This window comes from Hemicordylus capensis, chromosome 1 (genome assembly GCF_027244095.1).
Source record: "Hemicordylus capensis ecotype Gifberg chromosome 1, rHemCap1.1.pri, whole genome shotgun sequence".
NCBI lineage: Eukaryota > Metazoa > Chordata > Lepidosauria > Squamata > Cordylidae > Hemicordylus > Hemicordylus capensis.
The window spans coordinates 51504105-51576193 of NC_069657.1; the positions used below are offsets into that span (position 1 = coordinate 51504105).

At 44.1% G+C, this 72089-nt stretch overlaps 1 long non-coding RNA gene across 1 annotated transcript; it reads left to right on the forward strand.

Annotated features, from left to right (window-relative positions):
- Nucleotides 1-6028: 6028 nt before the first annotated feature.
- Nucleotides 6029-20303, forward strand: LOC128344796 (uncharacterized). The gene is made up of 3 exons (XR_008316051.1): nt 6029-7176; nt 18855-18921; nt 19900-20303. It is a non-coding gene; the product is annotated as an uncharacterized LOC128344796 (long non-coding RNA).
- Nucleotides 20304-72089: the final 51786 nt, after the last annotated feature.

Sequence of the window (72089 nt, forward strand, 5' to 3'; positions counted from 1 at the left end):
TTTGAATCAAATCTGCTACAACTGTAGGGACACATAGGGCCTCCTCAATGGCAAACCCCATCCAAGATGGTGTATGCGTGAATGTTTGAGGCGCAAGTGGGCTAACTAGTGGACTGTCTAACTGATTTGAACCAAATTAGGTACAGTTGTAATGAGTGACACACAGGGACACCTCAGTGGTGTAGTTTGTGATGATGTAATCCACGCTGATTCAAGATGGTGAGGTGCAAGTGAGCTAACGTGAACTGCTTAACTGATTCGAATGAAATTTGCTACAGCTTTAGGAACACATAGGGACACCACAATGGCGAAGGTTGTGATGATGTCATCCACTAGATGACAAGAGATCTAACATGTGGACCTCAATTTGGATGAGATCTAACTTGTGGACCTCAATTTGCACCAAATTTAGTCCAGATGTAGAGACAGTGAAAGGAAAGTAGGCTGATTAGTTCTTACTAGAACAACTTGTTACATTAATACTTCTGACATCTTAAACATAAACATGAAATCTTAAACATAATCAGTATAATTATAAACCAGTATAATTTATCTTTCACCTATTCAAGAGATTATAATAAATCAAATAATTGAACATATTTATTTATCTTTCACCCATTCTATTATAAATCAAACAACTAAATAAATTATTAGGAGATCCCTATTCACCAATTACAAATATTTTTCTTAGCTCAACAGTACTCTCAAGAATGGATTTATAACCTCAGATATTTTTAGCTTTTGCAGTTTTATTTCTCTTAGAGTAAAGGGTAGATGTGCCAAAGATTAGACATTCTATCAAGTGAGAGATTCTGTTTGATTTGCTATCTGGTTTTCTGCTCACTCAAGGGCAACTGAATTAATATGGCTAAGCAATGACAACTGACTTTTAGAAGTGAGAAAAGGGCCTTTGACACATTCCCCATTTCATCTCATGGCTACTCTGAGGAGTCCAGGACCCAGATGTAGCTAATGAAGAATATTGGAAGGCAATGACAAGCTTTAATACTGCTCACTTTCTTGTCTTATGAGAAGAAGGGTACGTAGCACCACTGGGAAATAATAGAAACCTCCATGTAATTATACCCTCCTCCCACAGGGAGTGAAACATCCCATTCTTGTTTCTTTTGAAATCTTTCAATAAGAGGCTTAAATAGTTAGCAGGAATCTGAACAGGCTTGTTATTCCTTTGAAATACTGAGGTTAATATTCATTCCATTGTACTCATTTGTGATTTGGCTATTCTGTAGTGACTGAAGTATTCATTCTTAATTTGAGGCTATTACAGCAATGTTAAATATTGCTGGCCCTTTTAAAAAACCAAGCAAGCCAGAAAATTGATTAATGTAGGAACAAATGCCTCAAAACCAGAAAGCACAAATGCATTTGGAATAATAGTTAACCTTAACTTCAATTAGGAAGACAATCTGAAAGCAAAACTATGTTAAACTTATTTTAATTATTTCACAATATAGTGGCTAACATGATACACATTGCACTGAGGTTGGGGGAAAAGGCAGGATACCAAGCTATGGGTAGAATGACACAGGTGGAACTTTGGCCACAAATTTATTAATCAAATTTTTAAAAAAATTTACACACACACACCCCCCCCCCAGACTTTGTACGGTCAGCTGGATTGCAGAGACTAACTTGGCTAAGACACAAACTGGGAGTTTGCAAATGGACTCAGCATCCTCATCTGCACACATCACATCCCTCAAACAGCTGGCTGGAAGCTAGTTATGGCTAAGGTAACTACCACTCAGGGGAAAGTGAAGCCACCACTCAGCCTAGCCCAGCCACACAGCTGGAGTTTGCCGCAACCCCTCCATATGTTGGTGTTTAACTGGGGACCTCCCAAAGGCCCCCCCGGGAAAGACCAGTCACAGATCATCCTCCCCTTCAGGAGAGTGCCTAAACCCCCTCCCCATTACCTGTTGGAAGTGAAGGACTCTGCGCTGTCTTATGTCTCAATGACAGAGGGGGACAGATTAGTGAGTCAGAGGACTTTGCGCTGTCTCTTGTCTCAAAGACAGTGGAGGACAGACTAGTGAGTCAGAGGGCTAGAGGGGTCAAGACATTGGTCATCCCTTCTCTACTGCTCTGACACTATCCCTTTGATATGTAGAATGCTACTCTTAGGGACTCCCTTCCTGCCTGCCTGCCTTGCCACTTGCCACTTCCACTTCCTTTCCCCCCCTTTCTTCTCCCTTGCAACACACATGCTCCTCTCTCCCTGCACCATGTGTGCAGAGATGTCGAAACCAACCCTCTACATACAGCTAGCTAGCTAGATTAAAGATCCTATCTCTCCACCTTACTCTCTAGAATGGAGTTCACCAGTAAAGACTCCTTATATTGATTTGCAACTATGAACTGGCTCCAAGTTTCTTTTACTCTCAGTATACATGCATGCCTAGGCAGACTCCGCTATGTTGTGCCTCAATGCACTCTGCTGTAATAGAAGGGTATCTTTTCATTTTCTTCCAAATGGGAGAAATCATTTTCTCCCAAATGGAGGACCAAGATGTCTTGGGAGCTGCCCTCCTCCACAAGTTGGAAAAGCAGGAGCATAAGCTCCACCCAGAGCATGTCCCTCTTACATAGTCATCTTATCTCTGGCTATAGCCAGGATCACCTTCTACCAACTTTGGTTGATACAACAGCTGCATTCTTTTCTTGAAAATAATGATCTTAGAACTGTGATGCCCTCCCTGGTAACCTCTAGGCTTGACACAAGGGTCAGGGTGGCCAGCTGTTCTGCAGAGAAAGGAAAGAGCCATCAGTGTTTGAGATGTGACAAATCCAGGTGGCACATGAAAACCAAGAACTTCAACAGCTGACTGATCTGAATGGGACCTGAGGCAGGGGTGCTTGCCTGAACCAAGAACTGTGAAAACTGCACTATATCGATAGTAGTCCCAAGTAGACATGGCTAATGAGCTGAGCAGAGCCCTGACTACTTCACTTTTCTAAGCTCCCAGATAGCCATAAACAGTGGCTCAGGGTCCATGTCTGGTGATAGCTCCCTGATCCTGCAGAACTGGAAATGGGAAAGGGCATCCGAAATCTCATTTGTGAGGATCGGAACATGCCTGACCTTGAACAGGATATAGAACGTTAAGCATTTAAGCACAAACTGCCTAAGTTATACCATGACTCTGGGTGTCTTAGATGACTGGGAATTTACCCCAGGCTTGCCTTTTATTTTATTGTTATTGTTGTTATTGTTATTTTATTTGTAGTTAGAGTTCTATACCAGTGCTTCTCAACTTTTTTGGAGTCATGGACCGGTATATTATTCATGCACAGTTTCCTGGACCAGCCGTTAGTAAGGGGGTTGTCCCCCTCGCCTCCACCCCCAGGCACCCCCCCAAAAACAATTGTGGGCAGCTCTCCGGAGCTCATTTCCAGGCAGTCCTCACTGCTGGATAATGTTCATTTTGAGGAAGTGAAATGAATGTTATCCAGCAGCAAGGGCTGCCTGGAAATGAGCTCTGGAGAGCCCCTAGTGGCCCCCTCCGGCCCAAAATTGGGTTTTTTGGGGTGGGGGTATTTTTTATTAGTGATGCCTCATGGACCGGTACCCAACGCTTCGCGGACCGGCACTGGTCCACGGACCGGTGGTTGAGAAACACTGTTCTATACCACCTTTCATAAACCTATTCCAAGATGATTTACAAGGCTAAAATAAAACTATCCATAAAATAGCATTAAAATAACCAACTATACATTAGACATATTCCAGTTAAAGTTAAGCACTTTTAAGGGTGCAATCCTACACACTAGGCCTGTGCACAGCCCTAAATGTCTGACTCCAATCTGACCTGATCTGACCGGACAGTAGATTGAGTTGGCTGCTCACAAATGTCATGGCATATATGCTGGGTCAGGGCTTGTCAGAGATCTGACATGTCTGTTGGACTCCCCCCACCCCTTCCACATCTTCTCCTCTTCCCTCTTATTTACCTGGAACCTGGATTGGGGCAGGAGACAGGCTGTGCAACATCTTTGATCCAAGTAGGGAGCACTCAACCAGCTGCTTTGCCTTTTAGCACATCTTCTGTTAAAAGTCTCCCCCACCCCTTCTTTATATTCCCTTCTTAGGTCTCTCAGTGGCAGACATCTACAGATCTTCTGACCAGCTTGCCACTGGGGAGTGCCTCCAGCCCTCTGGTAAGTAGGACACCCAGCACTACACAAATCTCTTCAGAGGTCTCATTTCTACTGCTGTTTTTGGGAAGGTAAGAAGCAACAGGACTCCCACTGTTTCTTACTCATTGCAAATGACAGAAGACCTACTTCTCTCCTCTGCCAGTGTGCCAGAAAAGGATCTGAGGGAAGAGAGGGGATTGGTGGTGACCACAAATAATGGCTGGCTAATGAGCCAATCCTAAATATGTGGATCCCTACCTAGTGGCACAGGTGGCTCTAGGATCTGTAGTTCTTTTCTGATACTGCAGCCATTGGAAAGAGAGAGTAGGGCATTGTCCCTGTTGAACGGAGCTTAATGGTTGCCGGGTGAGGGTGGTGGCGGCACTTACCATGGTGAGTTCATTTCTGGCACAAACACATTAATTTGAGCAGTTGAGCTGCTGTGGAAGCACACTCACTGTGTTGTTGGTGTACAGATGTGTCTATTCCTCTTCAGGGTGGAGATTTGTAAAAGCCAAGTGGTTCTTCACATCAGAAGCCAACTGCACACAGCATTTGTTGGCTCCCACCTGTGCCATCACCGGTCTTTCTCCCCTCTTCCCTGAAGTGCTTTTACAATTTGATTTCCCCTTCTTAAAAAACAAGTCATACTTGAACCTTTACACGAATGCTTCATCCAATGCTTTAAACTAATCTTAAAAAGGAAGACAACCGATCTGAAATGCAAGAGGCAGGAGGAAGGGCAAGATCGACTATCAGTGTTTGAATCACTGTCCATTACAATGTGAAGGTGAGAGTGGGGGAAGTTGGGTTTAATCTGCTGTAGAAACAAATACAGTGAATCATCTTTAAAAGTACTTTAGAACATACTGAGGCTATTCTCACGATGGAGGGAAAGTGGGCTAAGGGAGCTCAGCCCGGTTTCCCTCAATTGTGAGAACAACCGGACACGCAGGTGAGCCCAGTGTTTCAATGGCGGCTAGCCCATCTAAATACCATTATTGTCCCAATTAGTGTAAAGAATAAAATCTGACCATATAACATAAAAAGCATTATTTGTGGCCTGATTTGAGAGGGACCGAACAATATAGGTTAGCTTTTCTGAGATTGCGATATGCCATAAATTCTTATACCAGATGTCCAAGGTCATGGTTTGATTTTTCCACTGTTTGGCTATAGATAATCTAGCAGCAGTTACCATAAGTACAGTTACCTTAATATTTTTTTTGGGGGTGGAGGGATATTAAAACTGTATTTCCCCCAGAAAATACATTTACTAGTGCTAATTGAGGCCATAAAGCTATTTTCTGGTTTGTAATCATACTCATCTCCATAAATATCTCTATCCAAAAGGATGAAAACCTAGGGCAAGTCCACCAAAGATGAAAATAAGTTCCCTTCTTCCCTCAACCACTCCAGCAAAGTGGAAAACAGTCTTTTTGGATATATGCTATTTTTGCTGTGGTCAGATACCGGGGCTATTCTTACAATCACAAAAATCAGGCTAGTAAAATCCTAGCCCGATTTTTGTGATTGTTAGAACCACTGGGCTCGCAGCCAAGCCCGGTGGTTCCGGAGCGGGTAACTCGCTCCTGTAGCCCACCTCTTAGCACGGGTTTGCGGAGCGAGCGCTCCGCAAACCCAGGCTAACTGCTTGTGAGTCGGCGTGCCACAGCTCTGCGCCGTGGCTACTCATGAGTAGACCCCCAGCCGGGAGGCTTAAAAGCAGCCTCCTGGCTTGGGGGTCTCCCCAGTATGCCCTGCGTGCTCACGCAGGGCATACTGGGGCTTCCGGGGGCCGCGCGGCCCCCGAGCTCGCCAGCCCCCACCGGCTCCGTCTCAGAGCCGGCCATCGTGTGGGCGGCCGATCCAGCCACCCAGAGCTCCCTCCCCGCTCGTGAGCGGGGAAAGCGGGCTTAGCCCGCTCTTCCCGCTCACCAAATGAAACCGGGTCTCATGGATCGTGAAACCCAGCTCACCATCTGTGGAAAACTTTAAGAGAGTTTTCCTTGATTTGGGCTGAAGAGGAAGCAACTGGCTTCCATTTTCACATAGTATTCCACTCCTGATCTTTGATTTCTTGTTGGAAGTCATTTTCCCAAGACACTATGACTAGGCAGTGGATTGAATCTGTAGTTTATAATCAAATCAAATAACTTTGAAACCATATCCTTAAGAGCGTTTGGGGCTTCCAAAACCAGTATTTAAAAAATAATAATTTGGGTAACAGATACATTTTAGAGGCTGCTACTTGCCCCAGCTAAGAAAGTTTGATCCAATTCCACTTCAGATTCTTTCTTTCTTTAAACAGATTTTAATACTGGGGTGAAATTCATATGTTTAAGATTTGCTAGATTTTTGGAGATACAAGCTTCCAACTATTGAATAATTTCAGAGATTTTAAAAATCCCCAAAGATTTAATTATTTCCTTTTGGGTCTTAGTGCTGATCCTGATACACAAGATTTCTGATTTGGAGAGATTTATTTTTAATCCTGATACCTTTTCAAAAATAAACAATTCATCCTTCATAGATAAAATAGCTCATAAGGGGTCTGATAATATTAAGGTGATATTGTCTGCATGTAAGCTGATCTTAAGTTCAGTATTATTAATAGTCAGGCCTTTAATATGCTGATTACGTCTAATGGCTTGAACTAATGGCTCTGTGGCAAGTACAAATAGCAATGGAGAGAGTGGACATCTCTGTTTTGTACCCCCTTTGATGTTAAATATTTCAGAATGCAAGGAATTTATTGTGCTCAAGAAAGATTTCCTCTAAGCAGGGGGAAAAAATCAAAATATAATTTTTTGAGATTATGAAACATTACCTATCTCCCTTCTTCCTGGCCTTAAAAAATAATGTATTTAAAATTCAAATACTTGTTAGATTCATCTGTAAATATAGCTTTTCCCGTTCACTTTTCCCATTCTTGCCTAACATATGCTGAGAAAGAGCTGCTTCAATAGCAACTAGTCAGTTCGAGGAGGAGGAAGTACTGTACCATCTGCTGTGAAGGTAAGCTGCTTAAATGCCCTGGTAAACCAGCAGTGCTGGCTGCTTCATCTTTAAAGCAGCAGTTTGAGTTTCTGGTTGACAACTATAGCCTTATCCCTCCTTTACCAAACCAGTTTTTGTCTCTCTGAGATATAAATGTTATGGAGAGAACAGTGATTGCCACCTGACTGAACGCGGGATACTAGGCTATGAAGAAAAGTGAACCCATACACTCAACCATCTACCACTATCCAATAATAAGAAAAAAGTGAAGCTGGCCAAGGTGCAAGTATAGCCACATAGTGCTTATATAGAAACACCTAGCTGCCTGCAAATTCAATAAGTATATATCAGTATATATCAGTCAATGTGCAGAGATTTATATATCAGGCGATATAAAAATATGATAAATGCAATAATACTAGCTGACCCTGCACAGAGCATCTGTGCAGTTGTGCACTGAGCCTATGGCATCCCCCTGCAGTGCTCGTGCTCACTCGCCCACCTGCAGCGCGCTCGCCCGCCCCCACAGCGCGCTTGCCCGCCCCCTGCAGCGTGCTCGCCCACCCCCCGCAGCTCGCCCGCCCCCCACAGCGCGCTCACTCTCCCCACCACAGCTCTCCCCATTGGGCGGGCCAGGGCCAGGCCATCCCGCTGCCTCCTCCCACCTCCTCCTCCCGGCTGGTAGGGCTTTGCCCGCTGTCTGCCCACCTCCCCGCCACCGCCTCCTCTTCCTGGCCAGCAGAGCTTCGTCTGCCGTCCACCCACCTCTTCTGGCCAGAGGGGCTTTGCCTGCTCGCCCTCCACCTCTGCATCCTGACCGCCGCCATTATTTCTCTCTTCTTCAATGCTGGAACTCTTGCACGCTCTAGAGCATCTGCGCATTAGTACTTGATTGCTCCCCTCACCTCAGAGATCTCCCCACCCTCACCTGAGCTGCAGTCCTGCTCCTCCTCCATCCCGTTGCTTTTATCCCCCTCACCCTTCTTGGTCGTGGCTGCAGTATTGCTGCCGCCTATTGGCCAAGCTTCAGCCCCCTATCCACAGAGACCTCCCCACCCTCACCTGAGCCCCACTCCTGCTCCTCCCCCCAGGAGCAGCAGGAGTGGTTGACTGGGCCGTTCCTTGCTGCTGCCACCACCATGGCTGCTCCTTCCCCTCAGGCCGCTGACAGGCCCAGGCCCAGGCCCATCCCTTGCCTGCCTGCCTCCCTCTGACAATGACCTCGGTAGCCCCAAACAGCAGCAGTGGTTGACTGGGCCCTTCTTTGCTGCTAGTGCTGCCATGGCTGCTCATTCCCCTCAGGCTGCTGACAGGCTCAGGCCTGTCCCTTGCCCTTCCTTCTGTCTCTCTTCCCTCTCCCTTCTTTTCCTTTTTTTCCTTTTTCCTCCACTCGCTCTTCCCCACTCTTTCTTCCCCCTCCCTTCATGTTTTTTCTCTCTCTCCCTTCCTCCCTGAGTTAACAGATTTTGTTCATCTTGTTTCCTCATTTAATTCACACAACGGTATCCTCCTTCTCCTGAAGGGGCTCTTTCCTCCCTCACGACCCATCTTTTTGCAGACCCCTGTCTGCTATCCTTTTATATAGAGAGATTCCTCTCCTCTATAGTCAAGAACATCTTCCGACCAGTAACAGTTGCATTCCAACTGACCTTAACCATCACAGGCTCCTCCTCCTTATCTGCATAGGGAATCCCCACTGCTCAATCACCACAGTGCCACAGGCTCCTCCTCCCTATCTGCATATGGAATCCCCACTGCCCAATCACCATGGTGTTTCTGCTCTCACAGGCTCCTCCTCCTTATCTGCATATGGAATCCCCACTGCCCAATCAGGTGTTTCTGCTTGCAAACTCTGTCAGCCAATCGCCTCCTTTCTACCATGTCCCCACTCATGGCCCATCTTGGAGAATTAATAATATAGATTATTGATTTACACTTCTTGTTACAGGTTTCTGGTAGTCACACTCATGCAAAGTTGAAGTGGGAATCACAGCCTTCTGTTTTTAAAACAGATTTACTACAAAAACAATATTCTTCCATTTAGGCCTTCAACTAGGTACAGTGTTAGAAGGAATATTTTTATTCCTTCTAATCATGGTTGTTTCCAAATTAGCCCTTTCCTATGGTACAGCTCTCTATAGATAGCACCGTGTGGCACACACAGCATAATAAATAGACCACCCTCGACCCCACACCCTTTTAAAAAACCCTATGGGTTTTTTTGTGGGGGAAGGTTAAAAATGTGTTTAAAATTGCTCGCTTGCCCATTTCTTTTGTGGCTTGGGTGGTAATTAGCACCCATCATGCCCTACCATCCAACCCATGTTGGTGTCCCTAGGACCTACCCATGGGGAACAATGGGTGTTTCAAGTTTCCCATTGTTCCCTATGGCTGAATCACTCGAATAGTTTCAAGGTTGATTTGTTGAAACCATAGGCAATGGCCACTGTTTTGACCAAGTGATTCAAGGATTTTGTGATTCATTGCAAGCTCAAAATGAATTGCAAAATCCAATTCATGCACACCCCTAATGTTGATGCTGCTAGGTAGCCTTTTGCATTTTGATATTTTCAGTTCTATCTTTCTGGTGTTTTTTCATACCTGATTTATGGTGACTTTTTGAGGGTATGAAATGCAAGTGCAGCACCAGGAAATAAGAGGAAATCAGTAATTAAAGCCTCTCTCCCCACTTCCATGGGAATAGAAACTGACACTGGGGCAACAGATAAAACACACACGCAAAAATGTGTATGAGATATCTTCATTAGTCTATCTCATTCAGTCTCCTAGAACTTGTACTTTTCAGGGTTCTTGGCAGCAACACTATTACATCCTCAAAACAAAGGAGCTCTTCTGGGCATCAACTAGCAAGGAGTGAAGGGAGAGTGCATGGTCATCTTGTGGTACAGAAGGATTGCTTGCAAACGGTAAACGCTTTTACGAGTTGTACTGATTCAGCAGTGCCATTCCTGATTACCAAGATCCTCCATAATGTTTCTTTGCAAGTAAGTCCTATTCAGCAAAGGTCTCTCACCATGGTATTGTTGCCAGGTCCAGCTCTTATTGCTACCTGTTAAGCATGGTTGGGGGATTAATGATGAATAGCTTTTTTTAATTTCTTAAGCGAGTTTCATGGAAATCAGACATGGACTGAAATGCAGTGAACTGAAACAAAATGCAGTGAACGGAAACAATATGAAACTGAAACTTCAACATTCTGTGAAAGTTTGGACTTTCTGTCTCGAAAAGTACACAAAAAAACCTGCCAAGGTTTGTCAGAAGGCATCATTTCCCATGCTTTTCCAATGAGAGAGTTTCCCTGTTTTTCCTGGGAAATTAATGCATTTTTCTGTTTTTCTTTTTAATTTTTCTGGAAATGTGGGCAAGGTCTGGAACCTACCTGTGAAAATGGCATGTTTCTATCTTTCATAGTTTGTTCTGGGAGTTTCATGGCAGTGAGATTGAGTGCGTGAGGGCCATGCAGCTATACAGATAAAGGATATTAAAATACTATACAGAACTTCCATTTTAATTTCACTTCCAGTTAATTGCAAAAAAGGAATGCCTCAGAACAGTGCTAAAGAGCTCTAGTGTGGAAGCAACCCATGCAAATGAAAAAAATGATTTATTTTTTTTGCCATGCCTTCTGGGATTATTCCGTTTTGCAAAGCATCTGGGAGATACAGTCCATTTGCACTTCATATCCAGTTGTGTAGAATAATATCATAACAAGGAAATTTCATTGACAAACCGCAAAATGAAACCTCTTTGAACCCTTAATACCTGTAATCTGCTTAAGCACACTTCTTCTTCTTTTGAACTACTTGATTCAGGGGCATAGCAAGGTTGTAGTGGGCCCAGAGACAAGATTTTAAAATGCCCCCCCCCCCTCACTGAAGCATCCTAAATTATTTTTTTAAAGGTTTTGTAAATTGTGGATGATGCAAGTCATTTAATGGTACTAGAGAAAGACATGCTGTTCTGGTAGCTCCAGGTCTTAACACTCACATCAATTTCAGAGGATGAATACAACTGAAGGAAGCCCAGGCAGGTGCGCGGCTGGGGGAGTCAGTCATGTGATTTGCCTCTGGGGGCCCCCCCAAGGCAGTGGACCCCCAGACAACTCTCTCCCCTTGCCCTATTATAGTTATGCCCCTGACGTGACTCCTGATACAAATTAGGAACGTGCTTTAGGCTTGTGGTTTTCTGACCAACAAAGTACTCCTGAACTGCTCTAGCATTTTTCAGTCTATGTGTTATAATTCCTGTGATCGATCGGAATTGCAGTGCTACAGTAGTATAATACTTTAGAACATTTTGATCCCACGTCTAGAAGAAAAATTCCACAGGTACCTTCAGCAACATGAATGTAAAAATTGCATTTCCCAAACATCAATAGCACAACACTTATATGAAGTAGATTGCCAAGAAGACAGGTATAATGTTTGTGTTCACTTACAAAGTGAACTTACTTAAACCCAGCCAAAATGTGTTCCAGGATGGTGGAATTCCCTGTCCTGGGAAATCTGCTTGGTATGCAGCCTGTGTCTACCTTTTGTCAGTCATCGAATTTCCAGCAGGCTTTCAGTTAACTTTGTTTTTTGATTGTCTTTGCAGGTCTTTGTGTTTAACATTCCCCCTGCATTTTACATTTTTATTTTGTTGTAATTTTTTACTGTGCTTAGCTGTATATTTTTCATTCTTGTTGTGAATCACCTGGAGCTCTTGTAGGATCGGAAAGGCAAGATATACATTCTCTTAAATAAACAAAATAAACAGGAAAAAACAACAAATATGAATGTCTACTAATTCATCTCCTTGCTATTATATGTTCTATTCCCCCCTTTTTGTTAGTCTATGACTGTAATACAATTATTCCTTCCTTCCTTGCTATTGCATGTGTAAATTGAAAGAGTTTCTGACATGTCTGAAACATGCTGAAGCCTAGCGTTTGGCTGGTCTCCAGGGAAAGAGAGGCACAGAACTTCTGAGGGCACCACTTTACATAGTCTTGACATTCTGTCTTGGCACAGGAAACATGTTACTACAGGGAGCTCTGGGTCCATTTGAGATCTGATGTAGCACAAGGACTGAAGGAATTTCTGTGGTGTATTGATACCTCAGCTATTTATTTATTTATTTATTTATTTATTTATTTATTACATTTATATCCTGTTCTTCCTCCGAGGAGCTCAGAGTGATGGACATGGCTATTTTTATCCTCACAACAACCCTGTGAGGTAGGTTAGGATGAGAGATACACAACTGGCTCAGAATCACCCAGTGAGTTTCATGGTTGAATGGGGATTTGTAAGCTTCGTAAGTCAAAAGCAGAACCTGGAATTGTTCCCAGAAGAAAACAGGAAGCCAGTGGAGGACTGGCATAACTGCCCAGAGACGTAAGTTTTGGGCGGTATAAAAATATGTTAAATAAATAAATAAATAAATAAATAAATAATGTTATCTTGTGATTCCCCTTGTCACGCTGCCACTTTCTGCGCTTGGAGTTTTTCAAATAGCCCTGGTTGAATATGGAGATGTTCCTGAACACATAAACATTATAATAAACTGTGAGAGAACTGAACAGAGTCAGGCTCGAGGACGTGAGGATTGGACAGCTCCTCTCCTGTGGAGGAGACCAACAGCTGTGCCAGCAAGCCCTGATGCCGTGGGTTGTCTGGCCCAACTCAATGATGCCTTGCCCTGCAGGGAACCTACAGGCAAAACATGGCCAGATGGTGTCCTCTCGCGAGACTTCGGAAAGGACCTGCAAGATCTCATGGACCTCCAGGCAAAATCTCAGGGCCTTCCAAGATCTTGTGAGAATTGCAAGGCCTGTCGGGAGCTATTATAGGCCAGACTGCTGATGATGAAGAGCCAGAATCCGAAGAGAGCTTGACCTGGAAACAGATCTATGACTCGGCATGACCTGGCACCATTGATCCTGGGGTCTTTGTGAAGTAACAAAGACCAGAGAGATGACTCGGGGCTGGGCTTCTAGCCATTAATCTGAGGCAACTGGGCCAAAGCTATACCCTGACTGGTGAGAGACAGTGGTACCCTTAAGGGACATGACAAGCATTTGTGAAAACAGCAAGAGAGAGAGAGAAAGTAATCATCATTTTTGAAGCAAGAAGTTCTCTGTATAGACTATGGAATGTGTTGGGAAAGCGTTGGGCCTATGGGATGCTTTAGGAACATTGGAAGGGCGGTATAGAAATTGAATGAATGAATGAATAAATAAATAAAATATACTGAATCAGACCATAGGTCCATCTAGCTCAGTGTTGTCTACACAGACTGGCAGCGGCTTCTCCAGGGTTGCAGGCAGGAATATCTCTTAGCCCTATCTTGGAGATGCCAGGGAGGGAACCTGGAACCTTCTGCTCCCAGGGCGGACCCTGCTTAGCTAAGAGGACAAGTCATGCTTTCTACCACAAGCATCCCAGCTCTCCTCTCATGTTGTAAGAATCTTGTTGTAAATATTCTTCTTTCTCCAAGGAAGAAGGGACTATGAAGCCTTTTTCATATATAGAAATCTTTTCTATATATAGAAACTATATAGAAACCTTTTCTGCGAGACAAATTGCTAAAACCTTTGTTGCTTTTGAACAATTGTGTCAGACATGCTTGGATACCATAGCAACCAATGGCATGTTTGCAGTAAGCCAATAAATTTCATCAGTCTTAAGTGCCCAAACAGCAGCTGTTACTGTCTTATTGTGAAGGCACCACATGTATTCAATTTGTTTTACTGTTCAGAAACTAAATCTGCTGATTATCTGCTGATTAGAAAAGTAAATTACTGAAGGAAGTATAATTTCAACTCTATTTTTTTTAATATAGAGAACGTTTCCGGTTTTTTATTGAATGGGGTTAGTATTTTCAGAACTGTCACCCAACTGCAACTGTGATAATTCATTACATGATCTTCATCTTCGAGCTCTACAGTGTTAGTACATTGAGCAATTAGCTACAGAAGAGAGATATGGAAATCATTTGCACTTGCCTTTGGAACCAAACAGTGCATTTCCCAAGCATCAGTAGCACAACACTTACATGAAGTAGATTGTCAAGAAGATACGTATAATGTTCTTGTGGATTCAGCAGGCATACAGACAGTTAGTTAGTCCCCTGCTAACTGAGCAAAGAGGCTCAATTTTAAAGTGGCGGTTCTCTTTATTTAGTAGGGGGAGAATAACTGGCCCTATCCACCCCAGCACAACATCCCTCCAGTGGCTGTTGCTGGTGTCTGTCTTATGTTTCTTTTTAGATTGTGAGCCCTTTGGGGACAGGGGTCCATCTTTATTTATTTTTATTTCTCTATGTAAAGCACTTTGGGAACTTTTGTTGAAAAGCGGCATATAGATATTTGTCGCATTAGCAGTGCTCGCATGATCTGAATTCCTCAAAGGTCCTCATGTACAGGAATCAAGCAGGCATGTGAAAGGCTTTAGATAACTAACTTCATGGTATTCAACAAAATTATATAGAACACTGCTGACTGGGTAGCAAAAGGAGTTTAGAGAGTGATAGGAAGTTAATAGTTACTATTAGGGATGTGCAAAACATTTTGACATAAAAACATTTTGACTCAAAATGGGCCGTTTCATAAGAACATAAGAACAGCCCTGCTGGATCAGGCTCAAGGCCCATCTAGTCCAGCATCCTGTTTCGCACAGTGGCCCACCAGATGCCGCTGGAAGCCACAGGCAGGAGTTGAGGGCGTGCCCTCTCTCCTGCCATTGCTCCCCTGCAACTGGTACTCAGAGGCACACCCTTGAGGCTGGAGGTGGCCCACAGCCCTCTGACTAGTAGCCATTGATAGACCTCTTCTCCATGAAGTCATCCAAACCCCTCTTAAAGCCATCCAGGTTGTTGGCTGTTACCACATCCTGTGGCAGAGAGTTCCACAAGTGGATCACACGTTGTGTGAAAAAGTACTTCTGTGTGTTGGTCCTAGACCTCCTGGCAATCAATTTCATGGAGTGACCCCTGGTTCTAGTGTTGTGTGAGAGGGAAAAGAATCTCTCTCTCTCCACTTTCTCCACGCCATGCATGATTTTATAGACCTCTATCATGTCTCCCCGCAGTCGTCTTTTTTCTAAACTAAAAAGCCCCAGGTGTTGTAGTCTTGCCTCGTAAGAAAGGTGCTCTAGGCCCCTGATCATCTTGGTTGCCCTCTTCTGTACCTTCTCCAGTTCAACAATGTCCTTTTTAAGATGTGGTGACCAGAATTGTACGCAGTACTCCAAGTGTGGTCGCACCATAGTTTTGTATAAGGGCATTATGACGTTAGCCGTTTTATTTTCAATCCCCTTCCTAATGATCCCTAGCATGGAATTTGCCTTTTTCACAGCTGCCGCACATTGAATAGACACTTTCAACGAGCTGTCAACCACAACCCCAAGATCCCTTTCCTGGTCCATCACCGACAGCTCAGATCCCATCAGCATATACTTTAAGTTGAGGTTTTTCGTCCCAATGTGCATCACTTTACACTTGCTAACACTGAATCGCATTTGCCATTTTGTTGCCCACTCCCCCAGTTTGGAGAGATCCTTTTGGAGCTGCTCACAATCCGTTTTGGATTTCACTACCCGGAAGAGTTTCGAGTGTCTTGAGCTCAGAACAAAACACCTTTTAAATAAAAGGCCTATTTCAAGCTTGGAACAAAATCACCTCATTTTGATTTGAAACATTTCAACGTTTCAAGCACCATTTTGGAGGCCTGTTTTGCCCTTGCTGATTGGTTTTCTGGTACTGGCTTCCAATCCTATGGGTTTTTGGAGCAAAGGTTAAAATTTTGTTTAAAATCACCCGCTTGCCCATTTCTTTTGTGGGTTGGATGGTAGGTAGCATCCATCATACCCTAACATGCAACCCACTTTGGTGTCCCTAGGAGCTACCCATGGAGAACAATGGGGTGTTTTGAGTTGCCCCATTGTTCCCTATGGCCGAAACACTCAAAATGTTTTGAGTTTTGTTTCATCGAAACAACCAGGTCAGCTGCTGTTTCAATGAAACATTTCAGCCGTCTGCATTTTTCCCCCTGAGCTAAAATAATAGTCGATTTTGTGCACATCCCTAGTTACAATATCTCTTAAAGTTACAGGCATGTATGTCATAGTGGGTATTATTTATCACTAGTTTTCTCTTTTGTGCTGATGTTGCCTTCTTGACTGGAGGCCTCCTTTGACGCTCCTTGTCATGTTGGGCATGTTGGGTAGTATGGGAACAGAAGACACACCAACGCACAAAGAAACTCTCTTCATGCTCTTCCAAGCTCTCTTCCCATGGCTCGGGTCCATGTGACATCCATGGGAAGGTACTCTCAATGATTATTTCATAATTTCAGGGTTTTTCTGTTGGAATGCCACCCATGTCTTATAGAACAACCCCCACTCAATATTTTTTATTTGGACTTCCTTTGTGCTATTTTATTAACTAAGTGTTATTAAAGTGTCCCAAGCCATCTTCAGAGAAGCACTGATTTAATAGAAGGCTCAGGCACTTACAGCACATAGCTCAGAATTAGCATAGCAAGAGTAGGAAGCATTTTTCATATTTATCACTCTCTGCCGTGCTATGCTTACCTTCTAAATGCAGCTTGTCTCATGCAACCTTGACAGATGAAGCAACACACTTGTAAACCGATATATTTATATTGCTTGCTGAATAAGAAGGGAATCTGTCTTTGCCACAGTAATGCAGCCAGATAAGATTTAAAACTAAGCTGATACCTGAAGATCAGTTCAGTAGAGCTGGTGACACAGACCTTTTATTTTCATTTCTCGGCTGGGGAAAACAATAACCATGTCAAACTGTTGATCTAAATAATATGTTCTTTACTTGGTTCAGATAAATTTGACTGAACCAACATGATTTTTTCTCATAGGGGTTTAAAATCAAAATCCAGACTTGAATCTTGTGGGTGCAGAACTTATTTACTGCAAACGTGTGGCTTGGTGTAACGTAAACTCTTAGACTCTGGTGATGTTCAGGCTATTGATGAAAGAAATCTTTGCAAAATGCAAAGGTGTTTACTGCCCTGAGGTGCTGGCTAGATACTTCAACTATGCTTTTGGCTAAAAGTATGGCTATGCTTTTTGGCTAAAACCCCTGCTAACTTGGCAAAGAGGCACCTTTTAATGTGGTGATTCTCTTTATTTAGCAAGGGGAGAGTAACTCACCCTATCCACCCCCAGCACAATACTTTCAGTGACTGTTGCTAGTGTCTCTCTGATGTTTCTTTTTAGATTGTGAGCCCTCTGGGATCCATCTTCTTTATTTATGATTTCTCTGTGTAAACTGCCCTTAGCCATTTCTGGAAGGGCGGTATAGAAATCGAATAAAATAATAATAAAAAAAATAAAATAAATAAAGTGGGGAAATTAGCTTGGATTGAGGAGCAGTTTGGCTCCAGTATCAATTTAAGCAAGTTTGGTATATTTGGAAATGATGAGGAGACATAGGTGAAGTTTAAAAGCTTTATTAAAGGTAAAAACGGAGATTACAGAAAGTAAAAGCTTAGTTAGGCAAGGCAATTCAATAATATAGCTAAAAGGCTTGTCGCTATTTGGCTAGAGTTCCAAATGAGAGCCAGCTTAGAGACATGGCTAGAAGTGTGGTTGGAGCTGGTCTTGTGGTAGCAAGCATGACTTGTTCCCTTAGTTAAGCAGGGTCTACCCTGGTTGTATATGAAAGGGAGACTAGAAGTGTGAGCACTGAAAGATATTCCTCTCAGGGGATGGAGCCACTCTGGGAAAAGCAGAAGGTTCCAAGTTCCCTCCCTGGCTTCTCCAAGATAGGGCTGAGAGAGATTCCTGCCTACAATCTCAGAGAAGCCACTGTCAGTCTGTGAAGACAATACTGAGCTAGATAGACCAATGGTCTGACTCAGTATATGGCAGCTTCCTATGTTCCTATGTAAGCTTATAATACCAAGTGCCTGGAGAGTGGAAAAAGAGGCTAGGAGGCTTAGAGATAGATGGCTGGAGCAGTTAGTGTTACCTATCCTTCCTGGGTATGTTAGGTTGCATGATGGCCGGGCACTTGGGCCTCTTCCTGGAGCAGAGCGTATGGTAGAAATGGGGATAAAGAGCGGGGGGAGCAGCAGCCACATCTCACCCCACCTCCACATCTGACGTCAGATGAGGTGGCTATCTAGGCCCCCACATCTGATGTCAGACGCGGGGGGCATGGTCTGGCTCCCGAACAGAGTGGCGTTTCCATAGTCTGGGGAACATACTAGCGGGGATTTGAATCGGCAACCTCTGGCTTGCTAATCAAGTTATTTCCCCTCTGCGCCATTAGGTGGCTCTAGCTAGGGTACTTATAGTAAAAAATGTGGCCTGAGGAGACAATTGACTTGATCAGGTGGCTGTCCCACCCCGGATGAGTTGCTGTGCAAGACAACATAATCCATTGCTGCATGGACTTAGTCACTTTAGGTGGGTACTTTTGGACAAAAGACGAGAGCAAGCTATGCAAATGTGACTGTATGAAGTGAATAGGCTATGGTTGTTAATCTCAGAGAACCATGATGTCTCCAGGTGTACAGATATATGTCTTTTATTTGTTTATGAGCATCTCTCCCTTACCTTGCTAGTCAATCAATCAATTTTAATGAGATGGGAAATAGCCATTCTGGTGGTCTTTGCTAAGAGACATTCTAAATGCTTATCTCTAATTAGGAGGATCTCTTCCCAAGCAATTGTCTTGAACAGGTCTACTTGTTGATTCACTTCTGATAGAGGAGGGGTAAGTGTACCCTTTTTCAGTTTGTTGTCCCTTTAATCTGAAGGCACACTGCCAAGCTCAGTCTGTTGCTTCATGACCAATTTTGCCAAAGAGCTAGGTACAATGTTCAAGGGAACTACGTGGTCCCATGCTGGGAATACATTGAGATGGGTGCTCCTTGTGCTACCCAAAACATGTCTTTCTGGTACCAACAGTACTATATTTTCCTATCTGTACCCTGTATTTGAGAGGACCTGTACAAAGGTTCACTTTTGAAATGAACACATGTACAGTCAAAAACACATGTGTGCAAACACCTGTACATATGTACAGTGTAATGACTGAATAGGGCTCATTTTACTCAGCATTCTACCACCTTTTTCTACTACATGTGTGGGTCAGACCCATGATAGCAGCAGCTGTGTTGTTCCTAACACACACACACACACACACACAGCTGTGGAGTTCCCAGGACAAGAGCTGTGTGGGAAAACAACAGAGGGTAGCTCTAGAAGAAAAGGAGGAACTGAACATTTGTGTGATGTGCATGAGAATGAAACAGATGCTGCTTTTTAATAGAGGCATTACAAAAAATTTAAACTGAACATTTGTAAGCACATTACTTCTGTAGTGTATGCCTAAGGGGGAATTACTGTTACTACAACTGTTTGCAGTTGCTTTTAATGGTCTTGAGAAGATGGAATTCTTCCAGTAAAGTGAGCTAGTTGGAGTTCAGTTTGGAAAATAATTTCATTTTGTTAATCTATTGAAAAAGAAGCCATTGCTAAAACTCTAGGGCACGTCTAAGCAGAGATTTAGTGGGTGTAGACCCAAAATGGGGATTTTTTTTCTTTATTGGGGAGAATAAGCAAGTGTATAGTAAAGGTAATTTGGGTGCCCTTAAGCAGCTACAGTGGCTTCTTCTGAGAAGCAAGGGGTTATGGCTTTTTTGCTATGTCAATTGTGATTTCATTATAGTGCTTTACTCTATTATATCAGAGAGACTGGCCGAATTTGGACGTAACATGAAACTGGAGTTAAATGAGGCAGAGGTTGGAACTCAGTTATGTCCAAATGTGGTTTTGCTGTGAAAGAGACCTGCAGTATGGTTCGCCAAACTCCAATTTGAACCTTCCGCTTGCAGTAAGGTTTACTGCCAAGACCAGAGGTTTGGCCACCCAAGTGTTAGGTCTGAACATGGTTGTTATCAAACTATAGCAACTGTTATCACCAGGATAAACCTTGAATTGTCCATTCAATTGATTCCCCTGCACCTTTGGTAATGAATTTTTACCTGCTCCTCTTCTCTCCTCCCTTCCCCCTTCCCTTCCTCTGCTAGGTAACTTGCTTGTATTAGAGTTAGGTAAAGTAGCTTTGTTTGCCAGGACCTTATAACGATTGTATCTCTCCAAATCTATTTCCTTAAGTAAAATGAAAGACATCTCTAGTCTGGTTCCTTGTGTCTTATGTATGTATGTATGTATGTATTTAATTTACCACCCTTCCAAAAATGGCTCAGGGTGGTTTTCATCAAAATAAAAACAATTAAAATCAATTAACAATTAAAAGCAAAACTAAATTAATTAAACAATTAAAATCATTTAAACATTAAAATCATTAACATTAAACTAATTTAAAACCAACATTAAAAATTTAAAATCATGACTCTAATTAGAAGCCTGGGTTAATAAATGTGTCTTCAGTGCCTTTTAAAAAGTTGCCAGAGATGGGGAGGCTCTTATTTCAACAGGGAGCACATTCCAAAGTCCAGGGGCAGCAATGGAGAAAGTACGTTCCTGAGTAGCTGCCAAACGAGTTGGCAGCAACCGCAGACTAACCTCTCCAGCTGATCTTAACAGGCGGTGGGGCTGTTAAGAAGATGGTGAAGAAGATGTTCTCTTAAATACCCAGGGTCTGTCTTCTCACACATCCACTGGGAAGATCCCCTCTAATTCGATAGCCCAAGGAATGAGGACTGAGGCCAGCCACTTGGGATCAGCTTAGTCATTGGCTATAGTCTAATGTCCCACTAGTGAAGCATGTGGCTATAGTCCAACTGTGGTGATTGGTGAAGACTGTAGCTATAGTCCCAAGCTTCACCATTGGTTGGTGAAACTTGGGATACAGTCTGACTACTGCAGTTGGTAAATCCCTGGCTATAGTCTGGTGTTGCATTGGTGAAGCCTCTAACTATAGCTTGATCAGGAGTAACCCCATGGATTGGAGCTTGGAAACAGAAGGTAAAAGGCAGAATGCCCATTGTGTATGACACAATCTGTTTTGGATTTCACTACCCTAAAGAGTTTGGTGTCATCTGCAAATTTGGCCACCTTGCTGCTTACCCCAACTTCTAGATCACTTATTTATTTATTTATTTATTTATTTAATGTATATACCGCCTGATTCCAAAGGTTCTAGATGGTTCACAAAATAAATACAAAACTAAAAACAAAACAAGCTATTCAAACAACAATTTAAAACAATTTAAAACATTTACAGATTACTAAAAGCCAGGCTAAAAAAATGCATCTTAAGTGTTCTTTTTAAGGCTAGTAAAGGTGTTAAACCATGAATACCTATAGGGAGCACACTCCCCAGCCCAGGAGTGAGTATAGAGAAGGCCTACTCCCCTCTTGCCACCGAATGAGCTGGCAGCATCTGGAGATGGACCTCTCTTGATGACCTTAATGGGCGGTGGGGATCTTGCAGAAGAAGGCTCCCTCCCAGGTAACCCAGTTTTAAGCCATTTAGGGCTTTAAAGGTAATTACCAGCATTTTGTATTTTGCCCAGAAATCTATTGGCAGCACATGCAGTTGTTTTAAGTCAGGCATAATATGGTCTATCTGACAAATTCTGGAGACCAATCCAGCCGCTGCATTTTGGACCAACTGTCCTTTTTATTTTATTTTTTACCCAAGCCTTCTCAGGTTTTTAATGTAAAATACTGTTTGTTAATTGTATGGTTTTTAAATTATTGTATTGTTTTAACTTTTATATATGTGTTATATGTTGCATTGTTTTAATTTTTATATATGTTTTAATTGTTAGCTGCCCAGAGACGTATGTTTGGACGGGATATAAATAAAATAAAATAAAATAAAATAAATAAATAAGTGTCTGAACCACATTCAAAGGCAGTTCCATGTAGAGAGTATAGCAGTAGTCAAGCCTAGAGATTACCAGAGAATGGCAAACGGCCAATTTCTTAAATAAGGGAGGCCAGCAGGGGGAGGGTGAACCTCCGCAGACCCCCCCTGCCACCCCAAACAACTCCTCCAGAGGGGGTAAGTGTAATTTTTTTAAAAATAAAAAAACCCCAAAACTCATGAACTCCCCTGGACCGGACTGGACTTGGGAGGGCATTCAAGGGGGTGCTGGACCAAACTGGCCCAGTCTGGTTCGAGTCCAGTTTGGACTCGCACCGGACTGGATGAGCCGGTTCTGTGCACATCCCTAGTCTCTACCCCATAGCCTGCTTTAAAGCCAGTTTGAAATAGATCTAGAAAATGAAGTTATTCACACAATCAAAAACTCTGTTTTACCAGAGTTTGGGACCTGTGAGTGCTCCCAATTTTCAGTTATGTGGAAGCAAGGTAAGAGGAAAACCTGGGTAGGAGTGATCATGTGGAAGCAAGGTAGGAGGAAAAGCTACCCAACCACCACCCTCTCAAATACAATGCCCACCCAAGGGATGTTGGAGACTGGAAGAAATTTAACAATAAATTAAAAAACAGTGATCCAAACTGGGGGAGAGGGGAACAAAGAGAAAAATGCTAGAGTAAGAACTTTATTATTATTTTATTCTTGTAAGTTTGCCCAACATGTTATGGGGGGCGGCTTTATCAGGGCTCAAAGTTAATTGTAGCATGAATATTCTGTTGTACAGAAAATAAATGTAGCAGCTACTAATGTACTGTCGTCCTTGAGAGTAGTGATTCTTAAGCTTTGTTGAACTACAAACCAATATTCTTGTTTGCTTGTTCTTTGCAGACCATGGAATGAGGCAAGCGAAACCCCACAAAGGACATCCTTTATAGTGTTGCTTCCCATTTCTCTTTACTACACATTCAGTTCAGCTGTATCAAAGTGCAGGGTTTATTGTTTTTTGGTCTCTACAGAAAGTAAATGAGAAATAACAACCTTCTCTCCCCTGAAAGAGTAGAAAAAAGATTCTATTGAAAAACAGCTGTAAAGCTTGAAATGTGCAGGCCTCTTTCAAGATAAATAGTAGATCTGTATCTTTTAATATTTTCCTTTTCGTGGGGGGTTTGTTTTTGGTTTTTTGGTCATTTTCTACATTAACGTTTTCTACATGTTTATCATTTCCATGTTGGTAAGCCATCTATGAATCACATGGAAAGTATAATTGTTTTACAAGAAGTCAGGTACAGCAACAGGGTAATAATTCTTCTTAACAATGGAGCATCTGATAGGCTGTGGTACCCAAGAGGTTTACAACTCAGCTACAAAAATTAACATCACTATGTAAAAAATTGTATTAAATATTTTGCTAAGAGACTTGTCACTTCAGTGCCTTTGGCAGACTATGAATGTTAGACATGCTGCATTATTTTTAGAGATATTCATGTTCAGATACGTCACTACAAATTGAGCTATGTCCTTCCCTGACTGTGATGTTGTTAAAGTGGCTACACTGTAGGCTTAGAGTGGCAGCTAAAGCATGCTTTTTATGACTGGGGAGCACACACACTTCCAATGTTAGTCGAATATAATTTGATTTGAAACTACATTGACCTACAAGCCCTCCGTGACATGCAAGTTTTCTACATGAAAGGAGATTGGGATATGGGCACACTTTCAAACAAGCAATTCCCCAAATGCATTCTGAGTTGGTTCAATTGTGAGAGTAACCAGCCCTGGGTATTGTAACAACATGAATGTCTGCATGTACAAAATCAGTTCTGTCTTGCAACTGGGACATCTTGAGTAGCAGAGGGACACATTTTAGAGTAGTATTGCAACAAATGTTGCTGCAGAGACATCTTCCTTGAAAGCAGAGCAAACATGAATATGGTTGTCATGGGCTAGGGGCCAGAGAGCTGTGTACCATCCAAACACAGGGCTGGTTTGGATAATACTCTTCCAGCCCATAAGATTAAAATGGCAATGTGCTGTGAGTCTGCCTGTCCTGACATCTTTCATGAATGCCCCAAGGTCTTCCTGGTGTGGTCATTTATCACATGGGTGGGAGGGCAGCTCATTCAGTTTAGTTCACTGCTGTACTAAAAGTGACCCCAATACTAGAGATGTGCGCAAACTGGGGGAGGGGTTTGTGTGTGCCTTTAAAGAGGCATCATGCCTTAGAGACACAATGCCTCTCAATACCAGGGCGCTTTCCAGACAAGACCCTACAATGGGGTCAGGACATATCTCGGAAGTGTGCTTCCACACTTCCTGCGTCCTGACACCGCAGTTCCTATGGGGACAGCAGGGTGCTGTCCACATTTCCAATGCCTTGTTGTGAATCTAATCACTGCGATATAGAGCAAGGATGTTGTACATCCAGCGTGAAAAAGTTGTTGTTTTTTCAGGTTGTTGGTTGTTGCGAGACTGCTCCCCCTGCTGCAGAGGCGTAACTATAGGGGGGGCGGGGGGGCACGTGCCCCGGGCGCCATCTTTTCTGGTCACGTGGGGGGTGCCTCCATGACAAAAATATATTTTTTAATTTTCTAAATTTTTTTTGTTAATACAAATGTTTCCTGCTCAGTGCAGCAGCGCTGCAGCAGTCAAGGGAACGCATCGGCGCCCCCTCCCCCACGAGTGGTCCCTTCCGCGCCGCCCGCACCCCCCCATTGCTTTGCTGGCGCCTAGCAGCCAGTCAGTGGCCTGGCTTGGCAGTGGCTTGTGAGGAAAAACCTAAGTATAATGTAGTATGTTGGGGGGGGGCGCGGGGGGCGCCATTTCAGTGCTTGCCCCGGGCGCCGTTTTCCCTAGTTATGCCTCTGCCCTGCTGTTTACGTTCTGAATGCAACTTGCCCAAACGGAGGCATTTTGCTGCTGCTCCAGTAGCTAGTCTGGAAAGCGCCCAGTTGCAGGGGAGCAACAGTCGGAGAGAGGGCATGTCCTCACCTCTTGCCTGTGGGCTCCCCAGAGGCATCTGGTGGGCCACCGTGTGAAACAGGATGCTGGACTAGATAGGCCTTGCGCCTGATCCAGCAGGCCTGTTCTTATATTCTAAGGAGCTCCTTACTTGCTCGCCCCTGCCCTACTGCTTTCCCCCTGCCGGCACTTGGTTTTTCAAGAGATGTGCGGGGCTGTAGCGCTGCTTCCTGCAGCCCCGATTGACGTCAGCACGCACATGGCTGGGGTGCATGTGCTCTGACCATTTGTGTGGCACCACGCAAATGCCTGGTGTGTGTGTGCCCTGGCCATGTGCGTGCTGACACCAATCAGGGCTGGAGGAAGCAAGCGCTGCAGCCCTGCACGTCACTTGAGCACCTGCGGAGGAAAAGCGGGGGAGGGGGGGAGCATGTAAGGATTGCCTTACCTGCTCTTTTAAAGGCACCCCCTGCCAGTTGAGCCGATTCGAACACCAGCATTCAAGCCAGTTTGGCGCTTCCTTTTGGAAGTGCTGAACTGGCTCTGAACTATGAACTGGCTCATTCACATCCCTGCCCAATACTAGGGGTTCAAAGCTAGTATTTGGGTTGTGTACAGAGCAGTGATTCAGACGAACCACCCCCTACACCAGAAGTAGGCTACCTTGGCTCTCCAGCTGTTGTTTTCCCATCATCCCCAGCCAGTGCCACTACAACTCCCGTCATTCCTAGCTAACCCTAACCCTGCCCTACATGATAAAGGAACATACTAGAAGGATGTCAGGATGTTTGCAAAAGACATGAGGACAGGTATGCTCTCAGAACTTCCCCCTTTTAATAACTTGGGCCGGAAAAGTATCATCTGAACCGGCTGATGAAGGAAAATTCCATTACCCCCTTTCATCTAGTTGCGTTACCTACATAAGTCCTAAAAGTCACAAGTTTCTGTACCCTGCTGTTACAAGGCCCCTTTTATTGGAAACAATACTCTGCCCTGCCAGAATAGAAAGAAACACCTGTTGACCATAGCTTGCCCTGCCTGACTAGGCATAAGCACAGCTATAAGCTTACTGGTGCATTATTTCTGGTTCCTGCCTTGTAATTGGTTCACCTTGTCTACAATGGCTAAGCTTTATTCTGCTTGTACTAGTAGGATAGGTGTATACCATGAAACTTTGGCCTCTGATAGGCTCTGTACTCAATCCTATAGCCTGTATGTAAACAGTATAAAATACTCTTGCCAAAAGCCTGAGTGTGTGCTTTTGGAAGAGAGACACCTGGCACATTGTGATCAATAAAAGCTTGAACTTGATGGATGGCTTGGCCTCTGCTCATTAAAAAAACCCAGAATTCCCGGAATTTCTTTGTCACAGCCCATGTTTGAAGGATATCCACACTGGGAACTGAACATATTCAAGTCCCTATTTTGGTAGCACTCTTTGAAACTATGGCAGCAGTTAGTGCACCACTTTGCTTTCTGGATCCATTGTCCTCTGCTTCTGACCTTGTTTAACCTAGTTTCCACATTTTCAGCAGCTAAGCTTCTTCCCTGCAGGTAATACTGCCCCACCCAGCACAACAATTTTTGGTCCACTGCAGTGCTCTGTAATCATCCCTTTACTCCTAACGAGACAGGTTCCCCCTTTTCTGGGCTACATACGACTTTGACAGTCCTTCCATTAAACCTGGTGTGGCAGCCACCTCAGAAGGGGGATTGGAGGTGCCAGAGGCACCCCTGGGGCACCTGCACTGCCACCTTGGCTGCTGTTTCACTGGGTCAAGGCTTCACTCAGGCTCCTCCTTTCCCTTGTTGAATTCTAATTTTCCCACTCTCCCTGCCTGCAGGGGGTGCAAAATGGAGCAACAGGAAGTGTAGACTCACATTTCCTATTGCTCCATTTCCCACTCTCTGAAGACAGCGAGAGCGGGAAAATTAATATTTGGTGAAGGACATGAGAAGGACCATGAGCAGCTGTGGCATTTGCTGCTACTCCCACCCCCTGCACACCAGGTAAGAAGGGGAAATATTGGGCTTTGGGTTGGGGGGAGAAGTTGTTCCATGGTGCATTTCATGCATTGAGGAGAAGGGGAAAGTGAAAGGGGCAGGAGGAGGAGGAAGGTTTGGGTTAGTAAGTGATTAGAGAACTTGCTCCTTGGAGCACAAAGTGCTGAGGAGAAGGGAGAGTCTGGCAGGGCTAAAGGTGGAACTGCTGTCCTGACAATGCAGGTTAAGGGGAGCTTGTTCCACTGCCAGTTGTGCTTAGTTCAGGCCTGTGGTCTTGTCTGTACTTGCTCACCTTGGGGCCTCTACAGGAGTTTTTTTTGCCATTCCATCTCACTTGATGCTTTCACTCCTGCTCCTACTATTATTTTCTTTGTACTGGAAATAATTTCTAATTTTCTCCCTGTGGTCCATGTGCTTTGTTTTGTATTGCTTCCCAGTGGATTGTCCTTTTTAGGAAGAGATTGTAAATACTGGTGGGGAGCAGGCTAGGTGAAGACAAAAAGGGGCATTTTGATTTCCTCTTCATTACTCTTAATCCTTTTAAATTTTGCCCCCTTCAATTTCTTTACTCCGTTTTCATTCCCCTAGTCTTACTGCAGTGAAAAGGAAAAGATGATAAATAATGCATGTGTTAATATGAATCATGAAGTGCTATGTATTTCATGCAAATTAAGTAAGCTCTGATGAGGTTTCGCTGTTTGTCCCTCAGCAAGCCAAAATGTCTTGTGGCTTTGCTTCATCTTAAATATAGCCTTGGATAATCAGCCTTTCTAGAGTCCCAGCAGGTACTAGTTGTTCTACAGACACTGCTCACTAGGCATTTTCTGTTGGAGGGAGAGATATGGATTCTCATTTAATCATTCCAAACTCTTCTTAAAAATAAACTCAGCCGCAAACTTTTCTTTTTTGCTTTTCTTAGTCACAGACACTTCAAATTCAAATCCGCGTTCCATGGTACACTTATAGATGTTAGTGCAAAGTACTAGTGCATGGAGGCTTTTTGATGTACAATAAAACATATTTTTGAGGGGGTTAGATGCACCCTGACTTAATTTTCTTTATGTATTCTGAACATTTTAAATTATCTTGTTTGCTACTGTTACAGCAGCTTTGCACATGATGGTTTTTCCTATAGAGTCTCACAGCAGTGTAGGAAGAAGCATGTGCATCACATGCCTGCTGTTATATAGATCTGGCCATAATCATGTGTACAACACAGCTGTTGGATGTTGGGGATACCCTCTGCTCCATAGTAGCTCTGTGCATGTGGGTGTTCACAATGCGGACAATCCATATGTAGAAACCTATTTCAAGGTGCTAATAACCCTTTGCTGCACTGAAGCAATGGATAATGTTGTTGGGCCTTAGAAAAAAGCACTGCCAGCAGGTGGTGCTTGCAACCTTTAAACAGAAACTTGCATAGGAAATTTGAGTAGATTGTATTCGCAGGACTCACAGGCCCCCATCCCGGCTAATGAAGTACTGGTTCAGGGAATGCACAGCATGTCCTATCTGGGAGGGATGTTTTTTCAAGGGAGGGGTGATTTTCATTAGTAGCACATGCTATGTGACCACTGTACCAGTGCTTCTTTTGTCTGGATGTTGGCCACTAGCTATACTTCTCTCAAGCCTTCACCAAGTAGTACCTAAGGAGGATCATGGGCCTGCTTTGTGTAGAACAGGTGCTGCAGTTTTTACAGTGATCTGGGCTGATGCAGCTCTCATCTACCACTATTATAGACCTCTTAAAAGGAGGAACATCTGCAGTGCCTGCATCACACATTTTAGATCCCTCATCTTGTTAAGTGCATTAACTGCTAAGCCATTGCTATGCAGTGGTGTAGGGAAAGTGCTATCACACCCTCTGGCATTTCGGCAATAGAAAAAGGGACATGCTTGACACATCTCTATTGGTATACATGGATCACTTCATGAGATGCACCTCCTTCATCACTGTACATTGGGCAGCATCCTGACTAGCAGCTTTTGTGCAAGGAGAGAAAGGTGATTCTTGCTGATTCCCCCCTTTCCCCTGCTGTCCTTTAGACTCCACAAAAATCAGCTCTTAAGGTTTCCCCAGCTCTCAAGGGCATATTATCAGGAAGAACATGAGGCTGACGAGGAAAGAGAGGATTAGTGAAAAGTGATCAGAACGTTTTCTTCTCATAGAACTACTAGTCAGGATGCTGTCCATTGCTGACGGCTCTTTGCTGCCTGCTCTGTGATGCATTCCTTTACTTTGTGGCATCCGGTCCTCAGCTGGCCTTAGCACTAAGATGGTGATTGCTCTTTTGGTAAAATATACTAGAAAAGCATAATTATCCTGCAATATGTTGACAGATAGAGCATATATACTGCACGATGTCTGCAGCGTGTGAAATGTCAGGCTATGCAGGGTATGGCACTTTAGTGTTCATGCATGCACATTAACTTTAATGAGTGACTCAGACAAACAATATTTTAATGAGACATTCCCTAAAATGCAGAAATAAGAACAGTGGCTGACTTTCAGACTATATTGCACTAGTGCAATGAACAAAGATGCACAAATGTAATAAGGTCACATAGCTAAGTGGACGCTCAACGTTGCTCAGCCACTTGCACTTTTGTTCCACAAGCATTGAGTTTGCATGGCAAGGATAATATTGGAAACTATGGAAGTAGCACTGCACGACTGCCTGAAAATGGTTTCAAGTTGTTCCACAGCTTCCCCATCACACTCACAGCATGAGTGCTACCTTTCTAGTTATGCAGCAGACCTGGCAGGTCCTTGCTAAAATATATAACTTATCCCTGCAATCAGGCTCTGTACTGGAGGACTGGAAAGTAGCAAATGTAACACTGCCCCTGGATCCCAAAAAGGGATCCACGGATGATCTGGGAAATTACAGGCTGGTTTAGCTTAATGTCTGTTCCAGACAAATTGATGGAAAGCATCCTAAAGGATAAAATTGTAAAGCACATGGAACAACAGGCCCTGCTGGGAGGGAACCAGCATGGCTTCTGCAAAGGTGAATCTTGCCTCACAAACCTTTTGGAGGTCTTTGAGAGTGTCAACAAGTGTGTGGATCAAGGTAATCCAGTTGACATAGTATACATGGACTTCCAAAAAGCTTTCAACAAAGTTCCTCATCAAAGACTCCTGAGGAAACTAAGCAGTCATTTGATAAGGGGACAAGTACATGTGTGGATTGCTAACTGGTTGAAGGACAGGAAACAGAGGGTAGGTATAAATGGAGAGTTTTCACAATGGAGGGAAGAAAGAAAGCCTCAAGGCAGGATGCCTCTGAGTACCAGTTGTAGGGGAGTAACAGCAGGCGGGAGGACATGCCCTCAATTCCTGCCTGTAGGCTTCCAGTGGCATCTGGTGGGCCAATCTGTGAAACAAAATGCTGGACTAGATGGGCCTTGGGCCTGATCCAGCAGGGCTGTTCTTATGTTCTTAAGACTGATGATCCATTGTGTGAAATGTCAGCTAGAAGTTTTTCACCCGGGGCTTTTAAAGCCCTTTAAATCAAATCTCCTCTGGAATGGAGAGGATGCGTTCACATATTGGCCAGATTTATTCCGAAGTCCCTGCCAGTTATTGGGGAGCAGTTCACACACACTTTGGGATTTTTACTGCACATTAGAGTGTAGCCCGATTTATGTCCAGGGTTAAAAAATCCACCATTTGTGTCGGTTTTTTGGGACAACTTTGAGTTAGCAGTAAAGCCTCCCAGTAAACTCATGGTAAAGCCTGCTGTGTGTAGTCCCTAGTGGTTTTTGTACTTGCTTCTCTTCATTTTTCTGCACAGTGTGGCAAACGGCAATAAGGATTTCCTATTCACCTGGGGTTCCCAACCTGTGGTACTCCAGATGTTGTTGAACTACAACTCCCATCATCCCCAGCCACAATAAATTGTAGCGGAAGATGATGGGAGTTGTAGTTCAGCAACATCTGGACTACCACAGGTTAGGAACCCTGCTGTACATCAATTAGAGAGCAAAACAGTATCAAACTGCTTAATCCACACTTCTTAATTAATTGGATGAAAAGCTAGAATGTTGTTTAATGGTTTGTCTTGAAGCAAGGAAAGCAATAGAGATAGTACTAGTAATGTGTTGATAAACAAAACTTGTGTACTGTATATTTAATCTGGATTTAGAAGAAAATGGTGGACTTCAATATAGGTATGTGCTTCATGGAGGGTTCCTGTTTTTTAATGTCCCATGTAAATGATACAGATTGCACAGAGGAACAGGACCATAGGCTTAGACAGGAACAAAAATAGTTTGGCTTTACAGGATGCTTAACACACAAGTTTAGCAACCATTACACACATAAGCAGGTCCTTAGTCAATACAGTCCTGTTAATGACTGGGGCTGGAATACAAAGGGATGTGCAGCGAATCCCAATAAAGCAGTGGGGCCTTTAAGCACTCTTTTGAAAGTGATCACATCATGCCATTTGACAAGTCCCTTTGCAGAGTTGGTCTGTGAATATATATGTGTGTGTGTGTGTGTGTGTGTGTGTGTGTGTGGTAATGGCCCTCTCACAGGGTGAGAAGCGGTGGCATTGAGAAATCCATAGGGAAACTGCAGCACAAGTGCAGAAATTGTGTGTGTGTGTATGCACACATTTATGTGCATAAGGGGTTTTATTTTTTTATTCAGCCTATGGCTGTGATCTAATTCAGTTATGAATATATAAGGGGATAATTTGGCATTCAACAATCTGGAAAAGCAGCAGTCCTATGGTTCTGTTCTTCTGTGCAGTCTGTATCATTAAAATGGAACATTAAAAACAGGAACATATGGAAACGAGTAGGGGGCCTAAAGTCTCCCCAGGCACTCCTCCTCTGACTGTGAGGTTCCTCCATTTAAACAGAGATGTTTCAAAGGGCATTAGCAGCTGATAATAAATATTATTGGCAATTTTGCACCACACAAAATAGAGATAGATCACATTTAGATGCATGGTGTATTCACTGCAATGCTTAGCACTTGCTGCCCTAGTTCTCCAGTTTCTCATCAAGAACAATTCTTCACCCACTATGGGTGGGAAAGGAAGGAAGACTAATAATCACAGTGTTTCTTTTTAAAATACAAGGCATTCCATTATCTTGTATGCTAAGGGGAGGTTGCCAATAAGGCTTACTTGTAATAGACCCTTCCTTTGTAGTTCCTCTGTAATAAACCTCATTCATTCATTCATTCTCCACCCCTCCAGTACACTACTGCTTGGGGGCAGCTCACAACAGTTATAAAATAGATACAATGTAAAATAAGACTAACAAAATTAATCAAACTAAGTTAAATGTTAAAAATCCAAGCTAAAACCACAATCAGAGTTACAGTTTTAAAAGTTCCAACTTAAAAGTTATTTTAAAAGCTAAAAACTGAGAATTATTATTACTTCCTATGGAGGAGAACACTTCTAATATATTCCATTTCCCATGAACCTCATCATTTCCACTGACAATTCTAGTAATAACTCTTCAAGGAATTGGCTGATAAGTCATTTAACATAACATTACCCCATATCCTCCAACATTTCACTGATGAAAATAGGAGCATGCCTGAGAATGTGTAGTGGGTGTAGGCAAAGCAACCTGGAATGTGTGGCATACAATTCTGATTGCAAGCCTGCCACAAATTGAAAGCAGGTAATAAAGTCCACGCAGGACACATTATTCCATATTACTAAAGCAGATGAGCCAAGCCCAAATCCTCCAACATTTCACAGATGAAATAGGAATACATTTATAACTACTAGCCACTTAATGGCGTAGCAGGGAAGTGACTTACCTAGGGAGCAAGAGGTTGCTGGTCCGAATCCCCACTGGTATGTTTCCCAGACTATGGGAAACACCTATATCAAGTAGCAGCGATATAGGAAGATGCTGAAAGGCATCATCTCATATTGCGTGGGAGAAAGCAATGGTAAACCCCTCCTGTATTTTACCAAAGACAACCACAGGGCTCTCTGGTTGCCAGGAATAGACACCGACTCGATGGCACAATTCTACTTTACTTTTATAACTAATACTTATACCAAGGATTACTGCCCCACTCCCCACCCACTATTATATACTGTATTGCTGAAGACTGATTTCCATCCGCCAGATTCTATGCACTGCATAGTATTTAGTGTTATGCACCCATTTATATGTGAGTGCACTAGAGACATGATGCATCCACCCATCCACTAGGGATGGGCCTGGACCGGTCCGGAGGCCATTGAAAAGGCCTCCGGACCGGTCCGGACCTGGGTGGTTCAGATTGGGGGTGGGGAGTCACTTTAAGAGCGGCGGGAAGGTTTACTTACCCCTCCCGCCACTTTCCGCTGTGGCGCTGTAAATGCTAGAGTAATTGGGGCGGCAGGATACCTCCCTGCTGCCCCTTCCCCGCTGCTGCTCTGCAAAAACTCCTAGTAATGCTTTGCGCACGCACACGTCAGTGATGTGAAGTGCGCACACAACATGCACACGCACAAAGCATTACTGGGAGTTTTTGCAGAGCAGCAGCGGGGAAGGGGCGACAGGGAGGTATACTGCTGCCCCAATTACTCTAGCATTTAGGGCGCCACAGTGGAAAGCGGCAGGAGGGGTAAGTAAACCCTCCCGCTGCTCTTAAAGCGACCCCCCCACCCCAGTGCCGGACCGCAATGTGGCGGTTCCGTGCACACCCCTACCATCCACCTACTTGGAGATTTAATTTATATGCAGTATCCCATAGATACTGCAGACAGAGCTGAATCCTGACGCGTCTTTACTAAGAGACAACTCTAGCAACTCACATGACAAAAACTGAACAAGAACAAAATAGGGTCATGATTTACCAGGAACAGATTCCAGAAAATAGGGACTTCTAATTGGGCAACAAGGCACTTTTATAAGAATGGTAGCTCTCATATTGAGCAGGGAGAGAACGGTTATCCCTGTTCAGCCCAGCAGTATGTCTATTTTCTCATATCTTTAACTATGTAAACTGCTTTGAGAACGTCTGCTGAAGAGCTGTTGTATACTGTATAAATAGTAGTTAACATAATATTAATGCCATAGTATGAGCTGATGTGCTAGTAAGTAAATATATAGAATCGGGCGCAGTCACAGCTGCATGAGCTGGTGTGCTCCCAGTTGACCTAAGCCATCAGTGCAGCAGCATGTAGTGGTGTTCCCTGGCAACAGTTTCTATTGCTAGATATGGCACCAGGGCTACTTGAAATGATTGTGCTCCAGAGAACCTTTTCCATGCACCTATCAAAACATATTGAATTACGGCCAGTGACCAAGGTGATGCAGGAGCTTGGCAACAGGGGTATGTTTCAAGCCAAAGTCCATGCCATCCTAATGACTTCTAGGCCACCATAGAGCCAACTATGCTAGTATAGCCCGGCATTTCTGATAAGAGCTAATCCAGTGGATTTTTCATGGACAGGAAGCTTCTCAGAATGGACTTGAACCACCCATCTTCTGTTACCAATGACTTTGTAACTCATCCCAGGGGCATGGCCTAAGGGCCCAAGATACAGCTAGCTTGCTGAAGCTAAGTAGGAACATAGGAAGCTGCCATATACTGAGTCAGACCATCTAACTCAGTATTATCTGCACAGACTGGCAGTGCCTTCTCCAGGGTTGCAGGCAGGAATCTCTCTCAGCCCTATCTTGGAGATGCTGCCAGGGAGGGAACTTGGAACCTAGATGCTCTTCCCAGAGTGGCTCCATCCATTAAGGGGAATATCTTACAGTGCTCACACATGTAGTCTCCCATTCATATGCAACCAGGGCAGACCCTGCTTAGCTAAGGGGACAAGTCCTGCTCTCTTCCCACAGTTTAGTTTTAGGCCCTGAAAATGATCAGGGGACTAGAGCACCTTTCCTATGAGGCAAGACTACAACACCTGGGGCTTTTTAGTTTAGAAAAAAGACGACTGCGGGGAGACATGATAGAGGTCTATAAAATCATGCATGGTGTGGAGAAACTGGAGAGAGAAAGATTCTTTTCCCTCTCACACAACACTAGAACCAGGGGTCACTCCATGAAATTGATTGCCAGAAGGTCTAGGACCAACAAACGGAAGTACTTTTTCACACAACGTGTGATCCACTTGTGGAACTCTCTGCCACAGGATGTGGTGACAGCCAACAACCTGGATGGCTTTAAGAGGCGTTTGGATGACTTCATGGAGCAGAGGTCTATCAATGGCTACTAGTCGGAGGGCTGTAGGCCACCTCCTGCCTCAAGGGCAGGGTGCCTCTGAGTACCAGTTGCAGGGGAGTAATGGCAGGTGAGAGGGCATGCCCTCAACTCCTGACTGTAGGCTCCCAATGGCATCTGGTGGGCCACTGTGTGAAACAGGATGCTGGACTAGATGGGCCTTGGGCCTGATCCAGCAGGGCTGTTCTTTTGTTCTTATGTTCTTATGTTCTTAGGTCTAGGTTTAGGTCTGAACAGTGCTTGGATAGGTGACTGCCTAGAAACCTTATGTATGTCACCCTATGTTCTATAATGGAAGAAAAGAGGGATATAAATGTAATGAATGAATTAATACATGCCATATTGCATTCCAATTGCAGCCATATGAATCTATAGAATCAGGGTGGAAAATATGTTAATGAGTGAGCTGGGTGTGAAGTTCAAGAGTACTTTTTCATTGCAATGTGTAACCCTTGTGTTACACGACTGACTGCTAAGCCAAATATTTTCCCTTTGGGATTGTTTTAATGTATGGTTGTCTGTATGTTAAAATATGCAAGCACACACCATCAGTATCCAAGGAAGAATGGAAACATCTCAATTAGTCATCTAATGCCTGCCTCCAAGAGAAACTGCTTTCACAAACTACATGATTGTGTTTACATCTTAAAACTAAAGTAAATATGCCATAATATTTACTATTTTGAAATGAAAAACTATTTGACATACATTCAGGCTTTTTATCTTTCAAAAACACTGAAAAATCAATGACTTTTTAGAAGGGTAACAGAGAATGTGCAACCAAGAAATGTGCTCTATAATAAATAATAATAAACCTTTTTTGTTAGCTGCCCCATAACAAATTGTTCTCTGGGCAGCTATCAGTTCCATTTATTCATATTAGTTAGTTAATTAAGTTTAATTAATTAATTAATTACATAACCATCCCATACAGAGGCTCTGGGTAGTGCACAACTAGTTTAAAAAAAATATAAAAACAAACATTTAAAACACACTACTTAAAGCAACATAAAAACAATTTTAACACAATTTAAAACCAATTAAAATACTTAAAAACAATTTTAAAACCTTGGAAGGCCAGGCCAAACAAGTAAGTCTTTAGGGCTCTCTGAAAGGCCAACAGCGAGCCTAGACTGCGGATATCTGCTGGGAGTGCATTCCATGGGCCAGGAGCAGCAACAGAGAAGGCCTGTTTCTGAGTCGCTACCTGATGTACTGTTGGTAACCAGAGACGGACCTCTCCAGACGACCTCAATGTGTGATGGGGATCATACAGAAGAACTTCAACTTGCATCCACTGTTGTGCTTATTTAGTGTCAAACCAGATGTGATGGGACATGGAAAGCTGGCCATGCACACACACTTTTACTGTTAAAGTAAAAGGAATCACATGGGAAAGAGGTGCGGAACTCTCTCCCTCCTATTCTGTACCTTACTGAAATTGTTTGCTCCAACCATGTGTTCTCCCTGCCTGGCTCTGATAACAGGAAAGGATAAAAGTGGCTAGAGTGATAGGCTGAGGAAAGATGGGGGAGGGTTTAGTGCCCCTTTCCCAGGAACTCCTTGTACTGATATATAACCCTCCACCCCACCTCTTTATATGTGAAAAGAAGCACATACCTGCTGCCACTGCCACATCAATGTCATCCCCAGACAAATTTTACACAGAGAGCTTAAAGGTGTTTTGGCCCGATAGATGATTCCACAATGAGGAACATTGGTACAAAGACCTCTCCATTCACATCCTATGGCCTCCCTGAACAGCAAGGGTTTCTGCCTCCAGGTTTGGCACTGTAGCTGTTATGAGAGGCTTGCGGGAAGGGGAGGGGTTAGGGAGTGTGGGATCAAAGTTTAAAATAAAACAGCTCTATACTTGCAGCATCGGTGGGCGTTTCTTGTGAAAAAGAGGCAGTGGCAGCTGGCAGGGGAAGTGGTAAACTCACCCTGTACTCACTTGTCTCACTCAGTCCCAGTTGCTTTGCACTCCCTAGCTGTGCCTGGCCACGGCCTTAACCCCTTGCTCACAGTCTGGTTATTCTCCAGTTGGGAAACTGGGCAGATGACCAGGCCTTGCACAAAGGGTTAACACTGCAGCCAGGTGTGGCAATGGTGTGTGTGTGGGGTGGGTGAGGCAGCAGGGATAGGATGAGAGGAGTGAGGATGAGCCTCACCTGAGGCTTGTTTACTGCCCCCCCCACCAGCCCCCACTGCCAGGAGGTATGAAGTCTTATGGGAAACCTCCTCACCAACTTTGCATCAATTATACAGACTGAATGGGCCAGATAAGTGACATGGATCCAGCCCCAAATTTGCAATTCTGAAGGCTGCCAGTCTCCAAAGGTTTATTCACTGAGAAACTTTCTGACTTATCTCTGTTATTATTGTGGCATGCTTTATTCTACACTACAGTGTTATCACTATACACAGTGCTTAATCCCTTAACTCCCCCACCCCCTGGCAGCTGGCTTTCCGGTTGGCATTTAGCTTCTTCCAGAGCGGGGGAAGGAAAAGGAAAACAAAGGGTATGGTTGTTTTATTTAAAATGCCCAATGCATAAAATTTAGAAGCGTGAAAAAAGCAAGCATAGTTTGTCCCCCTTTTCTAGTCCAGCTGGGCCTAGGGATGTTCAGGCATCTGAGGAGATCACAGGTGCACAACCACTCACACAGATTCTGCTTCAAAACTGAAACAGTTTCCTCCATTTCACTCATGTGGCCTTTTCATGTTCAGGCCTTCTGGGATTGCCTCTTAAAGAGGTAGTGCACAACTAAACAGTTTGGCAACTTCATCATATTCTGTTACTTCCCAATGACCTGAACAAGGAAGCACTCAATAATTAAATTCATGATAGTAAGAATTCCCATTTGGCTAGCCTTCTTTATGTCAGTGTTCCATTCCACCTTAAATTTCCTCACTGTTGCTTTATTGGTCTTATGGTTTGGAAGAAGTAGCTTATACAGTGGTCTATGAACATAGGATGTGAGTGGTTACTTTTATCATCTTATTTTACTTTGCTAAGTGACTGGCAGGTGAGGAAAATCAGATAATCTTCTTTTGGAGTCCTTCAGTCCTATGTTGGAAGCTGCCAGAGGGAGCTGATTAAGTGATACATGAGATTTTTCTTCTTTAAGGTTGATTGGCTACAACATTGCATTTTCTTGTCCTTGACAGCCTAGGGGACTATCTGACAAGTTAAATTATATCAATAACTTTTAGTTGGATTCAGCATTTATTGCCTTCTGTATCTCCTGTTTTATTTAAGTAAGCCTTTGACAGAAGTAATACAATGCAGAAAAACCATGTTATTATCATCCTCACAAATATTTACATTTAATTTAAAAGCCACCTACAATCTATTTTTTTGGCAGTTTCAGACATTACAAATAAGAGCTGCCAGTCTCCTGTGCAGTCTCCCCTGTGCAGTCTCTTCTGCAGTTGGTTTTTACACTTATTTCTACCATCTGAAGTGTACTTGTGCAGAAAAGATGCATAGGCTATGGATGCAAATTTGGCCTACACAAATTTCCTATATAATTTGTCTTATATATTATTTCTTGTTTGCACAGTCAAACAGGTGTTATTGACTGTTTTGTTTTATCCACACACCGAGTCCTTCCCAAGGACCTGGAATGCCAGAATTTTGTTATCAATATTGTTGTTGTTATAGGTATCGCTGCAAAATGTAGGCTCTTCCCAGTAAAGTTGTTTTTTGTAGTTGGCTGATGGTGATTTCTGTGGCCCCCTATGGTGTTGAGGTGCTCTTCAAGATGTTTTGGAATTGCACCTAGGGCGCCAATTACTACTGGGATTATTTTGGTCTTCTTCTGCCACAGCCTTTCAATTTCAATTTATAGATCTTTGTATTTTGTTATTTTTCCCATTTCTTTTTCTTCTATTCTGCCATCACCAGGTATTGCTATGTCGATGACTTTGACTTGTTTTTCTTTCTTCTCGACTACAGTTATATCTGGTGTATTGAGTGACAGATGGTTGTATATTATTATTGTTGTTGTTTCTTGTTTACACAGTCAGACAGGTGTTATTGACTGGTTTGTTTTATCCAGACATCGAGTCCTTCCCAAGGACCTGGGATGGCTGAATTTTATTGTCAATTGTTATAGATATCATCGCAGAATATAGGCTGTTCCCAGTAAAGCTGCTTTTTGTAATTGGCTGATGGTGATTTCTGTGACCCCTATGGTGTTGAGGTGCTCTTCAAGGTCTTTTGGAACTGCACCCAGGGCGCCAATGACCACTGGGATTATTTTGGTCTTTTTCTGGCATCCTCGATTTCCAACACCTCCTCCACCTGCACCTGAGCAACTTCTTCAACTGGTGGTAATTCTTCTTCCATATCTTGAGCCTGTGTTGCTCTTTGCAGTTCTTCCAGCTCAACTCCTGTGAATACTTTATTTCTTATTATGTATCTTCTCTGGTCTGCTAGCCTTTGTTCTGTTATTTCTGTATCTGGATGCTTCTCTTTCCAAATGTCGTATACTTTTTAAATAACCTCTTCTAGTTGGACTAGACTTGTAATAGCAGATCATTATTTCCTTGTTGGCATTTTTCGTATATTTTTTTCGGTTAAGCGACGTTTCTTCCAGTAACTTTGCTGTCTTCAGCCCTGGTTGCTCAACTGAAGATCCTGAGTCCTGTTGCCCACTTGCCACCAGATGTCCAGGGACTATAGCACCTGGCGCGGTCCTTGTTGACCCGGGAGACGACCGATCTGGTATAGATTTATTAAAGTTACATCTCACCATATTGTTGATGGGAGAGGCACTCTTTGTCTGGCTCCTCTGGTGAGACCTGTCCAGTATGGTTGGACCTCAGGCATAGCTCTCACCTTCCTCAGACCACACAAGCCCCACAACCGCGCCAAGGTAGTGCCTCACTGGGGGATATTATTATTATTATTATTATTATTATTATTATTATTATTATTATTAATTATTTCTTGTTTACACAGTCAGACAGGTGTTATTGACTGGTTTGTTTTATCCAGACATCGAGTCCTTCCCAAGGGCCTGGGATGGCTGAATTTTATCATCAATACTGTTGGTTATTATATATACCATCACAAAATATAGGCTGTTCCCAGTAAAGCTGCTTTTTGTAATTGGCTGATGGTGATTTCTGTGGCCCCTATGGTGTTGAGGTGCTCTTCAAGGTCTTTTGGAACTGCACCCAGGGCACCAATTACCACTGGGATTATTTTGGTCTTTTTCTGCCACAGTCTTTCAATTTCAATTTGTAGATCTTTGTATTTGGTGATTTTTTCTATTTCTTTTTCTTCTATTCTGCTGTCGCCTGGTATTGCTGTGTCAATTATTTTAACTTGTTTTTCTTTCTTCTCGACTACAGTTGGTGTATTGTGTGGCAGATGTTTGTCTGTTTGTAATCAGAAGTCCCATAATATTTTTACATCTTCATTTTCTTCAACTTTTTCAATTTTATGGTCCCACCAATGTTTGGCTACAGGTAGCTTGTATTTTTTGCAGATGTTCCAGTGTATCATCCCTGCTATCTTGTCATGCCTTTGTTTGTAGTCAGTCTGTGTGATATTTTTACAATAGCTGATTAGGTGGTCCACTGTTTCATCTGCTTCTTTACAAAGGCGGCACTTGCTGTTTGTTGTGGATTTTTCGACTTTTGCTCTTATTGCATTTGTTCTTAGTGCCTGTTCTTGTGCAGCCAGTATTAAATCCTCTGTTTCTTTCTTCAAGTTGCCATTCTTAAGCCATTGCCAGGTCTTGGTGATGTCTGATTTCCCATTTATATTGTGCAAATATTGACCATGCAGTGGCTTATTTTTCCATTTTTCTGCTCGGTTCTTGACTTGTTCTTTCTTATAGCCTGCTTTCTTTCATTGGTGTTGAATAGTTTTGCATCTTCTTCACTGTCCTTGATATATTCTTCAAGGCCTCTTTTCTCCTCCTCTACTGTTTGATGGACTTGCAGCATTCCTCTTCCACCTGAGCTGCGAGGGAGGTATAGCCTATCGACATCACTGTGGGGGTGCAGAGCATGATTGATGGTCATTATTTTCCTGGTCTTACGATCTAGCGTCTCTAGCTCTGCCTGGGTCCAGTCTATTATTCCTGCAGTGTATCTGATAACATGTAAAGCCCAGGTGTTTATGGCTTGTATGGTGTTCCCACCATTGAGTTTGGACTTGAGGATTTTTCTAACTCTCCTGATGTATTCACTTCCTATTTTTCTTTTAACTTCAGTGTGTGCGATGTTATCAGCCTGGAGAATGCCCAAGTATTTGTAATGTTCTTTCTCTTCCAGGTTCTTGATCTTGCTTACATTGGGCAGTTCTATTACTTCTGTTTTTCTTATTTCCCCTCTGTTCATTATTAATGCAGCACACTTGTCTAGTCCAAACTCCATTGCTGTATCGCTACTGAATATACGGACAGTGTTTAGCAGTGATTCGATTTCTGACTGGGACTTTCCATACAGCTTCAGATCGTCCATGTACAGCAGATGGTTGCTTTGACTTGATGTTTTAGATGTTTGGTATCCGAGGCCTGTTTTGTTTAGTATTTGTGAAAGTGGGGTCATGGTGATTACAAACAACAGAGGGGATAGTGAGTCCCCTTGGAAAATGCCTCTTCTAATGCTAACCTGTCCAAGTGTCTCACCATTGATTGTTAACTGTGTACTCCACATGCTCATTGCTTTTTTATAAATATCTGAATGTTTTTGCTGACACCAGTTGTTTCTAAACATTTTAGTATCCATGTGTGAGGCAATGAATCAAAGGCTTTCTTGTAGTCAATCCATGCAACACTTAGATTTCTTTTCTTCTTCTTCTCTTGCAGTTTTCTAAAATCATTTTGTCAATCAGCAGCTGGTCTTTTGTGCCTCTGGTGTTCGGGCAATTTCCTTTCTGTTCAACTGGAAGCTGTTTGTTAGTTAATAAGTGTTGCATGACTTCATCTGCTATTATTCCAGTTAATAATTTGAACATGGTTGGCAAGCAGGTGATCGGTCTATAATTACTTGGAACTGCACCATTTGCTGGGTCTTTCATGATGAGATGAGTTTTCCCAGTTGTTAGCCATTGTTCAACATCACCTCCTTGCAAAATGTGATTGAACTGTTTTGATAGTTGTTTATGAAGGCTTGTTAGGTGTTTAAGCCAAAAGCCATGCATTTCATCGTCGCCTGGCGCAGTCCAATTTTTAATTTTCTTTGCTCTTTCACTTATTAATTCTGGTGTTATTATTAGATCTTGCATTTGTTGGTTACATTTTTTGACCTCTTTCATCCAGCCTGCTTTTTTATTATAATCTATTGGATTGTCCCATAATTTCCCCCAGAATTGCACTGTTTCTTCTTTATTTGGTGTTTCTACGTTTCTTGCAGTTTCTCCTTCTATACTTTGGTAGAAACGTCTCTGATTCGACTGGAAATGGAGATTCTGCCTGTGTTGTGTAATTCTGGCTTCATATCTGCTAATCTTCTTTGACACTGCTGTTATTTGCTGCTTTATTATTTCCAGGACTTCTCTAATTTTCCTTGAATCTAGGTGGTATTTTTGGATCAGATACTGTTTGGTGTTTTCATTCTTCAGCTTCTTGTCTTTCATATCTTTCAATTTACTAGCATCTGATCTAAGCCTGGAGATTTTATTTTCTAATCTTCCATTTAGATGATGTACTGCTTTCTTTTTTTACAGGTCCACTGATCTTATATCCGAGCTCTTGTGTTGTTATTGTTGCTGCACTGTACATTAGTTGGTTTGTTTCTTGCAAATTATTAGTTGTTATTTCTGCAAGTGCAGCATTGACATCTTTTAATGTCTGAGCAAGTTGTTTTTTGGCAACTTTTTTTAGAGCTGGAAGTCGAACTCTGGTGGTTGTTTGGTTCATGTGCTCAGTTATTTTTTGCTTTAGTTCTTGTTGCTTTTCTGTTAAACGGCATTTGGGTTTTTGAGGTGAAGGCAAAGGGGCGGTTGCCTGGTTTTGATTTTGAAACAGTTCAGCAACAGTGGCATCCTCAATTTCCAACACCTCCTCCACCTGCGCCTAAGCAACTTCTTCAGTTGGTGGTAATTCTTCTTCCATATCTTGAGCCTGTGTTGCTCTTTGCAGTTCTTCCAGCTCTACTCCTGTGAATACTTTATTTCTTATTATGAATCTTCTCTGGTCTGCTAGCCTTTGTTCTGTTATTTCTGTATCTGGATGCTTCTCTTTCCAAATTTGGTACATTCTTTTTAAATAACCTCTTCTAGTTGGACTAGACTTGTAATAGCAGATCATTATTTCCTTGTTGGCATTTTTCGCATATTTTTTTCGGTTAAGCGACGTTTCTTCCAGTAACTTTGCTGTCTTCAGCCCTGGTTGCTCAACTGAAGATCCTGAGTCCTGTTGCCCACTTGCCACCAGATGTCCAGGGACTATAGCACCTGGCGCGGTCCTTGTTGACCCGGGCGACGACCAATCCGGTATAGATTTATTAAAGTTACGTCTCACCATATTGTTGATGGGAGATGATGATGATGATCTCTATAATGCCTTTCCAAAAATGGCTCAGGGCACTTTATGCAGAGAAATAATAAATAAATAAGATGGATCCCTGCCCCCAAAGTGCTCACAATCTAAAAAGGAACATAAGATAGACACCAGCAACAGTAACTGGAGATACTGTGCTGGGGGTGGATAGGGCCAGTTACTCTCCCCCTGCTAAATAAAGAGAATCACCACGTTACAATGTGCCAAGTTAGCAGGGGATATACCTACCTAGTTATAAAATCTTATTTTAAATATTAATTAAATGGGTGTTTGTGGCCATGGGTATCTGTGTGCCACTTGCCACCTCTCCCACTCCCCTGCACTGGGCACTCAACATAGTTTCATTGGCCCTGGGGAGGTGTGTGTGTGTGGGAAATCCACGGACTATGGGTGTCCAGGGGCTGCCTGCCACCTCTGTGACCCCCCGTGCCCTGGGACACTTGGCCTCAATTTGTGCTAGCCGCTCTCCAATTCAGCATGCCCATGGCTGTGCTGTGAGACAGAGCTGCCCCAAAGCTAGCGGTAACACACGTCCCCTTTAGGGCAGGCTTGTTCTTGCTGGTTTTGGGGTAGCCCTGCCTCGTTAAGCAGGCATGACATCATCAGGTTGTGTTGGCTTGACCAGAGCATGGCCAAGTGACAAAGGCAGGTGGCAGAAAAGGCAGACAGTGGCAAAGGGTGGTTGGTGAAGGCAGGCGGTGGGAGTATTGGGGGGTGGGATGAAGGCTGGAGGGGGACCCATCTTCAAATCTTGTCCTAAGGTCCCCTCCAACATTGCTACACCCCTGGGTCAATGTTCTTTTTCTCACTTTTGGAGTCCCAGGACAACATGAGTTCTCTTTGGAAATGACAAACAAGCACCACAAACTAATGGTGGAAGAGACTGTGCAGGCAGCTAGAGTAGCTTGTTTGTGGCTTCCAAAGCCAAGTGTTATGTCTGGTATCATGTTTAAACTGGGCTACAGAAAGCATTCAGAAGATGCCTCTGAAACTCAGATAACCACATTTCATGTAGCACTGACATGTTTGCAATGGATTCAATAACTGGTGGCTAAACTAGACATGACTTTAAATATGTTGTTTGGCCCTCCCACTTTTCGAGAAATAGCAGTTGTGCACCCCCCCCCATCTAGATCAGGACTGTGTTGTGGTGGGTGGGGGGTTAATCCCCATGCAGGGCAGGGCCTTCTCAGTGATTGCCCTGAGGCTGTGGAACTTGCTCTCAGATGAGATCCACATGGCTTCCACACTCCCAGTCTTTTGGAGGTGAATGAAGACTACTCTATTTATTCTATTCAGGCCTTTAACCAGTGAGTAGTTGTCCTCTGACTTCCTTTTAGTTGGCATTGTAGCTGTGTTTGTTGGTGTATTTTTAATAATTTTTTAAAAAATGATTGTTTTATTAGTTTGATGTTTTTAATTTGTTGTTCATTGCACTGGGGTTCCAGTACAAAGTGAAGCATATAAATGTAAATAGCTAGGTAGGTAAACAGATAACCCCTTGTAGCTGCTGTGGTGCCAGTCTGGATTAGGGATGTGCACGCAACCGTCTGGCCTGGTTAGGTTCGAGGCTGGACTGGCCTAAACAGAACCGAGCCAGTTCGGTCCGGCACCCCTTGAACACCGCTCCCCGGTCTGGTCCGGTCCGGGGGGTGGGCTTCGCGAATCTAAAGTACTTTACAAAAAAATAAAATAACCTTTAAAATGATTGTTGAGGTGGTGGCGGGGGTGGTGGTGTGCCGAGGTTCCCCATCCCCCCGCCAGCCTTCAAAGTGCACCCCTCGGGCCTTTTAGGCCCATTTTTCGGCCCGTTTGGGTCTTGCTGAAAATGGTGCAGCAGCCAAAATGGTGGCCACCATGCATACGCAGAAGGCCTCTGCGAGGCCTGGCATGACCCATGGCCTTGCAGAGGCTATTTGCACATGCGTGGTGGCCATTTTTTTTTAAAAAAAATGGCCACCAAAACAAAAATGGCCACCGTGCATGCGCAAATGGCCTCTGTGAGGCCATGGGTCATGCCAGGCCTCGCAGAGGCCTTTTGCGCATGTGCAGCAGCTGCCATTTTGGCCGCCACGCCATTTTCAGCAAGGGCTGAAAAACTGGCCTAAAAGGCCCGAGGGGTGCACTTTGAAGGTCGGTGTGGGAAGGGGCAACCTCTGCACACACACCCGCTGCCTCAACAATCATTTTAAAGGTAATTTTGATTTTTTTACAAAGTACTTTAGATTTGCGACTCCCCCAAAAAACTATCAGGGTGGTTTTGGTTCTGGGGGCTATCAAGCCAAATGGTGTTTGATCTGGGGGTTGAACCATTGAACCCCAAAACCAAAGCCATGAACCTTGAACCCCCAAACCTGTCTGCACATCTCTAGTCTGGATTGGGGGCCCCTGTGGCTGCTATTTGTCCTGAGAGAGAAGCTGACATTGCTGTCAATAGTAGCTTCCTTTCCATGGCAAGTAACAACTGTACCCCTGATCTGGATTGGGACCATGTCAGGGGGCAAAAAGTTTAAATCTTCCTCTACTTGCCCCACAGTTTTGATCTGGATTGGGGCCCCCACAGCTGCTATTAAAAAACAGCAAAACCTCCTATAGGGACAAGCCATATGTTTAAAGAATACTTTGGCTCCAGAGGACTAGTATTACATGTTCCAAGCAACAAAATATTGCAGTTAAGTTCTGGGAAAATGAAGGAGCCTCAAACAAAATATGCCTTGTCCCCTTAGTTAAGCAGGATCTGCCCTGGTTTGCATTTGAATGGGAGATGACATGTGTGAGCACTGTAAGATATTCCCCTTAGGGGATGGGGCTGCTCTGGGAAGAACACCTGCATGCTTGCATGCAGAAGGTTCCAAGTTCCCTCCCTGGCATCTCCAAGATAGGGCTGAGAGAGGCTTTTGTCTGAAACCTTGGAGAAGCTGCTGCCAGTCTGTGCAGACAATACTGAGCCAGATGGACCAATGGTCTGACTCGGTATGAGGCAGGTTCCTATGTTCCTATGAGAAAAGACAGCACATTGGTAGTGGCTTAGATTCCATGCAGCCAGCCGTGCATCCAAGAGAAATGTGGGCTTGTTGGCTCCACAGCATTCACCAGCACATGGATACTCCTAGTTACTGTGGGGAGACTCCATGCATCCTAAGTGCTGCATCAAAGCAGCTAGGATCAACTCCTGTCCTTCCTGATAGAAGCAAGTTACAGCTGCTCTGACACAGAGCTTAGGATGCATGGATCCTCCCCACCATCGCTTGGAACTAAGGGTGTGCACAGAACTGGTTCCATGCACACCCAGGAAGAACTGGTTCCATGCACACCCAGGGGTGGTGGCTTTAAGGCGCGGGGAAGGTGCTCTTACCTTCTCCCCGTGTGCATTCACCACTTCTGGTTTTACGCTGAACAGGGCAGCAAGAGGGTATACAGCCGCTTCGTGCCAGCATTTTAAAAAGCAGTGCTGGAGGGGGAAATGCTGTGGGGGAGGTAAGAGCACATTTTAAAGCCACCCCGCCCTCACGTTTGAACTGGTTTGAATGCGGGGGTTCTGAACCTGTTCAGCGTTCCTTGAATGGAACGCCAAACAGGTTCATGCACATCCCTACTAGGCTCATCCATGCACTGATGAATGCTGTGCTGCCAGCAAGCTTCTAATTTCCTCTGAATTTCTTCCAGTGAGAGATCTTGCTTCTTTGGAGGGAAAGTGTGGCTGACTGCACAGAATGTAAGCCACTAACTGTGTATTTGTTTTTCTATAAATCGGAACATCTGGAAATGCTTTTAGCCCAAAGTTTAGCCTGTTACGCGTCATGATAAATCTTTGTGTCTTATGACTGGCTAATCATTTTCCATTTTCATTTAATCATATTCACATTTCATAAAATAAACCACAGACAGTTTCCCTGTTCGTTTCCTGCCCCCCCACCCCTCGATTGCACACTCTAAATTTAGCTCCAGTGTTAAAATATCACCATTTACACATTGGATAATACTGCAATCTCTATTTATAATTCTGACATTTTTAGATAAGGCACTTTGTTGGGGAAAATGAAAGGTCAGATACGGATTGAAATTTTATTTGCTAATCACCCAGGAAAATGTTCAGCCTATAATTAAAGTGTAGCATGTAAAACACCTCAGAGTCCTACTAATAACAAATTCCAAATTAAAGTGTTTCAAAAACAAGACCTTGGTTATTTAGATTATTGGACAGTGATAAGGACCTTGCTCGTGTCACCATCCTATTTGTGTATGATAGAATATAAGAATGGTGAGAGGTTTATAGCAGTAGCAGTTAATCATTACCCCATATAGAAAAGACACAGGTACTGTTGTTTCTAGAAGATCTCGATGGCCCCATTTGGACACAGCGTGAAGCCTTGGGTAGATGAAGCTATGGTTAATCTGTGAAGCTTGGAATCATGCCACAGATGATTGACTAACTGCAGTTTGGAAAACTCTGGCTTCTGGGCAGAGGGACCCCTCCCTCTTCCTAGTCTGCCCAGGCTGCCTCCCAGCAAGCTCTGTTCCACTCTAGTCACCAGACTGTGGACAAAGAGTCAACACTCTAGTGAAGCTGTAAGCAATGGCCACAATGCTTGAGGGGGTGTGCTCAGTGTGAGTGTGCCTTTTCGGCAGTGTTGGGCCTGCCCTCAGCAGGGCAAAGACGTTTTAACCATTTCCTCACACTGCTTGCACCACTGTCTTCTGCAGTTGGGAAGGGTCTTGTGGCCCCCCTTTTCCCTCCTCTAGGAAAAGAGGATTGGGCTCCTCTCTTTCCACTTGCACTGATTAAAGATAGGCCCTCTACTTTTTCTCATGTGTTCGCAGAATGAGTTTGTTACCAGTAATGGCCATTTGTGACACACCCACACCAGCCCATTTCCCAGCAGATATGTCAGGAGATGCATTGCCCCTGGTCTCCGGGATTTCTATTATTTTCCTCCACCAAGACCCCCTTCTCTATCCCATGCATGAGTATGGATGTATATCCATGTACGGATGTATAGGATTAGACAGCTAGGAATAGGCTAGAATGATTTATGATTTTCCCTTTTGGTTTGGGTGATTTTGATCTATTTTTGTACCAGGTGGTAGGAGAAGGGAGGCCCAGCATGCTTAGTTCCAGCCAAACCTCATGAGCAGAACTGTCCATCTAGAGCAGGATTTGATTGCATGAAAGATGCTCCCAGTGCAGTGAAGATGGATCCTGCTTCTGATGGATCCTGCTTCATGAGGCCCTCATGAGAATGCCTGTCCATAGAGACATGCATGTGGGCTGGAGGGCTTTTACTGCCCAGCCCAGCCCAGCTGACAGTTCCACCAAAGCCCTGAGGAGGGTCCCTCAGCTACATCCCTCCCGGTCCCGGCAACTTGCAGGAACTGATAATATAACCACCCCTTTAAAGAGACTGGTCTCCCCGCAACACAGCTCCATGCTCAGTTTAGCTTCAGGTCTTCTGGCTAGCCAGGGGCCATGCTAATTCACAGGTGTCTCATCCCAGAGTGCCCTGTGGTGACTGGTTTGCATTTGCCATGGCGTCGAGTCCAGCTGGTATGGTATTCATTCCCCGTATCTCCTTGGCTGTCCACCCAAACTTCAGTTTGAACACTTGAAGCGACCTGGATTGCTTTGAAGTCTTGAAAGGTTGGGTGGAAGGGGGAAGGTGCAGAGTATTGTTAACCAGTGGTGCCAGGAGCCTCACAATAGTGGGGGCTCATATAGTTGGAAGATTTACTTCATGAGAGTACAATCAAATGAAGAACTGAAACACATTGGTGTTTCTGTTTTATCCAGTGGACTGGACCTCTCATGAGAAGGCTAACCCCTGGCTGGCAAGCTGGCATGAATATGAGAATATGTTGGGTCTTTTTTGTGGCTTTGCCTGGGTTTGCTAGCCTGGTGGCACCCTTGGTTACTGTGAACTAAACCCCAGGATCATCTGTCTGCCTTAATATATATATCCTGGAGTCAATAATATTTGTTCCTGGAGTACCAATGACTAGTCCTGGCCCTTCGCTGATCCAGAAACTGGTGTCTTCCCCCGGGATTCTTCGGCATGCTTCTTAGTCTGGTTCTCCCTCCTCCTGCACCTTTGTGTACATTAAGACCAAAGAAACTATACTCGGTTGATAGCATCTGAGAGCCCCAGGAATGGGGCTAGATCAGATGTTAGGTCAATGAAAGGGCTCCTTGCATGTATGCCTACTCTCCTTCTTTTATATAAAGCATGCTTTCTCGAAAGCCGTTCCATCCCTTTAAATGCAGGAACTTCAGGGATGTGGCATCCCTGTTGCCAAGCAGCAGCAGGTGGAACAAGGAGATGGCACAGGGCAGCTTTAAGAGGCGGCCAGTGAGAAATATGGCTGCCTTAGAACTTATGCATTTCTGGGCTGCTCTGAACCAACCTCTCTATGGTGGCAGGAGGAGCTAGTGCACAAAACCCAGGTTATAGTGGCAGCACAATTCAGATGAGACACAATACTGCCTTCTAACCTGAGGTTTCAACAGCAAAACTCACTTCAGACCAAGAGTTCAGATTCAGGTTTGGGAGCAAAAATGGAGCCATTGTTGGGTGAGGAAACCGCAGCTTCATGCTTTCTGACAATCACAAATGCCAACCTCTGGCACGTTTTCCTGTGGTTTGGTGTTATGTCCGAACAGGCCCTATTTTTTGCTTTCGGTGGTTGCATTCACTGGGAATGCAATTATGTTCGTGGGGAACCAACATAATGCAGCAAATGTGGCTGTATGATATGATGTACCTAGTTGGATATAATCACTCTCTAAAAATATGCCCCATTCTATCAAAGGAATTCTGTACATGTAGCCGATGCAGATGTATATCAGGATGTGCTTACACTTTGCAATACTTATCTGGCCTTCATTGAACTTAATGGGTATGTTTCATTGAAAGGGGATACACATCCTCATCCATGGCCTCTGTTGCACTTAGGTCCTTGCTTTCTTCTCCCTTTCTGATCTTTTGATTTGTGTTTGAACCAAAACTCATTTTGCAAGTGAAATAGTTCTTTAATCTTTTCCCAAGAGTTTGTTCTGTCTAATTTGGTGCATCCCATTACAATGGAGAAAACACTCAATTAAGATATAAAAACAACAGAACATAGATGCCATGACATTTTATCTGAGACAATATTTAATGAACTGAAGTAAGCCCTAAAGATAGCAATCCCAACATAAATCAGTTGCTACACAGAAGTAAAAGATGGGCTATGAAAGGTGCCTAAACTTAAAATGTGTCTAACAATGTTTGCATTGGATAATCCAGAATCAAAGAGTAACAGTAATATTACTAGCATTCGTAAGTGCTCTAGTGTAGATTAAGCAAATTAATGTAATCTTAAAGTTGTAAATACATCTGACAAATGATGAGTAAACATAAGAAAAAAATTATGATGTATTTTAATTATTTGTGATTTGCCATTAATTCCTGTGGGGGGTGGGAAGCAGCATATGTCAGGTTAATAATAAATAAATTTACAGTTCAGCCAATTTTTTTTTTTAAGTTAAGCATTTGCATAACCCTTTTACTGAAACTAGTGGAACTTAAATGTGTTTAATTTTGTCTAGACACAGACCTAAATGAATAAATGATGGTGGACAAGATTAGATGAGACTGGGAAAAAGCTCCCACACAAGAGATACCTTCTCTAACAGCAACTGGGGTTAATGGTTAAACAAATTGTAATTTGCTATGTCAAGAATGGACTAGATAATTGGAAAAAATGGGTGGAAAAACTTGGAAAGACTGATATATGAACACTTTCTATGGTCAGTGACCGAAATAAAGTTTTTGTTTTGTTTTTATTTATGAACATTTCTGTTAGCGTTACTTCTCATTCTTCCAGAGTGGCAGGACTGAAATGTTTTTCTAACTGGGCAAAGAGGCACCTTTTAAACGTGGTGATTCTCTTTATTTTGCAGAGGGAGAGCAACTGGCCCTATCCACTCCCAGAAAAGTACTTCCAGTTACTGTTGCTGGTGTCAAGTCAAGTCAAGTTTTATTTACTGTCCTAGACCAAACAAGTTGCTGGTGTCTATCTATGTTTTTTTTAAGATTGTGAGCCCTTTGGGGACAGGGAGCCATCTTATTTTTATTTATTATTTCTCTATGTAAACCACTCTGGAAACTTTTGTTGAAAAGCGGTATATAAATATGTAGTAGTAGTAGTAGTAGTAGTAGTAGTAGTAGTAGTAATGTTTAAATAAGGTGTTAGCGCCCATCTGATAAACTAACACAACTTTTTGCCAGAACATTTTGGCAATAAAATAGATGGCTTACAACCACTGTTTATTTTACTGGATACAGAGTCACGTGAGGCCTTTTAAACCCAATTACTATACTGTTATATCTCCCCCCACCCCATATTCTTGTTTTAGAATGACATCATGCTGTGGCTAAAATACCAAGCTTTTAAGTATTTGGACGCAAAACTCTTAACTCTATTTCAATATGATGAGTGTGTATATAAATTACAGCCTGTTTGCTCCAGACTATATACAGACTATAAATCAGACATAGAAATAAATAAAATGAAAAATGGTAGAGGAAAGCAAACAAGCAGATAGATAGATATCTGAAATAGGATTCTTGTCCTAATTCCTTGTTCAGTCTTTAACTCTGAAATGTTCCTACCAAGCATCAGTTCCAGGAACTGAAGCCATGGGAACATATTTTTTTTCTGAAAAACAAGAAATTTTGAGGTGAATGGAAACGTATATGATACTTATATTCTTATCTGATCTAAACTCAGTTTAAGAATATAAAATGCCTTATGTATGCACGGCCAGCCCATGCACTAAGTGGACCTAGGCAGTTGCCTAGGGTGCAAAATCTTGGAAGTGCAGGAGCACTGCTGCCTGCACCCCCTTAGTTAATAGCTGCAGCAACTCCCAGTGGTTACTGGGGCAGGAGGATGGTGAGGAAGTGGATTATAACTTTAAAATTCATAACATGTCCCACTACTGCGCCCATACCCCCCTATGCTTTGTGGAGTCCACCCCACCAGACTCTCTGACCCCACCACTCAGCTGGCTAATGTACATGCATGGTGGCCCATTGAGGGACCAGCCCAGTAAGAAGCGTTGCCAGACTGACCTCTCAAATGACCATTGCTCATGTGCACTGACCAGCTGAGTGGTGGGAGTGGGACACGTGGCAAGGGCATCCTCTGTATGGAGCTGGGCTGTGGAGTGACAGTGGTGGGGCATCTTACAGATTTTAAAGGTATAACTCGCTTCCTCACCACCCACTCTGCTCTAGTGGTGTGCACGGAACCACGGCGGCGCGGTCCGGCACTGAGGGGGGTCGACCTTTAAGGGCGGGGGGGGTAGTACTTGCAACTCCCACCACTCTTCCCCCTCCGGCGCTGCATTTAGAATCAAAGTTTTGGGGGCGGCAGCATTCCTCCCTGCCGCCCCTGCCCCCATCGTTGCCAGGAAGTCGTGTAAATACCGGCACGCATGTGCCTGTCGCGGCGCACACTCCTGTTGCTGCCGTGCGCGTGCCGCATACGTCACACGCACGCTGTGGGGGAACCTGGAACAAATCCCTGTGGTCACAAGGATCCTGGTTGAGAAGAGAAGGTAAGTACAAATCCCTTCCTTATATAAGTATTGATCCCTCCCTCATATTCTTGAGAAAGGCTGTTTGGACAGTTAAATATCTGACCAATACAGCTGAGACCCATGCTTCTAATAAACTATCTCTAAATACTGTGAACAGCCAACAAAACCTTTTATGAAGAGAGAAAGCCAGCAGGGGAGGGGGCACTTCCCAGTGTATTGCACAGAGTGCCACATGTATCACTGTTTGCTCCATGGGCAGAAGTAATGGGTGTGTGCTCAGAGCAAGGAGCTCCTGGCTCTCAGGGAACAAGTTCGTTCCCTCAAAACCAAGGTGGCAGATCTGGGGAAGCTCAGAGAGACAGAGAGGCAAGCGGATGAGACCTTCAAGGATGTGGTAGAGGCATCCCATTCCAGGGCTGATAGCTCCTCTGCTGTCAGGGAGAATGAAGATCTTTGTCATGGCGCAGACTTCTGATTCAGAAGAGTGAGAGGAGGAACATGAGGATTCGCCTGCTAGTGAGGGCTCAGAGGCATAGCAACAGGATTTGGCAGGGAGACCAGACTCTGGAGCTGAGGAATCGGAACACAACAAGCTGCCAGACATGAATTCTGATCAGGAGCAGGCTGATCTGGAGGAGGCTGGGATTTCACCTGTCTTGAGAGGACGTCTCAAAAGAAAAGCTCAGTGGGAGACACGCAGGCGCAGGAGATCACACAAGAGGAAGCAGAAGAGCTGACTCAGGGAAGCCTGATTGGTTGCTGGTTCTCTTGAGCCATATATCAAGAAGTCTGTGATTTCCACCGATGCTGTTAGCAACTTTCGCTGACCGTGTTCTATTTTGAATTCTCAACTTTTCCGAGTTCCAGTTTGCCCTTGTTGTGTTCTTTCCTGCTCTGTGTTCTTGTTCCATTAATTCCTTGCTCTGGTGTCCTTGTTCTTTTATATTCCTTGCTCTATTGTTTTCTTTACAGTTATTACTCAGTTATTGTTAGAGGTGGATACCTAGTTCAGTTCAGGGGACTTGATTCATTTACTGTTTTCTTTGTGAGCCTTTTATTTTCCTTCGTGCAGCTTCGCTGCTACCTTCTGTTAACTCACAGGGGGGAGTGCTGAAGGGGGTTGTAAATCCTGTTGGGTTATTACTGATTGATTGATTGATTGATTTGATTTGTATAGCCCTTCCAAAATGGCTCAGGGTGGTTTACAATTAAAACAAACCACTAAAACAGTAAAGAGCTAAAACAAATTAAAAAACAATATAACAATTAACAATTTAAAAACATTTTAAAACAACAATTAAACAATTACAGTGATTAAAAAACCCCAAATCGGGTTTTGAATTTTAAAATAGACCAAATATTAAAAAACCCCAAATTTAGGAAGCTGAGAAAGCTTGGGTGAAAAGATGGGTTTTCAGGTGTTTTTTGAAAATTGCCAGAGATGGGGAGGATCGTATCTCAGCAGGGAGCGCATTCCACAACCTCGGGGCAGCGACCGAGAAGGCCCGTCTCTGTGTAGCCACCAAATGGGTTGGCGGTAATTGGAGATGGACCTCTTCAGATGACCTCAATGGGCGGTGGGGCTCATAATGAAGAAGATGCTCTCTTAGATACCCAGGGCCTCAGCCGTTTAGGGCTTTGTAAGTTATAAATTGTATTTTGTCCGGAAACCTATTGGCAGCCAGTGTAACTCCATCAGTAAAGGAGTAACATGGTCTCTCCGAGATGACCCAGAGACCAACCTGGCTGCTGTGTTTTGAACCAACTGAAGTTTCCAGACTACATACAAAGGCAGCCCCACGTAGAGAGCATTACAAAAGTCAAGTTGGGTTAGCTGAGCTAACAGATTTATGACAGTCTTAGGGAAGGAGGACATTGGTCTGAGGAAGAGGGAAATGCTCCTTTAGAAGGGACCCCTTCTGTGGCAGATGAGCCCATATCCTCTCACACAAGGGATACTTCTACAGTGGGTAGGGGCTTCCTTGTAGTGGGTGATTCGATCATTAGAGGTATAGAGAGATGGGTTTGTGACTTGTGTGTTGACTGCACAGTGACTTGCCTGCCTGGTGCAAAGGTTGACGACATCACACAGCGTCTAGATAGACTGTTAGGCAGTGCTGTGGAGGAGACAGCTGTCATGGTGTACGTCGGCACCAACGATGTGGGGAAATGTAGTCGAGAGGTCCTGGAAGCCAAATTTGCAAGGGTGCAAGGATTCAGATAAAACAGAAGGGGACAGAGCAGAACAGCATAAAGAGCAGACAGAAGGCTGTGCCAGCTGATCAAAGAGTCAAAAGAAAGATAGCATACATTAGGGAAGAGATTCAGCATGTAGGTGCTTATATACCAATGCCAGAAACCTCTGAGCCAAGATGGGTGAGCTGGAGTGCCTGGTTGCTAACGTAGAAATAGATATAGTGGACATAACAAAAACATGGTGGAACAGTGAGAACCAGTGGGACACTGTTATCCCTGGATATAAACTCTATAGAAAGGACAGGGTGGGGCACCTTGGAGGTGGAGTAGCACTGTATGTCAAAGAAGGGATAGAATCTAACAAGCTAGAAAACCTAGGTGGACTGGAGTCCTCCATAGAAACCCTGTGGGTGACAATACAAGGCCTGAAAGGGAACGTGCTACTGGGGACATGCTATCGTCTTCCGGATCAAACGCTGACAGTGACTGGGAATTGCGACAGGAAATCAGGGAGTAGGGATGTGCAGAACAGGTCCGGCGGTCCATGGTCCGACGGTTCGGTCCAGGGGTTCGTGGGTTTGTGATCGTACCGAACCCCCCCACCCCCGGGCATTTGCGCATGCGTGGTGGTGGTCAAAATGGCTGCCACTCGCCTTTATGGAGGCCCAGAAGGACCAAAAAGGCTACACTGACCATGTTGATGAGGGAGGCCGGTGGGGGGAGAGGGAACACCCCCCCCGTGGCTACAACAAGCCCTCTGAAGGGGCTACAGGTAATAAACGTTTAATTATTATTATTATTTTTTTAAGTTCGCAGACCGGTCCAGGACTGGCCCGGACCGGTGGGGGTTTTCTGGGGGCCGGACCGAACTGGCCTGGTTTCATTCAAGGCCGGTCCGGCCTCAAACCGAACCGGGCCAGAGGGTTCCGTGCACACCCCTATCAGGGAAGCGTCAAGGACAGGCAGGGCAGTAATAATGGGTGACTTCAATTACCCACACATAGACTGGGTAAATTCACAGTCAGGTAATGACAAAGAGGTCAAATGTCAAGATACACTAAATGACTGTGCCCTAGAGTAGTTGGTCTTGGAACCAACATGAGAGAAGATGACCTTGGACTTAATCCTTAGTGGCACCCAGGACCTGGTGTGTGAGATGTCAGTGTCATTGACATTTTATGGAACAGTGACCATAGTGCGATCAAATTCAGCATACATGCGGGAAGAGAATCACCAAAGGAGTCTAACATAGACACTTTGAATTTCAGAAGAGGAAACTTCTCCAAAATGAGGAGTATGGTGAAAAGAGAGCTGAAAGGGAAAATCAGTAGAGTCACTTCGCTCCAGAATGCATGGAGTTTACTGAAAACCACAATACTAGAAGCCCAGTTAGATTGTATACCAAAAAGGAGAGAAAGTACCACTAAGTCCTGGAGGATGCCAGCATGGCTAACAGGTAATGTCAAGGAAGCCATAAAAGGGGAGAAGACTTCCTTCCAAAATTGAAAGGCCTGTCCAAATGAAGAGAACAGAAAGGAACACAAACTCTGGCAAAAGAAATGCAAGGTGACAATAACGGAGGCGAAAAGAGAGTTTGAGGAACATTTAGCTAAAAGCATCAAGGGGAATAACAAAAACTTCTTTAAATACATCAGATGCAGGAAACCTGCCAAGGAGGCAGTTGGATCATTAGACAATGAGGGAGTGAAAGGGGTTATTATTAATTAACTTCATATGGAGGTTGCAGAGAAGCTAAATGAGTTCTTTGCGTCTGTCTTCATGGCGGAGGATACTGTGCATATACCTGTTCCTGAACCAGGCTTTTTGGGGATGGCGGCTAAAGAACTGAGTCAGATAGAAGTGACAAGAGTTGATGTTCTATACTCTCTGGAAAAACTGAAAACTAGCAAATCACCAGGGATGGATGGCGTCCATGCAAGTGTCCTCAAAGAACTCAAATGTGAAATTGCCAGCCTCCTTGCTAAAATATATAACTTATGCTGGCAATCAGGTTCTGTACCGGTGGACTGGAAAGTAGCAAATGTAATACTGATTTTCAAAAAGGGATCCAGGGGTGATCTGGGAAATTATAGGCTGGTTAGCTTAATATCCCTTCCAGGCAAATTGATGGAAAGCATCCTTAAGGATAAAATTGTAAAGCACATAGAAGATTAGGCCCTGCTGGGAGTGAACTAGCATGGCTTCTGCAAAGGTAATTCTTTCCTCATAAAACTTTTGGAGTTCTTTGAGAGTGTTAACAAGTGTGTGGGTCAAGGTGATCCAGTTGACATAGTATAGCTGGATTTCCAAAAAGCTTTCGACAAAGTTCCTCATCAAAGACTCCTGAGGAAACTTAGTGGCCATGGGATAAAGGGGACAAATACATGTGTGGATTGCTAACTGGTTGAAGGACAGGAAACAGAGAGTCAATATCAATGGAGAGCTTTCACTATGGAGGGAAGTAAGAAGTGGGGTCCCCTAGGGATCTGTACTGGGACCGGTGCTTTTTAATTTATTCATCAATGATCTAGAAGTAGGGGTAAGCAGAGAGGTGGCCAAATTTGGAGACGATACCAAACTCCTGCGGGTATTGAAATCCAAGACGGATTTTGAGGAGCCTCAGAAGGATCTCTACAAACTGGATGAGTGGGGAACAAAATAGCAAATATGGTTCAGTGTTGGCAAATGTAAAGTGATGCAGACTGGGACGAAAAACTCCAACTTCAAGCATACGTTGAAGGGAACTGAGCTGTCAGTGACTGACCAGGTCAGGGATCTTGGGGTCGTGGTGGACAGCTCATAGAAAGTGTCAACTCAATGTGCGGCAGCTGTGAAAAAGGCCAATTCCATGCTAGGGATCATTAGGAAGGGGGTTGAAAATAAAAAGAGGATTGAAAAAATAAAATAAAATAAAATAAAATAAAATAAAATTATAATGCCCTTATACAAAACTATGGTGTGACCACACCTGCAGTACTGTGTAGAATTCTGGTCACCATGTCTAAAAAAGGATATTGTAGAACTGGAAAAGGTGCAGAAGAGGGCAACCAAGATGATCAGGGGCCTAGAGCACCTTATGAGGCAAGGCTACAACACCTGGGGCATTTTAGTTTAGGAAAAAAACGACTGCGGGGAGACATGTTAGAAATCTATAAAATCATGCATGGTGTGGAGGAAGTGGATAGAGCGAAATTCTTCTCCCTCTCACATATCACTATAACCAGAGGTCATCCCATGAAAATGATTGCCAGGAAATCTAGGACCAACCAATGGAAGTACTTTTTCACACAACGCATAATCCACTTGTGGAATTCTCTGCCACAAGATGTGGTGACAGCCAACAATCTGGATAGCTTTAAGAAGGGTTTGGATAACTTCATGGAGGAGAGGTCTATCAATGGCTACTAGTTGGAGGGCTATAGGCCACCTCCAGCCTCAAAGACAGGATTCCTCTGGGTACCAGTTGCAGGGAAGTAACAGCAGGATAGAGGGCATGCCCTCAGCTCCTCCTGTAGGTTTCCCGCAGCATTTGGTAGGCCACTGTTTGAAACAGGATGCTGGACTAGATCACCTTGAGCCATATCCAACAGGGCTGTTCTTATGTTCTTATGACTTAGTACACAAAATTAGTGGCTGACATCCTGGCTAATTCTGTATGCATACTTCACATATCAGCGCACACATAGTGCTAGCTCCTGCACTAGTCCCTGAGGCTCTACACACGATCAACGTGTGGAGCCTAACTGGGCTCAATGGGGAGAGAGCCATCCCTGGGTGGCAAGATCGGCCGCCCACATGACTACTGGCTCCGTCATGGAGCCAGTAGTGGAGGCTGGGCCACCTGCCCCCCGGAAGTCACAGGATGCCCCATATGAGTGTTTGTGGCATTCTGGGGAGACCCCCGAGGCCGAGGGGCTTGTTATAGCCTCCTGGTTGGGGGTCTATTTGTGTGTCGTGGTGGCATGCATGGCAGCACACGATCAGTAAAAAGGGGTTAGCGGAGCGAGTGCTCCGCTAACCTTGTTTGGGGGGTGGGGTGTGTTTTTTGGTGGGCTAGCCATCGTTGAACCACTAGGCTCACTGATATCTGGCTGATATGTGAACACCTCCACTCCATTCTGGAGGAGATTCCAGTGAAAGTGCTTTAAAAGCCCCATGTGTAAAACTTCCCGGAGATGTTTCCTTCAGGGATGTGTTTCCAGACTAGCAGAGCACTTCCAGAATGCCAGGAGAGCTCTGAAGTATTTGCCGCTTTTGTGCAAGCGTGGCCATACTTTAGAAGTGAGGGGGCTTGCTCCGTCTGTGTGCCGACTTTTGAAGCATGCACAAAGCTTTAGGATGTCAGCCACTGTTTGGTATATTTATAATGTTTCAAAGTAGAACTGACTTAGTTTTGTTCAAACAAGATCTACAAATTTAAGGATCTACACCCAGAGATGAAGTAGCAAGCAGCTGCACTTGTAGATAACTAGTATTTTTCTGGTTGTGAAAACAGAAACAGTTCAAAACAGAAACCAGCAACATTATAATAAAGAAAAGAGAAGATTTTACTTGGACTTATTAAAAAAGGTCTTATTACTTATTTAAAAAGGTCAGCAATATCCCCCCCAAAGGAAACAATATTTTATTTTATTTTATTTATTACTTATTTTAAAAAGTCAGCAATATCCCCCCCCCCAAGGAAACAATATTTTATTTTATTTGTATTTTATTGTTAAATTTGTATACCGCCTTTCATTAAAACAACCCCTGTGGAAAAACAAAACTGCTGGAAAATAAAGGAGACAGTGGGACAAATCTACACAGCACAAGCAACAGAACCTCCTTCAAACTTCTTCTCTCTCTCTGTGTGTCTAGCCCAACTTCTCACCTTGTGTTCCTTTAATGGCTTCCTGACTAGGGATGTGCACAAGACCACCTGGCCTGGTTTGATTCAAATTTGAACCAAACTTGAACCAAACTCAGCCAGTTCGGTTTTGGCCCCCTTCAAACCTCCTGGTCCAGTTCGGTCTGGGGGTGGTTTGACAAGCAATTTAAAAACAACTAGCTGACTGCACAGAGCATCTGTGCAGTCGTGCAATGAGCCTGTGGCATCCCCCCCCACTCTCTCGCTCGCTCGCTCTCTCCCCTCTCCACACAACTCTCGCACTCACTCTCTCCCCTCCCCACACAACTCTCTTGCTCGCTCTCTCCCCTCCCCACACAACTCTCTCGCTCGCTCTCTCCCCTCCCCACACAACTCTCTCGCTCGCTCTCTCCCCTCCCCACACAACTCTCTCGCTCGCTCTCTCCCCTCCCCACACAACTCTCTTGCTCGCTCTCCCCCTCCCCACACAACTCTCTTGCTCGCTCTCCCCCTCCCCACACAACTCTCTCTCTCTTGCTCTCCCCCTCCCCACACAACTCTCTCGCTTGCCCTCCGTCCCCACAACTCTCTCGCTCGCTCTCCCCCCACAACTCTCTCGCTTGTGCTCCCTTCCCTCAACTCTCTCACTTGCTCTCCCTCCCCACACACAACTCTCTTGCTTGCTCCCCCACAACTCTCTTGCTTGCTCTCCCTCCCCCCACATAACTCTCTCGCTTGCTCTCCCTCCCCCCACATAACTCTCTCGCTTGCTCTCCCTCCCCACACACACCTCTCTCTCTCACTCTCTCCCTCGCCCCACAACTCTCTCACTCTCTCCCTCGCCCCACAACTCTCTCACTCTCTCCCTCGCCCCACAACTCTCTCGCTCTCTCCCTCGCCCCACAACTCTCTCGCTCTCTCCCTCGCCCCACAACTCTCTCGCTCTTTCCCCCCCAACTCTCTCGCTCGTGCTCCCTCCCCCAACTCTCTCACTCATTCTCCCTCCCCCCACACAACTCTCTCGTTCGCTCTCCCTCCCCACACACACAATTCTCTCTCTCGCTCTCTCCCTCCCCCACAACTCGCTTGCTCTCCCCCCACAACTCTCTCGCTCGCTCTCCCCCCACAACTCTCTCACTCGCTCTCCCCCACAACTTGTTGGAGATGAACTTCCAGTGCATCGACCTTTTGCACCAACTGTCCTAATGACCACTAGGGGCATTTGGAGTAGAGACAGTGAGTCAGGGTCTCCCTATCTGTCCCTACTCTATGACCCCTGAACTGACTCTGCAGCACTTCCTGTGCTGAGCCACAATCCTTCCTTTTCTCCTAGAGAGCAGATGGAAACATCTCTCTCTCTCTCCTTACCTATCCACTATGTAGTCCTTTAGATTAGAAATAGGTCTTTCCTATCTAAGTGTATTTAACCAATAGATATTTAGTGTTTAGTCATACAAGGATCTCCATGTGTTTTCTTTAAATAGCTGCAATATCCAAACCATCCTCTGCTACCTACTCTGTAACTGGAGTGTGTGCTCATTCCTTAGTGCTCTGCTGTTTTACCCATTGTGGGTAAAAATCAACAACCTCTAACACAACTCTCTCTCGCTCTCCCCCACATACAACTCTCTCGCTCGCTCCCCCCCACAACTCTCTCGCTCGCTCCCCCCACAACTCTCTCGCTCGCTCCCCCCACAACTCTCTCGCTCGCTCCCCCACAACTCTCTCGCTCGCTTTCCCCCCACACAACACTCTCGCTCTCCCCCTACAACTCTCTTGCTTGCTCTCCCTCCCCCCACAACTCTCTCGCTCGCTCTCCATCCACACACACACAATTCTCTTGCTCGCTCTCCCCTCCCCACACCTCTCTCGCTCACTCACCCCTCCCCACACAACTTTCTCGCTTGCTCTCCCCCACACACAACTCTCTTGCTCGCTCTCCCTCCCCCCACGACTCTCTTGCTCACTCTCCCTCCCCCCACGACTCTCTTGCTCACTCTCACTCCCCCCATGACTCTCTTGCTTGCTCTCCCTCCCCCCTCACATGACTCTCTCACTCGCTCTTCCTCCCTCACCGCATCTCTCTCTCTCTCGCTCTCCCTCCCCACAAACAACTTTTTTGCTAGCTCTCCCTTCTACACACACACAACTCTCTCGCTCGCTCTCCCTTCCACACACACACACACAACTCTCTCGCTCGCTCTCCCCTCCCCACACAACTCTCTTGCTCACCCCCTCCCCACACAACTCTCTTGCTTGCTCTCCCCCACACACAACTCTCTTGCTTGCTCTCCCCCCCACACAACTCTCTCGCTCGCTCTCCCTCTCCTCCACGACTCTCTTGCTCACTCCCCCTCCCCCTCACGACTCTCTTGCTCGCTCTCCCTCCCCCCACACACGGCTCTCTCACTTACTCTCCCTCCCTCCCTGCAACTCTCTCGCTCGCTCTCCCTCCCCACAAACAACTTTTTTGCTCGCTCTCCCTTCCCACACACACAACTCTCTTTCGCTCTCCCCCTCCCCACACAACTCTCTTGCTTACTTTCCCCCCACAACTCTCTCACTCGCTCTCCTCCCCACAATTCTCTCGCTTGCTCTCCCTGCTCCCCACCTCTCCATCTTGCTCTCCCTCCCCACACACAACTCTCTTGATCGCTCTCCCTGCCCACACAAACTCTCTCTTGTGCTCTCCCCCCACACAACTCTCTCGCTCTCCCCCCCACAACTCTCTCAACCCATTAGGAAGAAATACATTTAAATTAGGAAGAAATACATTTCACCTCAACTTATCCTGTTTCCAGGATTAACTGAAACTGATTATTTAAATTTAATTTTAAAGGATTGTAAAGAGGAGAACTTACTCAATGTTGCTAAATTCTGTTATATTTGCGGTGTTATTCGGAATGAAGTTGTTAATTCTAAATGATTTTATTTTTGTAATTCTGGCCATTGGCTGTATTAATAAAGACTGACTACTAACTCTCTCAACCCTACCCTCCCAACCTTGGAGAAGCTCCTGGAGGGGATAAGTTAATTTTTTAATTTTTTTTTTAAAAATTGCTTGTTGAACCCCGAATGGAGTGGGTGGGTTTGGTTTGGGGTTCAGCCGAATCACTGACTTGCTGAAATGTCCTCTTCTGTTATCCTTTGCATCTCACTGCTCTACTGGCTTCAGTCTAGATCCAATACTCCTACAGATCCTTTCTGTCCCACCCCCCACATAATTCTGTAATATTTGCTTAGCCCAGTTCCTTATGGTTACTCTTTAACTCTGTATAGTCCTGCTGTTTTTAGCACTGGCTACCATAATAATACTTTATTATCAAGGTATTATTAACATGCTAATGAATCCTGTCCATCAATGTTTATTAATAGCTAATGTATTCTTAAGATCTGATTAGCCAGAGCCTTAGGGTGCAAAGTTCCATTAACATGCTAATGCTCCTTGCCATTGCTTGGTGTTGAGCTAGCAAATGTATCTTATTAGTCAATGAAAGGCAATTCTTCCACTGTGCTAAAGCTATTAGCACAGGAAATCACTGATATGCTGGTTGCCACTCAACATTTCTTATCACCCATCAGCTTAGCCTAACAAATTTTCAAAGGTAATTCAAAGAAATAGGAGGGATGGGGGGAAATTGCCAGGCTGCCCTACAAATTGCTTTGACAGGCTCCATTACTGTTTGTTTAGCAAGTCAATCGGCAGTTGTGGTCACTGAATATATCACCTGCTCAAGCACTGAATCACTATTGTGTCTGTGTGTGTGTGTGTGTGTGTAATAACCTGAATTAAATAACTGAAACGTTATTTAAGTTTTAAGACGCAAGTTTTGGGCGGTATAAAAATATGTAAAATAAAATAAATAATATATAAGAGTACAGATATCTTTGATGGTAGCTTTATGGTATAATTCCATCATCATTTATTCCTACATAAACACATTGGCCAACAACCAGACTCACAAAGTGTTAGTTCTTTTATTGCAGCAGTAGGCAAACAGAAACAAAAGTGACAATAACACAACCATTCAACATTAGTAAATAGAGTAAATATAACGATAACTATACAGATAAACTAAAACTACCATGAAATCAAACCTCTAAAAGACTGTGGTGGGATGTTACGGAAAGTAAAGCACCACAAAGTGTTGGTTCTGCATTGCTCTGAGAGAAAGGTGGTTTTCATCAATCTCCCATTTCCTCTGAAGCCAATTGTGACCCCTGCCCTGAAAATATGTTTCTGAGGGTCGTGTTGTCCTCTCAGACAAATTATCAGGACTCAAAGTTAGCTTCTAGGGATGTGCACGGAACTGGCTGGTTCGGTTTGAGTCCGAACCAGACCCAAATTGAACTAGGCCAGTTTGATTTGGCACCCTCTCGAACCCCACCTTGCCAGCTTGGTCCACTCTGGGGGAGGGGGTTTGTAAACTCTAATTTTTTTAAAAAACCTTACCCCTTCCAGGGGTGTTCTCTGACACAGTGTGTGGGGGAGGTGGGTTTCGCGGATGTTCCCTCTCCCCCTGCTGGCCTCCCTTTGGTCCAAAACCAGACTGTTCAGTTATTCTTCGGCCTGTTTGGGCCTTCCCCCCAGCGCAGTGGCCATTTTGGAGGCTGCCATGCCTGTGCAATGGGCCTCTGCATGGCCTGGGTCATGCTAGGCCATCCAGAGGCTCATTGTGTAGGTGTGGTGGCCTCCAAACAGGAATGGAGGCTGGCAGGGTGAGGGGGAATGTCTGTGGACTCCCTGCCACCTTGGAGAACACCCCCAGAGGGGTTAAGTTAATTTTTTTTTAAAATTTAAAACAACAACAAAAACAACTTGTGAACCTCCTGAATGGGCCAGGGCGGAGGGGTGTCTGATCCGGGGTCGAACCGAACAGCGGGTGGTTCAGTTCAACTCCAAACCATTGAACTGAACCGGTTCAACCCCGAACCATTGAGCTAAACCGGTTCGACATGGAACACATTAGATGTACCTGTTTGCAAATCCCTATTAGCTTCAGGGAAAAAGTGAGATCTCTGAAAATCTTCCCTCACCTGGAGCTTGCTGAGCATTAGCTGCAGGAGCCCTTGCTTAGTCTGGATGTCAGCCGTTAACTATAATGGAATGTATGAATGAACAACTGGGTGCAGCCTTGTGTGGGACACTTTTGTAGAATAACCAGAGGAAGTCAATACAGCTTGCATGGCCTTCCTTCAGAGGCATGTATGAATTGTAAAGAAAGGCCCTTAAAAATTGCTGGTAAATGAGTGGAGCCATAGTGGTGCCATTGTTGGTTTTCTCTCTAGCTTTCTTGGCTCATTTGCTCAAAGCCCAGACTACATGAATGACGCCAACAGATGAGCAGAAGGCAATGGGAGTGTGTGATCTCTTGTCTGATTAAGGATCCTCCTATGGCATTACAAACTTCCTTTGTCTGACCTGCCACCTTTTCTCTGGCAGGGCTCCTGTATCTTATCAGCTATGCATGGCAGGCAATCCTATAAGTGACAATTTCCCCATCTTTGCATCTCTGTGATGAGAAAGTGGCACCAGTTAAATTTCTACCTATCATGCAGCTGTCAAAGGCACAGCTGTCCTTCCAGATACAAAGATAGCTGCCCAGAGTCCTTTCTACTCATTCAATACACAATTTTCAGCCTCATTATTTTTCATACTCTGACAAGAAACATGTCAGGTCTTGCTCTTGAGAATATATATGTGCAGAATTTGTTTCTTTGAAGGATACACAGTTTTTCCAAGCAGATTACTCTCATTTGCACATTCATAATCAGCCAATCCCAATCTAATTTCTATCTGTGGTACAGCTAGTCAATTCCCCGGCTGAAAATAATTTATGTGGTCAATTTTGGTCATTTGGGTTTATTGGTATTTTGCAAAGCACATTTGGCACTTCTAAATGCTTCTGCTCTCTGATTAAAAGCTCCACCAGAATAACATTCACAAAATTTATATTGGATAAGATCCAGGCTCCACTGGTTGTAGTGGAAAGTGCTTCTACTTGTGCATCGAGGGTGGGACAATATTTTTTTCTCCTATGCCTCGTAAAGTGATGCTTCAGAGGGTCCCTTACCTTGGAACCCTACTGTTTTGGGGAGTGCAGGGGTTGAAGGGATGAGCTCAGAAGCTCATATGTGTGAGAATGCTTGTTCATAGAGGTTTGGATCCTGGTCTTTGTATTATCTACTTCTGTCTATACTTCACAGACTGATCGCTGCACTCAGAGTGCTCCTGCATGATGGTAATTAGGTTTTTACTTTTTCCTGGTAAATCCAACAGTTGAATCTGTGCTAACCATACAGCTTTTTTTTGGTTTTTAAAATATAAATAAAAGGTAATGGAACAGAATGGCCTGAAGTCACTGGTGCCTGAAGAGGCAGATTTACATTAAAAAGCAGGTGAAGTTTTCCCCATCACAGCATCACAAGCTAAATGTCTGCATGGTAGGCTGCTGTTAAAGGGCCAGGAGAAGAATCTTTGAAGGGTAGGAAAATAATAGATATGCAATGCATTTTGATTTTTCTGAGAGTTATCTATCACTCGCTCCATTTGCTGTGGCTTTTGTAGTACAGTCAGTGAGAAATGTGTATAAAACGAATTTGTGTTGGCAAACCTATTTGAGAAAGCAATCAATATACTGAAGACGTTTGGATTTGCAGTAGTCATAAGAATCCCTCCTGCCTTGCACAGACATTCTAAGCCACTCTAAAGGTAAAGTGTGCTGTCGAGTCAATTTCGACTCCTGGCACCCACAGAGCCCTGTGGTTTTCTTTGGTAGAAGAAAGAGGGTTTACCATTGCCTCCTCCCGTGCAGTATGAGATGATGCCTTTCAGCATCTTCTGATATGGCTGCTGCCCGAAATAGTAGCAGCAGGGATTCGAACTGGCAACCTTCTGCTTGTTAGTCAGGCATTTCACTGCTGCGTCACATAAGGTGATAAAAGTAGCCACTCTAAGCCACTTTTTAATGCAATAATATTCTACCAAGGGACTTACTCCATTTTAATATTTATAAATAGCTTCTAAGTAATGTTATTAATTACATTAATCCATGCATAATGAATAGTTTTTTGCTTTGAAAGTGCTTGCATTGCAAACAACAGGAAGTTCTCGACTCAGGACCTTCCAAGTTAAGACAAATGGCAAAATGATTTTTATACCACCCTACCAAGCTGGCTCAGGACAGTTTACAATTAAAAAACAGAAATCATTAAAAACAATTAAAACAGAAATACAAATATAAACACCAATTTAAAAACATCTTAAAAAACAATTAAACAATCAAAACAATTAAAACCCTGAAAACCAGGTTAACATTAAAACAAAACTAATTAAAAACCCTGAAAGGCCCTGGCCTTTCTTGAAGAGCCCTTAAATTGCCATCTTGTTTCAACTTTACAACTGTTTTTCATCTTGAAGAGCCCTTAAATTGCCATCTTGTTTCAACTTTACAACTGTTTTTCATCTCGACATTGGAAGCAGGACTCTGCTAGACAGCTTCTGATGCGTGGGATAGAGGAGGAGGCGGCGGCGACAATGGTGGCTCTACAGGTTCATATTGCCATTGAGAGGGGCGGCCCTGGCAGCAATAGCTATTGCACCTGGGGCTGCAGAGGGATTGGATGCTAGGGGTGTGCACGGAACCGTCTGGCCCGGTTCGGTTTGAGGCTGGATCGGCCTCAAACGGAACCAGGCCAGTTTGGTCTGGCCCCCATCGAACCCCCCTCACCAGTCTGATCCGCTCCCGGACTGGTCCGCAAACTTTTTTTTAAAAAATTAAACGTAAAAGCAAGTACCTGTAGCCCCTTCGGGGGGCTTGCTGTAGCCGTGTGTGCGTGTGGGTGTCTGCGTGGGTTCCCTCTCCCCCCACCGGCCTTCCTCATCACTGCTGCAGCTGGGTAAGCGAAGCCTTTTTGGCCCTTTTGGGCCTCTGTAAAAGCGAGTGGCCACAGAGGGCATTTGCACATGTGCAGCAGCCACCAAAATGGGAAGACAGGTTCCAAGTTAAGATGTTTTGACTTAAGACATGGTTTTCGCGAACCAATTGTGTCTTAAGTCTGAGGACTTTCTGTGTATATACCCTATTGAACAAATGTAGGGTTATCCTCTTTTTCTTGACAGGAGATCATCTGAATCTACCCTCCCAGATTTTAGATGTTGCCAGTCTTGCAAAAACTATGTAGCATTTTTGGCTGCCCGAGCTTTTCATCTTGGGTGATTGATAGTGAAAAATCTGCTATCATTCACAATATTTCTGGCAGTTTTCTTCCCCCCTCCCCGCAAAATGACTGGAAAGGTGAGATGGCATTCAGAGTCACATAAGTATGTCTTGATATTTAGAAAACAGCAGAGTGGATATGCCAGTATCCAGCATCTGGAAGCTGATAGAAAGGCAGATAATGTTAAGTTATTATCTGCCACAATGTTTTGGAATGTGCTCCCTGGTGAAATAAGAGCTTCCTCATCTCTGACAATTTTAAAAAAATCTTTAAAGAAACATTTGTTCATCCAGGCTTTTAATTAAATACCATTTTAATAGTTTTAACTTCCTTTTAAAATATTGTTTTAAGGTTTTAAATTCTTATAATATTTTAACTTTTTGTTGTCATTTTTTTTAACCAATGTTTTAATTTGTCATTTGTTTTAACTAATGTTTTAACTTATAGTTTTTGTTTTAAACTGCCCAGAGACATAGGTTTTGGGCGGTATAAAAATATGTAAAATAAAATAAAATAAAATAAAATACTGAGAGGCTGAAATCCTGCACATTTTCCTGGGAATAAGCATCATCGGACACAGTGACAGACATCCTGACTAACAAGGAGGCTGCAATTATTATCATTATTATTTATTCGATTTCTATACCACCCTTCCAAAAATGGCGGTTTACACAGAGAAATAATAAATAAATAAAGATGGACCCCTGTCCCCAAAGGGCTCACAATCTCAAAATTGGGCTCTAAAAAAATCTTTAAAAGGGCTCACAGTTGTTCTAGCTACTTGCTCCAAGTCTGAAGCTTGATTTCCAAACTATTGTTGCACTACAGCAGGCATGGTTGCACTTGCACAACTGCAGCACATCTATTTTGAAGGAAATTTTTGCACAAATCCCTATTTTTAAATTAACTATATGATTCCTTGCATGAGCACAACTTTGCTTGCTGTGCAAGCTCTTCATTAGTCAGGAAATGTGGAATAGAATTGCAGGAGATGTGCATAGGATTGCACGGAGAGTTTTTCTGAAAGGCCTTCAAGCACACTTAAGTACTAGGTGCCTCTGAGATTTTGTCAGTAAACTGTGGGGAATATTCCCTTCGTCCTTCCAGACTCTCTAGATCTCCTTATCTAGTATTTACACCAGGACTACTGATCCCTGGCTGGGATGATTTTAAACAGAATGTTACATTCTGAGCAGGATTAAAAAATGAGCTGTAGCAGCTTAGTTGTAGGACATGTGCTTTGCATGCAGAAGGCCTGAAGTTCAGTCCCTGACATCTCCAGGTAAGGCTGGGAAAGATACCTGTCTGAAGTCCTGGAGAGCCGCTGCCAGTCAATACTGAGTTAGATACGAATATGACGGATATTTATATACCGCTTTTCAACAAAAGTTCCCAAAGTGGTTTATGGAGATATAAATAAATAAAAAATGGCTCCCTGTCCCCAAAGGGCCCACAATCTAAAAAAGAAATATAAGATAGATCAGCAACAGCCACTGGAGGGATGCTGTGCTGGGGCTAGATAGTTGTTCTCTCTTTGTTAAATAAAGAGAATCACCACTTTTAAAAGATGCCTATTTGCTCAGTTAGCAGATGGACCAATGGTCTGACTCTGAAGACGAAACTCTAATATGTTCATCATCCTGCACCTTCCAGAAGTGATGAGAGAACTGGTGCATTGCAAAAATGTGCAAGCAGGAGGAATAGTTGTCCACAATTCAGTCAAGCAAACCAACGGACCATGTTGCTGGTCGTTTGGGGCGGGGGGGGGGGAGAGAGAGAGAGAGAGAGAGAGAACGGCCAGGGTCACCTTAACTAATCTGGTGGGGGGAAGATTATCTTCTGATCACAAATATAATTATCAAGCAGACCGTGAGTTAGCAAAAATCCATGAATTAAGTCTTCCCAAAGGAAACTCCTTATTTCGAGCACATTCTGTTTGACAATGAATGTCATTGAATCAGAATACAATATTTGCTGATCTTATTTTCTAGCGGTATAGCTCACATACATGAAATCTATTTATTTACTTGTATATGTAGCCTGCCCTGTTCTAAGTGCTCAGCAATTATATCTGACAACCCAATTGGCTCAAAAAACCCAAAACTGACCCTTGTTTATTATTAAATGCCTGCTTCTGTGTATCAGCATTGCTTAGCAACATTCAGTGACAAACATTTGCCTTGATGAGTTTCCTGTTTCAATTTACAAAATGTATCAGGAAGGATATTAGATTCTGTGAACCTTAAACCTTAACAACATTTGTTGTTGTTTTTATCAAAATTTAAGCAGAGATTTTTTCTTAGCTTATTGGCAACTGGTGCATACACGATTTCTGTGTAAGTATGGAAATAGTGAGGCTGTTCTCACACACACCCTAACCTAGGCTAGGGAAGTCCAGCCTGGGTTAGGCAGCATGTGAGAAACACTGGGATTGGGCATCTCCCCCAGCCCTGCTTTTAACCCCGGCTCTTAGCCGGGCTTAAGGGCTCATGTGAGCCCTTAACCTGGCCTCTGGGATTGTGTGTTCACTGGGGCTAGGTGCAGCTCCAGTGGACACAAAGATGGGCATCTATGAAGGAATCCTCTAATGCAGCGTGCATGTCACTCAGTGCATTATGGGATATTCAGAGGCCAGGATGTGGTGTCTTGACCTCTGGAGCTCCGCACTGCACCATGCAGCACAGATAGTCTGGGAGAGCAACTCCCACTCCCAGCAACAGTGAAACACTCATCTGGGTATAAGGTGAGTCCAATCAGCCTTCTCACTGCCCTACCCACCCAGTCGTGTGGACAACCTCCTTTTGGGTGAGTAGGAGTGGCTTTTATACATAGGCTTGAATATTAAGTAGGGATGTGCCCAAAAGTGATTCGGTGCTTGCGAGGGTGGTACTTTAAGGGTGGGGGAGGGTGTACTCACCCCTCCCGCCACATTTCCCCTGCTGGTGCTCTGCTATTTTCAAGCCCCTCGGGGTGGCAGCATTCCTCCCTGCCGCCCCGTTGCCCTCATTGGCTGGAAGTAGCAATTGCGTGTGCACCCACCACGCGCATGCATGCAACGGGTGCACGCTCGATTGCCACTTCCGGCCGATGAGGGCAACAGGGTGGCAGGGAGGAATGCTGCCACCCCAAGGGGCTTGAAAATAATGGAGTGCCGGTGGGGGAAATGCAGTGGGAGGGGTGAGTACACCCTCCCCTGCCCTTAAAGTACCACTCCTGCCAGCGCCGAAACGCCGAACACGCCCCCCCCCAGCCGAAACGTTTCGGAGGCTTTTATAATGGGCTCAAGCCTAATCTTAAGATTTCATGCAGCTTTCGGGTAGAATGGTGGATCTCAACATGTGGCAGGCCAGCTACTAGTATGCAATAAAACTGAGTAATAAAATAAAATTTAAAAACAATTTAAAATTGCATTCAACACAGGAGAGAAAAGATAAAATTTTCACTTCAAATACTTTAAACAAACTGTGGGATGGCCTGTTGAGAATGGAGGGTTTTTACTTCTGTCAGGGAGGGTGTCAAATGAATTTCCTGGGGTAGGGAATTTCATAGGGCAG